Below are 72089 nucleotides of genomic sequence, written 5' to 3' on the forward strand. Positions count from 1 at the left end.
TAATATAATTTTAAATATTAATAGATATATAATAAAATGATATTTTTCCTATCTATATTAAATAATTATCCGCTTTTTTGAAAACAATTGATATACAAATTATATATTAATAAATCCACATTCAATAAATAAATAATATACACGAATAAAATATACCGATAAAATATAACAAAATAAATATTTATTTATTTATGTTTAAATTTAATCATGAGTAAAAAAAAATACAAACTTACAAATTATTAAATCAAGTGTATAAATTTTTGGTCATTAAAACCACACGATTTTTTCAATTAGATTTGTTTCTTCATGATATAAATCTTTAATGTTGAACATTTTTTGAATTTTCAGCATAACAATACTAGATTTTGAAAAACTAAAATGTTGATTATGTTTTTTTCAACAGTTTAAAACAAAGATCAACGGGCTCCGGTTATATATATTTATTTTATTATATTTTCATCAATATATTACAATATTTGTTGTTGTATAATTTGACTTGAGAATTATTTATCATGATATAATTTTAAATAAATATGATATTTTTAAAATTAATCAAGAAATAACTTTGAAAATAAAGTTATGTACATAATCAAATTTTATTAATATTAATTGGACTTACGTCAAAAAATTAATATTAATTGGACTTAATAGCAATTTAAGTAAGGGTAAAGTTGATCTTTTAATTTGATCATGTACCAATTAAACCAATTACAATAGTTTATGTACTAATTTAACATTTTATCAATAATTCGTGTACCAAAATGAATATTGTTTATATCTATGATTCTCATAGCCCATTAAACCAAATACTTATAGTCGTTTATACTTGTAATTCATCGTGAAAATTCATTTTGTTTAGGAATATTTTTGTTAAACAGTAGTTGATGCTTAGTTGAAGATGCCAGGTAGAATTTTAATTTGTCTTTATTATTTTAAATTTTTTTGGTTGTCTCTTGTAAGCGGTCCCCGAAATCCTTAATTCGTCTTATTAAGTTATTGTACATGAGTTTGTAATTCATAATACGTTATGATTAATGGAAGATAACGCCCTATAATCACGATTGGTGTATTTATTTTCTTACAGAATGAAGGAAAAAATATATTTGGGTGGTCAAGTCGGAATTGTTTTGAGCACGAGTGTGCACGGATTTCCCACACCCAAATCTATATATATATATATATAATTTGGAGCATTGAGAAATAAACATTTCACCCAACCTTCATAGGGGTGGGTTTTCGATACACCTTATAAAAAATATTGGCATTAAAAAATTTCATACCGGTACCGATATCAAAATTTTGAAGTTTTGGTATGAAAAAAATTCATACTGATACTGTACAGATACCGGAAAAGAAATTCGACATACCAAACAAATGTCTATATATCGAAAAAATTTCGGTACGGTATCCCGAAAAGTCGATATTTTGGTTCGGTATCCCGACCCTAAACCTTCATATTCAAAGTCAAACAATTGCTATGGATTATGATGGATAGGGGGGTTGTAGTACAATTTACCATTAATTAAGAGAATGAATTTTCAGGAGAACTTCAAAATGATACTTATAATCTTGAATCAATATCTGTTTTTTTTTTGTTAATAAAAGAATTTTTTTATAATTGGATTTCGAACACGAAATCTCTTTTAAATACGAGATATTGTCTGTCAACATCGTGCAACAAATTATTTAAGCACTTTTCCACAACTAAAATTAAATTATGCTACTATATAAAGTTTTTACCCTAACTTCTCATGTGTTCACCTGAATCTTTCCTGTGGAACAAAATTGAATTAATTCATGCTCCCAGCTTTCCTCATATAATTATAGACAGATTACTTTATTAAAAAATACATGTTAACCCAATTTCCCAAATATTATCAAAGTTATGTGGTGGACATTTGGGTCAAGGTAACTGGGGTCCCAACCCAATTTGATCCGATTCGATCTGATCCGATCGGGTCGTTTAATAATTATCTTCCCAATCCGATAATTCTGGTACCTTATTTAATTTGTTCAGATTAATTGAAGTTTAAACCCGAAAAACCCGACCCGTGACCACCCATCATCCCATTCATCCTTCGACCTTTGTCCGAGGCAAAGAAGTGTAACGTAGCTCAAATCTCGAACTGATAAATCACTACATTCTTCACCCACACTTGTCTCGTCTTGTTCTGTTGCAAAGAACTCCTTTTTTTATTTTTTTGGTTTTGTTTGCAAAGAACTCATTTTTGGAACAGAAACCATGTGAGCATGTCTTCTATTTTCCGAAACTACCCTTCTGTAGGGAGCCTGAAATACCCCTCCATTTAAAAAAAAATAGACACCATTTTTCAAGAAAGTAAGAGACCAAAAGTTAATCCTTTTCCCCCTCGGCCCTCCCTTTTGCTTGTCTCCAACCATTTTTTCTTGCTTGCACTCTGCAATGTTCAATCTTTCTTTGTTGCCATGAATTCTCTCACAAACACAGCTTCATCAACTCTTTTGTTTAGTCTTCGAAGCTTTCATCTTGTATTTGTGAGTGTAGCGTTTGTTTGTTTTTTTTGGTGAAAGAAAAGAGGTGGGGGGAAAGGGGAAAAAGGCATCATGAGCTCAGGGATGGGAACAAGCACTTTTATAATCAAATGGATAAACTTTCTGACTATGGTAAAGAACTTCGTTAAATATGATTCTCTTTAATCTTGTTGTTCTTTGTTTTTGGAAGGGGGTGTCATCTTTTCTGTGGAAGGGCCTTTTCTTTTGGGCTTTTGAATTTAGCTTTGGTTTATGTTATTGGTTTAAAGTTTTATGTATATGACCTCCTTTTATGTTATAATTTCAGCTGTAATGTGTTGGAAACTGAAGCCGTCTTCTAACTCATTAGAATTGGTTCTTCAACTGTTGTGAAAACCGTGGTTTTAGTTCATCAAACCTAAAGCTTTTTGTTGTTTTTAATCACGGTTAAACATTGAATTTTCAATGTCTTCCTCACATAAATAATAAATTCTTTTTCATATTTTATGTGTGAATGGGGGGTTCAAGTTATGTTTTTTAGGTAAATAGTGAGATGCCAGTTGATTGAGTTATTTCATTCTAACGGTATAGTTAAAATGTCAAGAATCCAAATTGTGATAGAGGATTGGCTTCGTCATTTGTGTGTAGTTGTTAGCTGTGGGAGTCATAGGTTTTGGTGTATGGATGAGCACTCATCATGACAGCTGCAAGAGATCTCTTACGCTCCCTGTTATAATCCTCGGTGCTGTAATCTTGGTCGTGTAAGCTTCCATTATTATAGTGTTTCGTGCTATTCCAGGAAGTGGACAAGGAATTGTCCTATCATCTTCTCTAAAGTTATGAAAAATGATCAGTGCTTTTTATTTGATGTTATTACAGATCAATAATTGGATTTTTTGGAGCCTTGAAGAAAAACTCAATCTTGTTGTGGATTGTATCCTTAGCAACATGAAATTCTGTCGTGAACCAATTATAACTCAATGTACTTTTGTTTTGTTTTCTTTAACCTTTTACTTGCAGTATCTCATCTTGCTTTGCATCATTTTGTTGGCGATTTTGGTCTTCACAGTGTTGGCGTAAGTACTTGCAATGTGAAATTTTTTTTAGATTACATGTACTGGCTTTATTTGGGAGGATTTGAAATCCACTGTATTGCTTGGTACAAATGCATGAAATAGTGGAAGAAGAACTTGAACTTCATGGAATTTTAAAGATATCCAAACAAACACGATAGTTTTTAGACATGGATTTGAAATAACTTGACAAATATTTTTGTAGTGAAATTGCAACGGATAAGAGATGCAATGTACTAATGCTACATTTGGATTGAGATGAGTAGCCCAATCATATTCAAGAAAATAGATATTTAGAGCAGTCATAGTGGCCAATCAATTAGCTCAGCGATGGAGTATTTGGTTCTAAGGTTAAGATCCTCAATTGGATCCTCAGTGAGTTTCGATGTTCTGTTACACAACCGCAACAACAACGCTATTTGTTTGCCTATATTTGTTGGAGTTCATGTATATCCTTTATATGGAATAAATACAATTTGCAGCATACCCTACTATTCACTTCACCATATATTTATTGCATATTTCCTTCCGTGTTAACCTCATAAAGCTAAATATACCTGTTTTATGACTTCTTCTTTTCTGTCTATTTTTTCACAGGTTTATAGTAACAAATAATGGATCCGGTCATACTGTAGCTGGACTTAGGCAAGGCAACTCACGGTGTCATAATTTTGTGCTCATTCTAACACTTGCATGCCCATTCCATGGATTGTGCACTTTATCCATTTCTGCTAATGACATAGCTCAGACATGTATATGCCTCATTAATGAACACAACTAACTAGACAAAGTTTGATCCAAACATTTAGTTTGGGGTTTAAGCATATTTGAAATAGATGGTTGTATTTTAATATAAAAATACAAGGGCGTAAGCATTCATAGGTGATGCTGGGGGACTTTTAACAAATGCTAGGGAAAATGAAAGTAACAGAAGAAACTCTGCGGGAGCTATTGAGCAAATACATGAAATAAACACATTTTCTTTCAAATAAATGTGTTTGGGTGCACTTTTGCATGTCCTTTTGCTGTTTGTCTTGGTCCAATCTTGGTCTTGTCTGGGTAAGTAATTTCTTGGTCTATCAGGTATAAAGAATATCAACTTCAAGATTACAGTTCCTGGTTTCTTAAACGAGTGAGCATCCCTTGATTTCTCTATCTCAGAAATTGCAAAAATAAGAAATAAATGTCGAGTCAGTAGATTTCACAGCGTGAAAATTCAGCATTGTTTCCATTTTCTCCTACATTTCAGCTCAACAATTCCCACAACTGGGATCACCTGAAGAGTTGTCTTGTCAAGTCCAATGACTGCAACGACCTATCAAAGAAATACAAGGTCTCTCTCTCTCTCTCTCTCTCTCTCTTGTAAATCTGGCGTCTCTTCATCGTCTCTTTACTCTAAATAGTATTAAGTCGTTGAGCTATTTACTGCAGACTCTCAAGCAGTTTAAATCGGCAAAGTTAAGCCCCATTGAAGCTGGATGCTGCCGTCCCCCATCTGAGTATTTGCCTCTATTCTTTTCTATATTTTAAAGATGACACTCTGACTTTCCCTTAACATCCGTCGTTCGTAGATGTGGCTATCCTGTGGTGAACGCCTCGTTCTATGACTTGAGCTTCCATCCAATCAGTTCGATCAAGGACTGTAAACTTTACAAGAACTCCAAGAATATCAAGTGCTACAATTGTGACTCCTGCAAGTAAATGAAACTTACCTAGGTATCGTTCCACATTTTTGTTCGCTAGTAATTCTAACTGAGTCATTGCATATTCTTTTTCATCTTTATGAATATCCAGGGCTGGAGTCGCACAGTACATGAAAACTGAATGGAGAGTGGTTGCTATCTTCAATGTCATTCTGTTTGTTGTTTTGGTAAAGCTCTGTCCTAAAACATTTTTGTGGCATAAATTCAAAACATGTCGCGTAAAAGATACATTTCAAAATTTCTGATTTTGACATTGTTATAAAAAGTCTCATAAAAAAAAACCATTGTTATAAAACGATAACAAGTTGCTTCAGAAGATAGAAAAAGCAGTTTGTATGCTTGTGTGCATCTTTTACATCCCATGATCAAATCAGCTGGGGCAGGAAAGTGTGCTCCCACCCATCCTACAGTGGAACCCATATTTCTTCTTATCACACAATAAAATCCAATCTGTGTCCCATAATAGATTATTCTACATGGGCGGATCCAAAAATTTAGTTAAGATGATTTTAATTATATTGACAAGCATTCTTAGATCTGCCCATATAACATGTGACAAATATAAAGATTTTGTCTTGCTTCGTATATTTTGTATTACTGCAGTCGATGGTCTACCTTGTGGGATGCTGCGCAAGACGAAATGCAGCCAAGAATCATTCTAAAAGGTGAACTATATGCACATGCATGGAGCATTTTATGTAAAGGAAAATCAAATTCTTCTGGTTGTCCCCTGTTTAATCATTTCACAATGGCTGAGTTCAGAAAATTTGGTAATGTAGGTATCAACTAGTTAGAATATCTCGGTTGATGTTTGAAGCCATGGTTTAAGTCGTGTATTACGTATCTGCAGAAAAGATATTGCGTGGTATTGAAATTATTTTTGAACGGGAGTCGAGCTTATGCGAGTCGTTTGGTTTCCATCAATGTCAAACACACTTTACCAACAGATAAATGCAGTCCATTTCGGACAGATCAAGATTTCGGCTTCATAGTGAACTTCGAAATACACAAGTTATCGTACGCGAATGCAATAAAGAAAAACTAGAGTTCACGACTCATCCAGCCTTAATGGGATGCTGTGATCTTGCAGGCAAATTGCAGCTAACCGTGGTCCCTTTTTGCAATGAAATAAATACATTAGCGGAAGCGTATACAATTTTTAATTTTACATAAATGTACCCATACTAATACAATTACAGGAACTCGTGTCATCACAATCGTGTTAAACCGACATTTTACTTTCCATAAGTTCGTTCGTACTCGAGATCGATATCTTGTATCTGGAATTTACAATAGACAGAAGAAAAATAGAGAATAAATCTTTAAGGACTTAGTGATGGAAATTTGTTCAAGAAGAATGAGAAAAACAAGCAAGAACCAGCCATCTTGAAGCTGATTTTCTAAAAACTTTCAAAAATTACCCTTCACGGTTTTTATTGATTTTGCAAATCTCGTTTGATTTTCTAGAAACTTTCAAGAATCTTATCGTTTTTTCTCCTATTTTCCCATCATTTTCCACTCCACTCTTTCCTTCTCTAAACCACAAATTTGTGGTGAAAATGCCTAATGAAATGTTTAGAATGAAATCTACTTATAAGAAAATGGAAACCACCAAACTTAGACAAGTGTCTTGACTTAGTTTTAAATCTGACACTTGTCTAGCCAAGCTTCATGTTTTGATAAGATTTTTTCTATTAATTAGCTAAATAAAATTAATATATCTTTTTAGAATTTAATTTGATATTAATATTATTATTTTAATATGTTTTATGAATTTTTATGTGTTTTCTTAAATATAAATATTATTTTTATTATTATTGATTGAAATTTAACTTAAACACTATAAAATAATTTTTGGGGTCTTCCACAAACAGATTCATTTACCCATAAATAGGAGCAGCCTTCATCTGATTGAACGAACCAAAGAAGCTAATTAATTACAAAAATGGATTTCACATGAAAAAAATCCATAAATAAAAAGACTTGAAGGCTGAGGGTAAATATGTATTATTACTTTCAGAAGCCTTCGCAGAGTCTTTATTTTAATCACAATCGTTGGGGAATACTCTGATTAGCAACTCTCTAAAAGTTTCCCCAGAATGCAAGTTCTCCCCTCAGTCACTGGCAATTCGACTTGTTTTGTTATGGTTTCAACTTTCAATCACCCAAATCCCAATTCCACGAACAATTAAACAGCCATCCAAAAACGAAGCTCACCCGGATGATGCAGAGTTTCAAGAATTTTACATGGATTAGCTTCACAATGGCAGAATACTTTCACTAACCCTGCGCAGGACATGTAATAGGTAAGGCACTAAAATGGGAACAGCAACCTGTTTTCCAACAAGACTTTGGAGCTGGTAATGACGCCAAAAGTTAACATTAACAACCATACTCCTGAAATTTTGGACACGTTCTTAGACAACTAAAGTTTTGATTCAAATTTGTACGACTCCAACCAAAGAAGTTACACTACCAGAAAAATAAATTTCAAAATAACCAAATGAAAACTTGGAAAGGTAGCAAGGCCCATAATATGAACCGAAATGCATCGAAAGAATGTATCACCTTCGATATGTCATCTCTCGTCTTTCCCTGCGCCACTTTGTAGTTAAGAATTAGGTCTTCAGGTTTCTTCCATATATATGTGCGAACAGTGGCTAAGCTCATATCTGGAGGTAGTACCTGGTGAACCACCACACTTCACTCAAATGAGAAAGATGCAACTTCTATCTAGAACTCAAGAAAGGGATGATTAAGGGAAAAATGTTGAGCAAAATAGAAACGGATTATGAGGTTCTGTGAAGACCACATATTCATGACAAAGCAAAGAAATGAATAAAAAGGAAAAGAGAAATAAGATCCATAGTATAAATCAAGTGGCATAACCTCCATACACGTACATGAACCATAAATAATAACAATTTCTGTAGTTCGACTGCGTAAAAAGCAGTCCTGAAGCTTCTCGGAAGCTAATACAGGTCCACTGGAGGCCAGTAGGGAAAAAGAAAGAACTGATTTTAAAGAAATGAATAAATCGTTGTTGAAATTTTTTTGCAAAAAAAATTCTGTATACTTCATTTTATTTTTATTATTCTAGGGATGCTTCCTCCCATTCAGCAAGAAACAAACCTCATTGAAAAAATAATCATCAACAAAGGGTATATTCGAGTGTTCATTATTGAAAATAAATGTTCAGCAGATCTGATAAACTTGCCTGATTGTTGCACCAGATCTCTATAGAAGGCTTGGGTTTTGGCCAAGGTTTCAATCCAGGTGCAAATGGTCCATCCGAATTTGTGCTATCAATCGACTTATCAAGGACCATCTTTTCTACGACATAGTTGACAACCTAGAAAAATAAATTAGAGCACAACCATTTACTGGTGAGCTTTGCTACAATTTTAAAAAGACGGTATCGTTAATTAAAATAGACCACACAACAGAATATCACGTAAAGAAGTATCATCCTCTTGAAGCATTAAACAAGATTTGTAATTTAGCTCATTTCAAAGAAGTAAAAGTTTCTGCACTTCTAATCGATATACTTCATTTTGTTATAGCAACTACTTCACAAAAGTTTGAAAAGCATTTACACTTTTGGAAAATTTTGAGCTTCTACAAGCGACAATATGCTGTGAAGTACAAATGAGGGATTCGTGTTTGGCAATATAATCCAACTGGATTTTAGTGGCATTATTAAAATTATAGATTTCTCGAAACTTATATGGAAGGTGATATTTCGATGGTCAGACTGTTGATATACATACATATGAAAAAATAGTGGGGACACAACATATCTATATCCAAATCAACAGGCTACGGCATTTTTAGACCAGTTTTATAAGCAAGACATAAGCTACCCACTGAAAACTCTTACTTTATGTACTCGTAAAATGCGAGGAGCACTAAGCTTTCCTTGTGTAAGGATTTGTACTGTAGAGCCTTCACATGGGTGCAAGTAGAAGCTACACCTGGAGTGAAAAATACTTGTATCATTATGAACACTAGAAAAATTAAATGCCAGAAAATGAGAACAGTAAGTGAAAATCACGTGACCCTTGACCCCTGTTTCCTCTTTTTTATATCAATTAATTAGTTCTATGCATTATAATAAAGAAATGCAAATCTCAGGGATGGAGGGGGGAGCAATGGCAGCAAAATTTTAACTGCAAAACAGAATTTGAAAAGGAGATGATGAAGGACACACAATCACATAGGGTCAACCAAAATAAATAAGTCAAAATCAGACATGCATACAAAATAGAAACTTATAACATCTTATGATCAATAACTTGAAATCCCCAAGGGGGGATGAGAAAATAGATTCAACAAAACTCCAAGCAGAGGGGCTTGACAAAAAGAATTCTAAAAGAAAATTCTATCATGGTTTAGAAACAACAAATTTTATTGGTGTCAAGAAACAGTGAAAGAGACATCTAATGGAAATTTCCAAAGAACCTGTGTAATTGTCAGATACAGAGCATAAATAATATGTAAATCATGATGAAATATCCAAAAACAAACAGGAAATAATTAAATCATTAGGTTTTGCCCCCTTTTTGGGTTCCATAGAAATGAATTAGATGTGCAACAATCAGGATAATCATATAAGCAAAAGCAAGGTGTCAAAAAGTTCTCCATGCTTTTTAACAAACTTGCAGTGACACCTTGCCTGAATATATATTTTTCAAAAACAAATCTTTACTGGCAAGGCACTTTAAAATGCAGCGAACAACCATTCACAACAGGAAGAAGGTCGTCTTGAAGATTACTTGGTATTTTCTCTTGGAGGCAGGCGATTATTCAGCACACAATCAATAACCCACCATGGCAAGTCTTTCTCATCTTCCGTCCCATCCAAGCTAGTAAATTTTTTTCTCCATGGGCCACCTACAGAGCCTTCAGTGACAATGGAAGGAGGGCAAGAGCCAGAAAACTCGAATGGTGGATAAACCATAGAATCACTTTCGGCATTAACATCCCCTTCAAGTCGAGATAAGGGTAATGTCCTTGCAGAAATCTCCTTTACAGGTGGAGTTTCTCCATTAATTGGCATTTGTGATCCTGATCTGTGCCTTCTTTTATTTAACCAATAAACCAACAGGCCTTTAAGGGTTTCCCTTGCCAGATTAACCTATATATTCAATTTTAAATAATGAGGACAGATTTTCAAAAAAATGACAAGATGCATGGTCCGCTAATTACACATCAATTTTAATTTCAACACAAATACAAAAAGGAATAGTTAGTGGAATAAAATTGAATGATGCATGCAATGGAATAAATGGTGCATCAACTGAATCAAAAGCCATTCTCAGCCTAGTATCAATAGGTAACAATAAAGTTGATTTGAAAATAACCATACTAAAATTTTTAAAAAATAAAGAGAAAGTTCATCACAGCTGAAGATATTTAATCTCTTGTTGTTTGGCTCGTTTTCAGTATAAAGTTCATAGTTGGAATCAACGTTTTCACAACCGGACCGGTGATCGAACTGGTCTACCTTAAAAAAGCGGTACAACCAGTCGGATCGTTTTAACAAAACGGTCGGACCGAAAAACCGTTTATATAACATAATATAAAAACCTAAAGGATGCATATAAATACAGAAATATATATATTTACCAAAGTTTGACAACTAAATAACTATATAAATATATTCAAATATCAATTATAGTTATACATTCTTTAAAAAATAAATATATTAATTAAAGAAATATGGTATCACTAAAATAATATTTTTAACGAAATACGAATTCCAAATAATCATGTATATATATAATAAAATATTAAATTTAAGGTTTAAAAAATTGAAAAAAAAAATTAATTTTTCAAAAATAAAAATAAAAAAAAAAATCAGAAAATCGTTCAACCAGTCCGTCCGGTTTTAAACATGGGTTGGAATTCAGTTTCGTCTCTTAAGGACTTCTATCTTTTTTGTTAGTTTCAGGATTTCTACAGGGTCGTAGAGAGTGTTTTCCCTCGTGGGCAAATTATCATTTGAAGTATACATATATACACATAAAAAAGAAATATATATCATATTATATTTAACTTGATAGAGAATTATACTAAAATAGTACTGCTTGCAAATTCTCATAAGATTATATTTTCTGAACTACATTTTTCATTAATAACTTTTAACTAATATAAAATGTGTGTTAGCTTTGTAACTTAAATTATAGATGATAAATTTGAATAAATTTTAGAATAAATAATATTTTAAAATTAAAAATCACCTGCTTATTTTAAAAAATACACCTAAAAATTGAAAACATTGCCTGGCGAGAGGCAACCGTCGACCCCACCGCTTTTGCCTTAGGCGGTCCGCGGTAGAAGAAGAGCAGATGCGTACGAGGCAGTCAAAATCAACAAAATTTTAGAATACCGTAATTATTAATACACTTGTACACTTTATTTTCCGAAACATAATAGTCCCACCAGCCCAGTCACCCAAAACCCCTACCTCGAACCGCCCGTCACCACCGTCGAGTCATATTTATTAATTATCTTTGTTAGTTGAGTTTATATATTTATTTGCACCTTGTATAGATTGTATTGTATTGTATGGAATTCATTTATGCCTAAAGATCTTTTAATTCGCCTATGGCCATTTACAACACTGTTTATATTGAAGAATAATAATTACCAAAAATATTTGTAATATGGATAATAGGCTGTAGTATTAATGATAAAGGTGGGATAATATGTCAATTACTTGCCAAATACTCGGTTTTAAATTTTTTGTAGTTTCCTATAAGAAAATACCTTGTCATCCTCCGGCTTCCCTTTAATTTCGAGATCGGCAGAGTACATCTCAGCAGAAAAGCATTGTGGGGTGTCCAAATGTATAGACAAGCAACCAAGCTTTGTATCCGCCGTGAACCATGCAGGAATACTGACCTGAACAAGAAGAATTAAGTCACATGGTGCGGATAGAAATTTCAGATGAATAACACAGAAAATTGATCTATACCATCTCAAACAACTCTTCTTTCTTCTTCTCAAATGAAACCTAATACAAAAAGTGGATGGTCAGAAAGTGTCAGAAGAAAATGGTACATAAGAAACCGGTGAGGGTCAACCCTATAGTATGTTAATAGACTCCAAAGAGAGAATCTGAAAACTGCAAGAGTATGATGTCTAAAGAATATCACTAACCTCTCCAAAGTTTTTGATAACAACACCTTTTGTAACTTCCCATAATTTCACCGTACCAGACGTGTCCTTGAAAAGACGGAACTCAACTTAGTTTAAGAAAGTAGATTCATAAAGTCACAAGTTTATGGAAATTGAATGTTAAGTTACCTTAGTCAGGACATGTCTTCTATTGTTTAAAATCTCGTGTTGCACTATTGCCGAGGTTCCATGAATAGTAAAAGATGGTTCTCTATATACAGGAACCTAGACCATCAATTAAAAGTCAATAGCTTAATTTGGATATTCATCTACACAATTTAAATAACCTAAGGCCCCAAAATGCCAGTTTAAGACGAGCACAAACCATCAATCTATAACAATCTTTAGAATATTCAAAGCCAGACAGGAAAGAGATGCCACAACCAAAAAAGAGAGATCAAGAACGTGAAGTTTCCTCAGTCAGCAAGAACACGTAGAGATTATCTATAGCAAGCACCAATAAATTCCAGTCAACAGAAATAAAATTCAACAGAGTATGAATACACCACAAATCTTAATGAAACATTAGCAAATAAGTTGTGGGTATAAAAAGTGAGAAGAATGTAATAAGAAATCAATCATTTGTAGATTCTTCATCAGGCAATTCATTCTTCCCTTACAAGCCAAAGCTCTCATTCTGTGCCCAGTTAACAATTTCAAGCTCTATTATTTCAGTCCAGGAATCATGAGGAAAATAAATCGGCAACACTCAGATTTTGGCTAAAAAAACGGTGTCCCACAAGTCCTAAGCTAGAAAAGTACTCAATAATTTGATTTTTCTTTTTATGTCAGATAACCAGAAGCAGTGATCTCTACCATGGATGCATTTTAAATACAAGGTAAAACTAACTAAAGAGTATAGATCCTTCCACCAACTTGCGCAATAAAAGTTTTAAACTCTCTGCTGGAACATTAGAGGGGAGCAAAAAGAAACCAACTCACAGGTGTAGACCCTTCCACCGAAACCCTTGCCCTTGAAAATGACAAGTTCCCTGCTAAAAACGAACCTCCTCGTTGAAATACTTTCAGCGGATTGTGCACTTCAGCAGGCCATTTATGTAAAGTAGAATCTGTGGTAGCAACCCATATACCATCCTCATGCAATGCCAATTGCGATATAGGATGTTCTTTTGTACAAAGTAAAACACTTTCTCTTGTAGCCAAATCTGTAAAATACAACTAAAAGTGCAAACTGAAACCTGTCAGAAGGAGAGCAAGAGAAGAAAATGTAAAAGCAGATGAAAATCTAGGTATCGCCAGAATTGAAGACATGCACTCACGGAAAGATCTCTGCCACCACTATAAACATGACTAAATGTTGGAGTGCTCGCAAGTGCCCAGATAGAGTCTGTATGCACAGCGTAGGAATGAACACACCGCTGCTGACCAAGATCCCATAACCTAGTATGAAGAAAATGACGCAAAATGATGAAAATGGTAAGATTTCTATCCATTAAATTGCTAGAATTCCATGCCATGATATGCAGAAAAAACGAGAATCCAGAATATAATGAGTATATAAGAAAAAAAAAATTCAGGAACCATTTGAAACATACAGGACCATGAAACAAAAGTCCTGGCAAAATAGAATAGCTAAAGATCTATTACGTAGAAATTTTAATACAAGGAAGGAAATCTAGATGCTGCAGTCAAAATGTCACATGCTAAAAAGTTTCAACGGTCATAAAATTGGATCGACCCACATATGAAAATTTAAAGGCTATAAATAAAATGTTTCTATCATGACGACAAACTAAAAATCTTAGCAAGAACTCCATAAATCACTCCCGCAACTCAACTCTAATACTTCTTTTCAGCAAGTTCACCCAATCTAAAAAAATTTCCCAAAACTACTGCCAATAGAGTTCAATCGCAATGAAGCTATAAAAATAAAATTTTACAGTGACCAGCAACCAAAGGTCAAGAGAGGCACAACATAGGTACATGATACTTTGAGACATTATTGATGCTCTCTGAGGTGATAATGATTTTCAAAACAATATACATACCTGATCATAGAATCAGAGGACCCAGATATGCAATACCTGCATATTGTAAGATGATATAATTATTAAATATGGATAAATTTTGTTTATGTGCGTCTGTGCGCACGCAAGTATACAAAATGTAGATAGTAAATACAATTTGTTGCAGCGGAAAAATCTAACTGGAACGAAATGGCTCGAAAGCCAAAGGATGGCTGTTCATCTTAGTCAGAACTTAGAAAAAAAACCTGAAGAACATACAGCTTAACTTTCTATCACCTTTGATTTCAATCAAGAAGAACGAGAGATAAAATTCTGCAGACAATCATGATTGCTTAGATGTGAAATTACAATTGCTCCAAAAATTACAGAGATCTTGGGAATCAAATTGATGAATAGTTGCATCACCTGAAAGATTAACAATAATAAACAATTTTTTAAGGGTAATTAACCATTTAGGTTCTAGCTGACACTGCTGCAACACCTGAAAGGTTAACAATGATAAACAATTTCAAGGGTAATTAACCATTTAGGTTCTAGCTGACACTGCTGCACCTAAGCAGTAAGCATCCACGCACTTCCAGGCTAACTTCAATAAATTTTGTTACAAACTGTTGGGATAAATGTGATTTCCAATATCAAGGTCCTTGCAAGTTGTAAATGAGCTTAATGGAATCAATTCATCGAACCTTCCAGTAGAATCCAACAGTAGGGCCCTAATATTATCAGTGTGCCCCCTGAGCTTCATGGTTTTTGAACCAGTTCTTGGGTCCCATACACGAACTACCTATAAAATTCATTATATAAAACTGAAACTGGTCCGAGATGTGTCATCTAATGATAAATATGGACTGGAAAGGGGAAAATAGCATTTTTTCAGTATCAGAAAAACACAACGAGTTTATCATCTGAAAAACAAGCCATGAAACCTTTTCAGTTCCACCAGAAACAAGCAGTGTTCCCCTATCATTCGTTGCCAATGCATAAACAGACTCTTTATGGCCTTTCGCAGCAACTGGGACATATCCTTGACTTTGACTGGCATGCACAGAAATATTATGACTTGAGCTGATGGGCCGAATTGTTGTATTTGGCAAGGACGAACCCAAACCATTAAGACTAGTTGAACAATCATCATCAGTCGCATCAGTTGATTTAGAGGTAGGAGCAAGTGCAGCTTCAAGATCCCATATGAAAACCTCCCCACCAAGGCCACCAGACGCAACAACATTACTCTGTAATGCATGAAGTAAAGCTGGTAAACTGATCGAAGGCACCCATAGATCATGCCTCATTGTACTTAACAACTAAAAAGATCAATAATCTCAAAATTAAGATTTAAAAATATACAAAAAAATTCAGCCAGAAAATAGTACATTTTTTTCAGGTGTAGCAAGACAAGTGACATAGTCAGAATGCTGCCGTAACGTCTTGACACATGCTCCATCAGACAAACCATTCCATACCTGATATTTAATGAAAATATAAGAGTTTTGAAAAAACAATATATGAGTAAAGTTTAATATATAGCAAGCCATAAATGCAACAGAGAATCAAACCTTAACAGTGGCATCCGCGGAGCAAGAAACTAAGGTGTTACCACCTGTCAAAACAATATCATTGACCTGCCCAATAAACACAAGAAAATATAAGTGCATGTAGTCCATATTCGCCACAAAATTCAAAAGATAGAAAAATCCTTTTCAAAAATAATTAACATGCCTGTTGAATTCACTATCTAAAACGACCATCAAGCCCTATAACTACTTATTTTTTATGAGTAGAAGCCCAAGTGATGATATCCATGATTAAAGCTTCTATTAGTTCAGTTGGTAATTGGTACTCATTGGGCAACTCAAACCTTCAAAACCACATAAAGATATACCGTAGGCATTAGTGAGACCCAAATATCGGAACGACTTACCCAATCGACATGGGACTCAAATGTAGCAGAGCATGTAGCACCACTTTCAACCAATGTCCATCTCTTTAATGTACCATCACGACTGCCAGTAAAAAGATGATCACACGCATCTGGCACGGTTGAATTCAGTACTGCCAAGCAGTTTATTCCAGCACAATGCTGCAAATAATGAAGAATTCATCCCTTCAGCCTTACAGATATTATTAAGTCAAAAAAGTATTTCATATTCCCAGTGATAAATGCCAGAGACGATGAAGACTTTTTCTTGCATAATAAAGAGATGACGACGACTTCTACCAGAATAGCACATGTAAACTATGTTCAACCAAAGTTTATCCCACCAAAGTTTATCCCTCCATGAATATGTATCATACAACAAGATTTAAAGCAAAGTCGGGTTTCATGATAAATTTGATGATGTTTAATTCATATGAATCCATCACAAGCACAAATTATAGAATAAGTGGTTAAACATAAAAATGCACAAGAAATCCACCTATGAACTACCAAAGCAAGATAACATGCAATTTTAAAATAAAAAGAATCACCTTTGAACCATCTACATCGTTTAACACATATGACAACCTCTTTTCTTTGCGTGTACGAACTGAAGTAGATGCGTTCCCTGCACTGCCAACACGGTGCATTGCTAGAATCCCTAAAGCAAATATTAATTGATGATTGCTGAATAAATTACATGGCTCTTCATTGCATCAAAAAATTATTTAAAATCATCTACTTGTTCTGAACCAATGAACAACTAAGTAATTATGAATATAAGCATAACCAATGTTTGTTCGCTCCAATTTATCCAAATTATAAGAGCAAGGAGAACGATGAATGTGTATTAAAACCCAATGAAGAGATGTCATTTTTTTCACCGTCAAACTTATGTACAAAGTCATTCTAGAATCCAGTTGCTTAAGCATAATTTGGATGATGTCTGTGTCAATTTTTATTCTTCCGAGAACAAAGTGACCAAAATACATTTGCAATTGGATTGCAAAACTAGGAAGCGTATCATTCGGTGCTTTATTCAGATTTTCATGACTTCCCTCGCTTTGCACTACTTTCTTAGAAATTAATTAATTAAAAAAAACTAACTAGTTTCTCAAAGCAAACAAGTGAAGTAAACAGAAAAGATGCATACATCAAAACATGCTTAACATCTAAGATCAGTCTATAATATGGTTAATAGAGGAGCATAGAATGTCATTCCATTGCTAGGAAACAAACGAAAGATTCATCATAGCACTTAAAGATTCTAGTTATACAGCATACAATTCTAGATCCAAGTCCACTACGTATTACAGAAAATCAGTGAGAATTAATTATCAACCCATGACTTGTACACTGGAATATTTTTAAAATTGTTATGCAAGAGATCAATCCAAGAATAGAAATATAAATTGTCAAGGGCAGAGCTAAACTCCTTTTATTAGCAAGTCCGTACCCATGTAAGTAGTCTCCACTCAAAACAACGTGAACCTAAACTGTATCTATCAGCAATCCATGATAGTAGTCACAACTCGAAAGAGATGCTAGGGTATCTTGAAAATAGACAGTTCATGATTGAGCCACTAAATGCAGTCAACTAAAGGTAGGTCTACATTCCTTGGTGTACATGTAGATTTATGTATTTCTCTTAAAAACCCATTTGGGAAATCAAGGAAGAACCTCCACTCCTCAGATCCCAACGCCACTTATAGATGCAACTAATTTAGTATTTGCATTGGTTTTTCAGTTTCCGACAATACCCTGTGACAGCTCGAGAATGAATTATCTATATTCAATCCACAGGAAGGAAAGTTTGAAAATCTTAAGTGAAACAGAAATGAAGAAATTAGCTATGTACATAACTCAATTTAGAACTCATTATACTAAGAACGTTAATGGCTATGATTCGATTTTTATTTAGCAAACTTACCATTTACATCTGTATATTTATCGAGAAGTTTAGGTACACAAAAAGATAGTTGAAAATTAAACGCGCATAATGTTCAAGAAGTTTTCTCATGTATCACGACTTAACACAGCAACTTCATGATATAAATAAGTTAAAAATTCAACACAAATTGATGGCTACGGGCTGCAAGGTAGCTGCAGACACTTCTTGCTCTTAATAAGTTAGCGATTAAGCTCGGGACAAGAAAAAAGTATAAGAAAATTAACTAAAAAAACAGGTGATACGCTATGATCGCCGAGGGCTCACCGGCGTGCGAAACGAAGTAGAAGTCAATGAACCAAAAGAATAAACAAAAATGAAAATAACAGGAAATTTGCCTTCTCCAGAATATTCGATGTATGAATTCCGTGCAAGAAGAGTCAGATGACGGTGACGCTGCCGCACGGCGACGACTCTGAGGCGGGGAATCGGCGGCGTGAAATGACCGATGTAGGATGGGGAATTGCGTCGGGGATAGGCGTGGTCTTGTCTGATTTTGTTTTTCTTTTAATAACTATAAACTACTACTCTCACAATACATATATAAAATAAAATTTATATTTATCAAAAATAAATAAATAAATAATAAAATATAAAATTTATAAAGATGGAGTGTGTTTTTTAAGATAAAAACTCCTCTGATACATACACATGTTATTTTTGTGAGACGGGTCTCTTATTAAGGTTATTTATTAAAAAATATTATCTTTTATGCCAAAAGTATTACTTATTGAAATGAATATTTTATTCCTAAAATCTCTTAAATTTTGAAAAGATTTTATCAAATATCTTTTGACTTTATCAAATATCTTTTGACTTTCTTGGACATAAAATAACTTTTATATAAGTTATTTATTTTCTTAGGTAAGTTGATTTAAGATATTGTTATGCTTATTATAATATTTATCATATTATATCTAACGTATATTTTTCTTTATTTGTGTAGATTTGATATGATCAAATCAAAATAATCCTATGCTTACAAGGAAACATGTTGAAGAAGGATTCATGTGCTATTTAAGGAAATGGACGTGCAATAAGGGATTGGACCGAAAAATAAAGAGATCGACCAATCGAGATATTTTTCTAAGAGCTTCACGAACGTACATTGAGAGGAGAACCAAAAATCTTCTGAAGCTTGTATCGGTCGTGACCACTTGATTGCCTTGAAGAATTGAAATCACTCAAAGATCAAAGATCGAAGAGTGTTGGTTTCATCGAGTTTTGGCATCAAGGATTCATCTCCTTGTTTTGTTTATTTATTCTATTTCGTATAGAATTTTAGAAGATGTTTTTCTTTGGTTTATTTTCTCATATGTTGGAAAAAATTGATTTTACAATAATAACTAGTTTTATAAAACTCTTTGAATTATTTTCTAGTAAAAGTTTTGTCCTGAGGCGCTCGCTGCAAGAGTATTTTATACTCTTGCTTAAAATATTTGAGTTTATTTATTTGACTCTTTGAATTATTTTCTAGTGAAATTTTTGTCTTGAGGCGCTCGCTGCAAGAATATTTTATACTCTTTCTTAAAATATTTGAGTTTATTTATTTGGTTGCTTGTTTATTTTATTCACACTTAAATTTTATTCCGCTGCAAATTACTCAAGGTGTTATTATAGGTGTTGTCAACATCTCAAACTATTTATTTGCAACCCTTATTTCCTTACACTTATCATTCTAAACATGGGTAGAGTTGACTCGTCTCATCCGTAAGACCGTCTCACAGGAGAGGGGAAAATTCCGGTTCACTCCTAAATGTTTGAACACATTTCCGATTCAGTCCTAAATGTTTGAACGTTCTCGGTTTGGTCCCAAATATTTTCCAAAAATTCTCGGTTCAGTCCTAAATATTTTTATGTTTTCGGTTTGGTCTCAAATGTTTAAAAAGTTTTCAGTTCAGTCCTAAATGTTTTACGTTCCAGATTTCGTCCTAAATATTTTTTTAAAATTTTTCGGTTTGGTCCTTCCATCTACAAACAAAGCGTGATAAAAAAAACTTACAAACAAAAGAAAAAGTTAAATAAAATAGAAGGTGATAATAATAATAATAAATGAACAATAATTTCTTCAAAATGAAAATATAATATAAATTATGCAAAATAAATTTATAGAATAAAAAAATAATTGAACCATGCAATCTTATAGTTAAAAACATTATGAATCACAAATAAATAAACAAATGTTTTAGCAAATAACTAGTAGTACTTATTTCACAAAATATTTAAAATTTTCAATAAATTTTTCAAGAGAAAATACTTATGGTTAATAATTGAGAAAATATAATGAATTATTTGACCACCGTTAAAGTAGTGATATGAAATTAAAATTTATTTAATAGTAAATTTTTCTCAAATACTAATTATTTAAATTATAAAAAGAGTTTTAAAAAGATATATATCTTTTTCCAACCTTCAAATTTTTTTCTTAAATGTGCAAGCATCATGAATGAGAATATAACAAAATTAATAGAAATGTGAAATAACATCATTAAATTGTAATTCCTCAAGTTTTGTTTATTTTATTTAAGTTTTTATTTTGTAGAATCATGAATTTAATATTTTTATTTTGAACATTGTGTAAAATTGATTTAAATTTGGATAAAAACTCTAATAAATTTGTGTTTTATTTACAACTTGTTTAATGTTAAATATATAATAAATAATATAAAACTCAATCATAAATGATATAGCACTACGCGGTGTTAGTTTTAACACACGAGTACATGGAATGATCAAACCGGGAAATTTTGAGAAATATTTGGCACAAAATCGGCAATGTAAAAATATTTAGGACTGAACCGAAAACTTTTAGGAAACATTTAGGATCAAACCGGGAACGTCCAAACATTTAGGATTGAACCGAAAATGTGTCCAAATATTTAAGACTGAACCGAGATTTTACCCTATAAGAGACCTACTCGTTTTTATGGAATTAGATAAATTCTCAGACTCAAATCAAGCTGGTTAATGCAATTGGTCGTTCGAGAGACTATTACTAGGGGAATCGAATTCTTAATAATTTGTCATTAATTTACTTACACTATGGACTCGAATATCTATTGAATTAGAGTGTTGATAAAATTTAAAATAAATATATTTTTGGTATATCAAAAATTACACTATGGATACAAATATAGTTATTTTAGGGTTTAGATCTCTTATACTTTATATACTAATATTAGTATAGATATATACATAATGTAATAGGTGTGGCACAATGGTTCAATATTTTTACATCAATTACATTATATTTTGTAATATATTTTATTATATTTTACAAAAATTCTCCGTAGACTTTAAAAAAATTAATAAAAATATCATAAAAACATTTTAGTTTAATTCATATCTAGGGTGTCAGAAATTAATCTGAATCAAGTTGACCTTAAAATTACTAATTTAGGGTTAGACATTTTCGGGTATGGTCATATCCAAAATCTAACCCCCGATTGAGTTTGGATCGATGGGTGACCTGATTCCGATCCATCAGACTTGTTTTTTTTTTTAAAAAATAAAAACAATTATTAAAATTGGTCTTTTGTGAGGCGGTCAACCCTACTCATCAGGAGTGTGCAATGATTGGTTCGATTTTAACAAAATTCGGTTCGGTGTTTCGGTTTACGGTTTTTCAAATTCCTAATCCAAAACCAAACAATTTTATTTTGGTTTGGTTCGATTTTTTTTATTACGGTTCGGTTAATACGATTTGAGTAAGAAAATGAGTTATAAATGAAGTTGTATGTTAAGAAACTTAAAAAATATATACTAAAAAACAGCGATCAAACCAAGTTTTTAATTATCTTGAAACATCAAAATTAAGTAATAAAAATAGGCATAGTTAATTCTTTTAACCAATTTGTTAGTTATCTTACAAACATCAAAACAAAATAATAAAAAATATAGTGATTGACGGTTATCAGGTTAGGAATTGATGGTAAAAAGTCAAGTGGGGATACGGTAAATTTGTAGGGCATCCACAATGCCAAAACCTCTCTTACCACTCTTTTGTGGTCCACGCTCCGCCACATCAAAAACAAAAAACCTCATTCAATTCTCCACTATAACAAAAAACTCAAACAACTTTTTTATGGACTTCACACTCAATTAAAATATCTCAACTACCAATTTATTTTATATATTTATATATACATAATTTATATAAATATTTTAATTTTATTAATGAACTTTTGTATTTTTTATAGTTAATAATATAAATATAATTTTTTTTATAATTTTTAATAAATTTATTTCATAAAAAATTATAATTTTAATACAATTTCAAAGTTTTGTAATGTTACATACAAATTTTTATTTAAAAAAACAACTAAAAATTTATTTTATATATTTATTTATTACAAATAAGTCATAATATTCAATATATGATAGTGAATATATTAAACATTAATTAATAATTAAAATTTTGATTACATAATGCTTCAGTAGATAAAAAAAATATAGAAATTACAACCGATATTAAAAATAACTAAAATACATCTACTCTATTCCATGCTTCCTTTTAAGCTTTGCGCATATTTTGAGATGTATGTTAAGTTGTTCTGGTGTCATGTCAGTAGTATCTTTCATAAGAATTTCATAATCCTTATGAAGGGCCTCAGCCTCTCGGATCGCCACCTCATTTTTTTTGAAGTTATATTTTCTCCATGTGAAATTCTTCCAACTTTTGCCATATAAGATCCATTTTTTTCCCATTTTTCGACATTTACGGCTTTCATTTTGCCCTTTCTCTTTGCAGCTTTCTGTCTCATCGGACGAATACGAACTTCACAGTCATCTACGTCAAAGCTCGTATCCGGATTGGATAAGGTTGTATGTCCCCCGACTCAGAGGTTCGAGCCTTCTTATTAGCGTGATGATGTTGCAGAACATATTTTTCACACTCTCTAAGAATTCTTCATACATGTTCATACTTGAAAGGTTTACTGTTATGATTTGTCTTCCACATTTCATGAGCTCTGACAAGTACATCCTCATCGCCACATCACACGCACGATGATTGTACAAATTATTGTATATACCAGAAAACTCATTTTCTAAAGGATGAAATTAATAGAGATGTGATTTTACCTTCTTCCAATCTCTTTTCTTAGATCCGGTAGCGCGATGTTTGTTGTAGTAGTTTGTAATTCGTTTCTAGAATGCTTGATACTTCTGGTCATTACCGATAATTGGGTCGGTGCTAATGGTGACCCATCACTTTGCAAGGAGCTTGTCTTCATCAACTGACCAAGGTGCTCGTTTTCCATCCATCTCATTATCTTTATCGAGAACAATGTTGTCTAGTCCTAGTTGTGTTAAAAAAGTAGGAAATTGAGAACCTGGAATTGAGGATGGTGTTGTGGGTTCCTTGTTTGCATCTGTAGTCCTTGATTCATTCGAAAGTATGACCGGTGGTTGTTGTGGAGAAAATGCATAAGGGGGTGTTGACATTGCAAATCGACTAGCCATGGCTCGCCAATATTCAGGTGGACACGCATAAAATGGAGCTTGATGGTGGATATTGCTCGAAAAAGTAGGCAAACTTTGAGAGCTTTGAAAATTAAGCGGATATTGTGAAGGGTTTGGAAAATTATGAGGGTATCGTGTGGGAGCAATAAATTGGCTGTTAGGACGATTTTGAGTATTTTTCTGCGGTATTTTCTTCGATATTTTAAGAATGCAAATAGTTTCTAAAAGCCCTAAAAAAATTTCATCCATTTCGAATAAATTGATGGAGTGACTTTTGGTGATTTTGTGTGACAGAATTGTAGCATGACAAATAAAAATGTTTTGTGTATTTATAGAAAAATTTTAACGGCTAGTTTTAATTAAAAAATCAATTTTAATATTTATTTAACATTGGATGCAAATTGAAAATAAAAAAAAAGACAAACGGTAATATGTGTGTGTAATGTGTATTATTATTAAATAAAAAAATTTTAAAAAAGAAAAAAAACAACGGATATAACATAAAAAGAAGTGTTTGTATGTAAATATAATATATATATATATATATATATATATATATAATAACGATTATATTTATATATATTTAAATAATAAAAAAATTATATAAAAAAAATTTAAAGACAAAGGGCGCTCTTGCTTTTGTCTGACAAGGAAAAAAGCTTTTCCCATTATGAGAGAAGCTTTGGGAGAAGCTTTTTCCCTTCTGCCACATGGGATAGTGGGAGCTCGAAAGAGCTCTCATTGTGGATGGCCTAAACCTAATGAAAATTGCATGTATTAATTATTTTTATTATATTTTAAATAGTCGGTTCGATTTCTCGGTTTCTAAAAATTTCAGATAATAAAAACCAAATCAACAATAATAAAAAACCAACCTCCATATACAAATAGACAAGAAAATCACATTTAATAAACAAACGATAGATAATTGACCCAATTTGAACAACATAACTCACCTGAATATAACAATTTAGCGAGAAAATAGTTTTTTTTTAAGAAGAAAGAGATGTTTTTTTTTAAAATTTTAAAAAACAAAAATAAATTAGGGGAAAAATAAAAAAAAAAGAAAAAGAAAAAGAAAAAAAAGATAGATCACAATTCAAATTTCAAAAAATTAATCATGAAACTCACCTAAGATTTTAAATAGGAAAAAAAAAGAGAGTAAAGTGACTTTAAATCCATACACTCAAACCTAACTTTTTCAGTCTTTGTCAAAAAAATTGTGTTTGAACTTCCTGAATCTACAAAAAAAAAAAATGCACTCTATAGGCCCACATTTTTTTCTCGGATGAAATTAGATACAAAACATTGAAAATATGGTACTAATATATGATATTTGAATACTAATTATTTAAGATCTGATACTAATATATGATTTTTTAACACTCAAGCGTACATGCAAGTATTGGTATTAATGACACATTTGTCTTTTTTTTTTTATGAAAATCGGTACAAAACATTGAAAATATGATACTAATATATGATTTGAGTATTAACTGTTTTAGATCTCGTATTAATATATGGTTTTTGGGTACCCTAACATGAGTTTTAAGTGTTGATACTAATACAATTGTTCAAATTTTATAATCAAATCTTATATTTTGTACCCGATCTAAACCAGTTAATGCTCAAATATTATATATTAGTATCATATTTTCTATGTTTTGTACCGATTTTCATCCGTAAAAAAACATATAGACCCAGAGAGTGCAAACACATTTTTTTAGATCAAAGAGTCCGAACACACATTGTATCTGACATGGACTGAAAATATATATAGTTTTCATTGCAAACACATATTGTAAATTGTCTAATAATATGACTAGAAATGAAAAAGGAATAAGTCACGAGGGAGTGAAAATATATTTTTCCAAGGTATATGACATCAACTATATGTCATGTCCCGATCAAAAGTTCTTGTTAGACGTGGACAATCATAAATATTAAGTTTGATTAGCATAACATTAACTTTATAACTTACTACTTAGTAGTATGTACCAACTCAGTTTGGTTTGGATAATAGGATAAATAATATATAGATAAGTAATGTAATGTAATAAAAAATAAATAAGAAATGATAGTGAATATAGTAATTGATTTGATTGATATATTATAGTTTATTTGATTTGATGAGTTATAGTTTATTTGATTTGATGAGTTGAATTTTATGTAAAAATACAAAATTATCATTTTACCATTTTAATAATAAATAAAATATGAATAATAGTATTTATAAATGGGTAATATAGTAATTTAAATTCGATGATTTGATTGATGTAAGATAAATAATTAATGATTTGATTGATGTAAAATAAATAATTAATAGAAGGATAAATAATATGGCAAAAAGAACGTAGGATTAGATAAGATAAACTATACATTGATTAATAATAATCCAACCAAACGGTTAATGTTTTAAGTTTTGACATAGTATTAAATTTTATGAATATCTTTCTCAAAATTTCTTTTTTTTTTTTATGAATAGCTCTCTTATGAGACGGTCTTAGATCTTTATTCGTGAGATCAAGGAGTCAACACTATTCATATTTACAATAAAAGTAATATTTTTAACATCAAAAGTAGTATATTATTATGTGTGACTCGATTAATAGACCGACCCATCTCACAAAATTTACTCTTTAAACTGTTTTATAACACATTTTTTAAAATTTTATATTTTCAGCGAATATAGTTTTTGGTATTTGACCAAATATAGGTTTTTGGGACTCGCGGGGCTCGAACCCACACCTTCCGCCTTGATAGGGCGGTGCTCTGACCAATTGAACTACAATCCCAGAAAAATAATGGATCTAGCAGAATATTTTTTTCTTTTTTAGCTTCGTATGCGGTATTTCTGAAGGACAAGATGAGTTATACCATCTTATGGTAGATTGGCGAATTATTGGGCCGAGCTGGATTTGAACCAGCGTAGACATGTTGCCAACGAATTTACAGTCCGTCCCCATTAACCACTCGGGCATCGACCCAGGAAGAATCAATTTGAGGCTTATTGGTAATCCATGATCAACTTCCTTTCCTAGGGTAATTTTGGAATTAACCTAAAGTATTTAATTACCAACCCTCCAATTTTTCGAAATCATAAGGAAAACTTGAGGGAAAAAATGGGGAAAAATATATTGTTGGTCTCGTACGTTTATTTATTTGCGATTTATTTTATTTTTTAAAATTTCGATCTTAATCAGCTATCTTTTTTTTCTTTTTATTATTTTTCCCGTCGTGACGCTGATATGATACTGATATGTATAATGTCACATCATCATCCCAGATAAAAAATAACTAAAATTATAAAAAAAATAAAATTATAAGGATTAAGACTGAAACTTGAAACATAAAAGATAAAAAAAAACACGATGAATCAAAAATGTTATTTTTTCGAAATCCATAAAGGAAAAGTTAAGATTGTAACTTTTTTTTTATTCTACTAGAGATATCTCTCACGAAATCCATAATTATGGACTCCATTGAAGTAAAGCAGAACATATGATGTTGGAATGAACTTAGGTCCACCATGTTTTGTCTGGAGGGCACAGCCATGATGCCTCAAACTACAGAAAATAGGGATTATTGACTGAGACCGAGGATTTAGAATAATTCTAGCTAATTCATCGAACTTCCGAGATAATAATCTTAAGAGGTTAGTTGAGACAATCTCATGGGTTTTTACACGTTAGAAATGTCAACCTGTAAATTGTAATCCTGTATATATGCATGTACAATAAAATTTAATACTTTTAACATAAAAGTAATATTTTTTTATGAGTAATCTAAATAAAATACCCGTCTCTTTGACCAATAAAATCGTCTCATAGAAATTTTCGTGATCGTAAGATATTTTTGAAATGTTGTCTAACACTACAAAAAAACGCATATTAGAGACCGAAGATTCCGATTAGAGACTAATTTGATCGGTGTCAATTACCTTGGTCGCTAATTAGCACATACCCACATAAATTAAACGATTGAAGCTGCATGTATTTATAGGAGAAGAGTTACCATATTCGTGGACTTCTTTTTCTTACTAAAATTTAATTTGGTGTAACCAGTTTGGACCAACAGCATAGATTAATCTGTTGGTTGCAACTAAAATTTATCTGTCAACATTTCGTGTAATTAAATACCATTTATCTCTTAGGAAATGTATATATTTTGCTGGATGTACGTATTCCTTTCGAATTGTTACTAGATCAATAGTTTCATACTCAAATGTGCTACACATTTAAGTCCAAATTTGAAAACATATACTGTAAATTAACAACTCGTGCATACAAGAAAAGTTGGTCGACTCCCGAACGATTGTTTGAGTTGGTGGATTAGGTGAACGTTTGGCCAAAGTTAAGGAATTTGATTCATCTCACCAACATCTTCTTGGACTAACCTGTCGCACATTACTTGTCTAGTGTGGTTTACCTAACAAACATAGTTTGCATGATATTGTGTAGGGTTTATCCAATGCACATCGAAAAATAGGTCTAACATTGGTCAATATTGTGTTAATATCACCTGAAACTAGTTTAAATAGATCATATATATTAATTTACCAGGGTCTCGTTCGAGAGATCTAGAATATATAATCTCTGAATTAATCTAATACCGTCACTCGCAGTGACATAATATATGATATTCATCGTGAAACATGTGAGATGTCGATTCAAAAAATGGTGGGTTTAAAATTTGATGCGTGAGCGTCAAACTCTGTCAATGTAAATAGGGATAAAAGTCCCTCAAATATCAAATCCAATTCCGATTGTCTGCAATGGGTGGATGAACAAGTACAGACAGAAACGATGTCTTGTATTTATCACTGCTCATTCTTCCTTTTTAACCTGTCCAACAAAACAAAAGGTGCCTGCACATTACGAAGCATGCACTTTAGAATTTTTATGACGAAAGGCACACCAATTGTATATATATCTTTGAGTTTCAAAATCAGAGAATTATACACATAATTCTATAGGCCGATTCAAGGCTTGAGCCGAATTAAGAATTAATGTACAAGCAAACAATAGATCACATTCAAAAAACATTTTCCCCCATTTTTCCATGAATGATTGTTTTTGGAAATTAAATACACAAGAATAGTCTCAAATATAAAAGATAAATATATTTAGGTTCTCCTCAAAATTGAGCGCGAGATGAATAAATGTGTCAAAATGAGCTAGCAATACTGAGCAAGCCCACAACCCGACACAACCCGATATTATGTCTAGCGAAACGGGCTAGCTAGTTCTGCCTTTTAGCGGGTTGAGAAAATACCAAAACCCAACACACCTATTTTAGATGGCGGAACATGTCAACCCAAAATGCTTATATGTGTATAATTTGATGTGTTGAGAAATTTGTCAACCCAACATTATGTTTAGCAGAACGGACGAGCTAGTCCGCCTTTTAATGGGTTGAGAAAACACCAAAACCCAACTCACCTATTTTAGATGACGGAAAATGTCAACCCAAAAGGCTTATATGTGTATAATCTGGTGTGTTGGGAAATCTGTCAACCCAATTATTTAATACGACAGACAGACAGACAAATTCGACGGACCTAACTCACTCTGACATATGAGACCGCCACCTTTTCGATCTCGCTTATGTTTCTTTCTATATATATGTACATGATATACACCCCCAACTCTAGCAACTGTCTTAGCACAATAAAATCCAACGCTGCTTCAATTTCCCACAGGTCCTCTTCCTTAATTTCTACTACATTCCGTAAGTACTGTTATATTAAAATCATCGTGTCTAATGGCTAAAAACGCAACAACGACTATGGCTTTTTTATCAGTTTCTATTCTTCTCATCATTTTGAGCCAAGAAATGATCATTGGTGTTAATGGAAGACATTTGAAGTGCAAGAAGTCATGTCCAAAGCCAGGACATAATGTTAAATCTCTGAGAAACAAAAGGGTTGGAGATAACGTTAATGGAGGTTCTTCGGTTGAGTTCGTCGAAAATTTTCGACCCACGGCTCCGGGGCATAGTCCTGGTATAGGCCATTCGCTTCATGTCTAGAAATCTTTGGACGCTTGTTTTTGCAAGAATAATAGATTTGTTTCCCTTCATGTGTTCTACATATTTTCAGCAGTTACCTAATTTCGGCTCGTTCACGGGTCGAGTTCGGGTATCACATATTTCTTATATATCTCAGGAATAACATTCAGGATATGTATTTTTATCTCAATGACATTACACTGTTTTTACTATAATTTTGAACTCATGGTTGGCAATATGCCAATATCAACAGAGGCAGTTCGTTGGGTTTTGGTAATAAATTTAGATTTGTTCTTTTCCATTTAAACTAAAATCTTCAAAAAATCTAGTTTTGTATTATACGTTATAAATCACTAACACCGTGTTTAGCCGAACTTTTTTTTTTAAGAACATGTTTAGCGGAACTTATAATCTCTTTAAAATAACATTTTAAGTGAATCAAGAGCTAATTATAAGCCTTTTTCGTATTGTAAGATATGAAAATAAGTACTCTGATTTGTTTTCTAAATTTTATTTTATTTTATTATTTTAAAAGATCAAAATATTTTCACAAATTTACTATATGATCCAAATATTTCTCACTAAATTAAATGAATATGATCGCAAAAACTATATTTTTAATGTATAGAAAAGTCATTATATTTTTCTTTACCATATCTATAATATTTTTTTTTTACATTTTTTGAAATTCAATTTTTTTAAAATTGTAATATATCTCGACATGTTTTTTTTAATGAATATATATATCTCGACACATTGGGAGAAATATTTTCGGTTTCTATCGTTATTGTTATAATTTCCCAACTGAAATTAATTAATCAGCATTTAATCTTGCACGAACAATGAAATCTGAATCTTATGTTTAAACCACTAATTGTTATTGGTTTGACTAGCTTCGAGTTTTAAGAACATGACGCACCTTCGCCAACTCCTAGTTAGTAATCTGTCATTTTATTATATTTTCAAGAATTGAATGTTTTAATGAAGCATTTAAGTTCGGGTCCTCATGCTACATTTGAATGAGTGGATTACTAGTACCTAAAATCGTTCTGTTCACTATATTACTAATATATGTATAACTCATTTCATCACATCTCACGTTCTTCTCATCATATTATTTATCCATATATTAACTATTTATTTTACATCAATCAAATCATTAATTATTTATCTTACATCAATCAAATCATTGAATTTAAATTACTATATTACCACTTATAAATAATATAATTTTTATTTTATTTATTGTTAAAAGGACAAAATAGTCATTTAACATTTTTATATAAAATTTAATCAATCAAATCAAATAAACTATAATCTATCAATCAAATCCAATACTATTTAAACTATCATTTTTTATTTATTTTTAATTACATTATATTACATATCTATATATTACTCCTTCCGTCCCAATTATATTGTCCACGTTTCTTTTTTTGTTTGTCCCAAATATATAGTCATACATCATATTTAGTAATACATTCTTACACTTCTTTACTAATATATCCCTATTAACTACACTTTGAAAATTGTGCAAACATTTTTTAATACATTAAATAGGGATAAAATAGGAAGTTTATATAAAATTTACTTTCCCAATAAATTTTTCTTAATTCGTGTGAAAACTAAAACAAGACAACATATATGGGACGTAGGGAGTACTTATACCATACCTCAAACCACTTATTAAATCATGTGTGTGTGTGTGTGTTTATCTGCCATCTTATATATTGCTGTCTCATTGTGATTAATAGTTCAATGGTGAGTAAACCTTTTATCACGTGGTGCCAAAATGTGAAAGATTTTGTTATAGGAGAAGAAGATGGAACCACAAGGATTCAAATCTCATCTAGAGAAAATCATACGGAACCGGTCGCGGAGAGAACGAAAATCAGCCTTGATCCAAGATGTAAACAAATTCTGTCACAAAACAAAATGCATGTCACATTGAGAAAACAGTCTTCGGTTATATATGTAGTTGAGTTCAGTTTTTCGTGGTCGAATCTGGCAGGTTGATGAACTGAAGAAGAAGCTGAGACATGAAGAGAGTGTGCACAGGGCTTTGAAGAGAGCTCTCAATAGACCCTTGGGGACTCTACCTCCTATTTCTACTCATCTCCCTCAATATGTAAGCAATATTGTATAATTTTAGTCAATTGCTTAATGTGTTCCTTCATTGTGATAGAATTGTTTCAAGCATAGTACCCTCATTAATCTTATGGTAATAAATCATCATACATCCAAAATTCTGGTTTCATGTCTCTGCTGCAAATTCTGGTTTTCTATGGTTTGTCAAATTTCAGACTCTGGAACTTGTAGCTGAAGTAGCGGTGTTGGAAGAAGAAGTTGTTCGACTCGAGGAAAGAGTGGTAAGATTCAGGCAACTTCTGTGCAAGGAAAGTGTTCCCATGCCCTCAATAATGTGTGCAGAGGATTCAGCATGCTGCCACCGCGAATCATCCGTTCCAACTCCGAAGCGAGGGCACATGAGATCTTTATCACAAAACGATGTTAAGACAAGATCAACCTTGGCATGGCCTCCACCTTCTCATTCTAGAAGAAGTGTTTCATCTAAAAAGACGTGGTGCACCTGGCTTCCTAAAGTATAGGCCAACAATTCGTACTATATGAAGATTGAAGTATAAGAACGTGTAAAAAAGGAAAAAAGTTCGAAATGTTAAAGACATGTCTCAAGTTAGATCCATGGTTTGGCTTGTTGTGTATAATGAAAAAGTCTTTAGACTCAAACCATGGTCGCATTTATTTCCAGTGATTTATTTTATATCGTAAAAAAAAGTATGTGACAAACGCCAATGTTTCTTTATCAACCATATTTTCATTTAACTCCTACAAATTTAACAACTTGAATTCCTGACATCGTTTAAGCATTTTCAGTTTCCTATTCACAGCACATAATATTAGCACATAAACACATGGACTATATACAATATGTTGCCATTTCCACTTTTCAAATTTCACAATCTTAAAACAATCCAATCGACATGTTCGTTTTATCAACCAAAACCTGCCCTTCATCGAGTAGTGCATGCCTATACAACTATCTCCACCTGTTTGTCACATAAAATTGTGGGTGAACATTATTTCTTCCAAGGACTTGGCCAAATCGACTTGATTCGGGTACTTGAGTAAAGTGTGGATAAGCATTGTACATGAGACTGCGCTGGTTAAATTCCCGAGATTCTGAAAATGGGGTCAGACTGGAATCACGAAGAGGATTGACGGCAAAGTGATGTGGTCTTCTTTCAGCAATGCGGGGATTTAAGGTGTAGGAATTTTGATAACGATTGTTATTTGGATGAAAGAAGGGTTCTCTAGCTTGGTTTGATTGTTTCAGGTTTTGATGTCTAAAATGAGATGTAGGATGCCTACAATCTCCGGGGTGTTTTGAGCGAAGTTCTTGAAGTGGAGGAAAATTTTGACGAGGATTGTGTTTCTTGTTTCTAGAGCTCTTTCTCGGCTCATGTATAGGATTCTTATTCAGATGATCTGTCTCCTTTGTTCCAGATGGATGCAATTTATGGAAATGCTTACGACGTTTATTTCCTGGTTACAACACAACACATCAAATCAACTTTCAAATAATAATGTATTACGAGATGCTAGTCAAAGGAAAAGAAAGATAAACCTTCATGGGCGAGGGATTTGTTTCTCTTCATCTCCATTTTTGACTTTCTCTTAGCCTTTATACTTCTGGCAGCAGCTCCTCTCATGTGTTTTTCAGCAAGTACATTTAATCTTTCCCTTTCGTTCTTCCAATGCTGAAACGGTGATGTGAAAACAATGATTTTGTGAATGTCTAACAACAAAACCAGTCTGCCAGACATTATTTCACCTGTCTAAAAGTCTTCATCTTGTAAAGATTGCGGCCCTTTACAAGTAAAGGGGAAAGTGGAGCTAGTTTCTTGGTCCCTTTGCTCCACAGCACTTCAACCTGGATGGTCAACAAGAATAAAATGACTGAAGCATAAATAATAATACAAACAGATCAACCAAGTTTTCTCCTGTTCATGTTTAGACATCTTTCTTTGAATTTATTATGAACAATTCTGATCCAGATGCACAAAAATCTATCTTACAGTAAAGGTATGTTGTTGCTTAGCTGCACCATAGCTTTCCTTCACAATCCTCCCAACAACAGTCCTTCTACCTAAAACATTTCCATGTCTTCTCATTTTGTTGAAACTGTAAAAAGATATACGATCAATCAAGAAGATAATACTAATGAATGAAACTATATAGCAAATAATGGAGCAGCAGTGATTGATACCTCTCATATACTCTCTGATTGAACAAAACGACATCTCCCTTGCACACATCACCTACACGGAGAAAAGCCAAAGAGGTAAAACCAAACTAAAAGAATGGAAAAGTGTAGGCCTGATCACTAACCTTGTTAAAACTCAAAATGAGTACCTGTGCAGTTGATCGTAAATGATGATCTGGGATAGAGAGCTTCACCATTGCCATCTTTCAACCTGTGATAAAAACTCCACATTCATGAGAAATAAACAAGAAAATGGTGCCATCGCATCAGCACGTATTCACCCTACCAGGCTATTTCACACTTCAACAACCGTAAGCACTATCTATTGAACTTCATGGTAATCCTATCATTACCTGCATATGTGAACTAGGCATTTGCACACACCTACACTTCATTTCTGTAGAATACCATGACATGATGTGAATTCAAATCGAGTGACATTGGTGCAGTTAGACAACAAAAACTGTTACTAATAAAAGCGATCCTCAGAGTAAGAAAAGATATAACAACAAATGCAACAAGAGATGTACTAACTAGGGGTTCGCTGAAAATGTGAAAGGCGGGAATTAACTTTTAAACTTGAGCTACTTCAAAATCCAATCATGGTTCACACTCTTGGCATGCCTTTGGTGTTCTTAATAGGATTCATCAGGAGGACAAGTTCGGGCATCCAGTTTTTAAGTATGGCATTCGAGGGATTCATTTGAGGTGAAAAAGGAATGGTGATGGCCAATTAATTTTTGTTGTGGCCAAAGCCTCCAGCCACTTATCTCAAGGATGCTATATCCCTGCATTTCCTTGCTCCAAAGTTTCTCATTGACGAATAACTAAGTGCCTTGATGGATGCCATTAATGAATCCTAGTATCTATCCGGGCAAAACAGCCTGATTCAGTTTCACGCAGTCCTAATTTTTATCCAATGCAAATAAGATCATAGAGCTAAAATTGTCTGTATTAAAAGAGAGAGAAAGTGAAAAAGGTTTCATAAACACAAAAAAGAAACTGCATACAAACAGATTAGGGAAATACAAGAACTGACCTCCAGTGCTCCTTGATTCTCTCGATGCACTCTTCCTTTGTTCCAGAAAGCCTCAAACCATGCCTTCGAAGGTACACTTTACATTCAACCAACTTTAGTTCTTGAAGATCACCTCTTCCTGCAGAGCATAGGGAAATAATCTAACTACGTTCACTTGCATAAACGTGTGATTCACTAATTAAAGAGCATTGCAAACAATCCAAATTAATCTAATTCTAATCATGATAAATAAGATGGCTACAAAAAGATAAACCATTTCACAGAAATCTTAGTTGATCAATAATGCCCACAAGCTTGCACCTTGAAGAAACTCAATAATTTTGTTGCACGTCGATGCTTCATCATCTTCATCAGCATGGCCTTCATCCTCGTCCTCATTTTCCGAATAACTCCAGTTGTTCGCATCATCGTCTTCGTCATAGTCATCATCAGTACTGAATCAAGAAACGAAAACCTAAGCGTAAGAAGAAAATAACAAACCCAATCTCATACAGAGAGACAGCACATTCAAATAATTTGAGGAAAATTGGTTAAATTTCGCTGAGGAAACTGAGGTATTATAAGTTAAAATACCAAGAATCCGAAGAAAACTCCTCGATCACGGACTCCGATTCCTCAGAAGATGAAAATGAAGAGGATGAAGAAATCTCAACAAATGCACGTTTCTTGGATTTCCTGTCAGCCATTTGAATTCGCAATGAACTGGATATCGGTGAAATTGCCGTTAATTCAACATCTTGTGATTTCTAAATTCACTATTGAATGGGATTTACGCGATCATGGTCCAAGGGTTTTGAAATTTGGGGTTCCCTCAAGAATGCTGAATGCACCAATCCAACCAGATAATAAATGGAAACTAATAAATTAAAATGTATTTTAAGGTAATAATAAGTAGATTTTTTTTGTAAAATGAGAGGGAACCTCTTTCTTTTTTTTTTAATGAACAAAATCTCGTTTGGTAAGACTTGTTATTAATCTATGTATAACTTATATTATCTAATTTTGCGTTTTTCTCGCATTTTTTTTATCATATTATTTATTCATCTATTAATTATTTATTTTACATCAATCAAATCATTAATTATTTATCTTACATCAATCAAATCATTGAATTTAAATTACTATATTACCTCTTATAAATAATATTAGTCATATTTTATTTATTGTTAAAAAAACAAAATAATAATTTATCGTTTTTATATAAAATTTAATCAATTAAATCAAATAAATTATAATCTATATATTCTACATATATATATATATAAAAACAGAATAATCTTCTTAAAAACGTAAGTAACAATTTTCTCCTAAATAACATTCATAAAGAGAAAGACTATTATTACACCACTATCCATACATACATATTTTGATACTAGTTAAGTGTTCCGATTTTCTACACAAATGTATATTTCAGAAGGATATAATGTGCTCTCGGTTTTGCAACAGTCCGTACGTATTCCAATACATACTTAATATATTTTTTTCGGTTTTTGTGCACACAAACATATATATATAAATGCTCTGCCTCTTTTCTCCAACATTTATTTTGAATTTGAAAATACATATATATTCCAGAACACAAACCATCCATACATATTCCAATACAAAATTAAAATGATTTTAATTTGTGCACACAACATATATATTCCAACTGGCCGTGCATATTCCGAGACAGGATTGATGTATTTTTCGATTTCTATACACTCAAGTATATATATATATATAGCCGTCTCTTTCTTTTTCTCCAGCATATGATTTGAAAGGATATTCTGAAAATACACAAAGAGATATCCAATTGTTTTGATTATCGGACAATTAATTGATTTAGATATATATGATCAAGTTAGAAGTTATAAAATTACTAAGTTACACATAAAACATTACACAAGGTAAAAATATGATTAATAAAAATGTATATTATTTTTTATTTAAACGTAAACATAGAATTAAAACTCATTTATTTTAATGCATATATATAGCATCAAAACGAATTCTTTAAATATTTGATACAGCTCAAGGAGATTATTAAAAATAATTGCTAGGAAATTAAACTCATTTCGTTTAATGCATAGATATCATAAAGACGAATTTCAAATCTCATTTAATGGAAAAGGTCTGTTAGTATTCTACAAATATTGGACACAGCTCAAGGAGATTATTAAATTTTTTTTTCAATTTTCAAAACGAAGCTTCCCAGACCGTTTGGCTGTATGGGAATGTGATCGCATTTATTTTTCAGAAATGTTATATATGTTTGTTCAATTTAAAAAAAAAAAACAAGACTTCACATATCCTATTTAATTGAAAAGATCCATAAAGCCACTTGCTTTGATATTCTTTCCAGAGAGTAACGTTTTCAAATACAGGTAAACATCGATTATTCAATTGTGGGTATGGCAAACTCATTCTACCTCACTCAATGATATTTGAGTTTTTTGTACAGTTGACTCTTCTGATCAAATCTAAAAAATTTTGGTATGCATTCCTCCTAATGAACGTGTTTCCACGGTGCAAAAAATATTTTCATGAAATTGATTGGTACGATCTTATTCTATTTCATTCCTCATAATTGGACTTTTAACATATGTTTTAAAATTAACATTACTTTATTTATATGTAGATTATTGAGATATTGGTGATCCAACATACATATGCAATTTTTGTGGAGCTAAATTTTGGTATGAAGAAAGGTTTTATGTCCACGTTTTAAATCTAAGGATCCTAAATACTCTATGTCAATATTTTCATAATTTGTAATAACTTTTTCGCACACTAATATCTTAATCGCTGTGAAATTTATGTGTTTACGTATTACTGCATAACAAAAAAAATTATATTATCTATAATTTTATTTTCTTCTAAACGCTTTTTTTTTTGGTTATTTTACTTAAATGATGTGTATTAGCCAATATAATGTTACATAAAAGTAATTTATTCTTTTATTTATAGTTTTTAATTAATAAAATTTATATTAATTATTTTTTTGAAATATGATTTATAAATTGCGTAAATATAAATATATCAAAGAGATAAATTGATAATGTGAGTTGATAGTGACTAGTAAGACCCATTAAATAATAATTGGAATATTTGAATTAAAATGTGGGGTTGATGTGGCGGGGTGAGAAACACGAAAAAACTAACATTGGACTCTTTTTTATTTTATTTTTATGACGTAGGAATTCGCCGTCGTTATTTTTCGGTGCGCACTGAGTAAACTCATGTTGGACTTTTGCCACTGACGGATTATTCTATGCTATACCTGAAGTACTTCTCCCCCATGATGTGGTCAAATATCAACCGATCATCAACACATATGTCAATTTTCATAAAATATAGGGATTTCACGTGATCTAATGGTATTGAAATAGAGGAAAAAACACTCCCGATGTAGCATAGACTAACCCGCCATTGACTACCGTGGATGCCCTTAGTTTTGTTAAGAAATCATATTGAAATAGTTTTTTTTAATTAAAATATTTAAATATTTGGATACAGTAAACTGTCTTATATTATACATTCTAATTCTAATAACTAAAATAAACAAAGAACTAAAATTTGAATAATATATAACATTTCTAAGGATATTTTGCAATTTTTTTATTTTTTTTTGTGGACATTGCTTTCCAATTCTAGTCATAATTCATTCTAGAAAGATGTTAGTGTTTCTTCTTTAATTAGATCTACCGTGAATCAGTCACACGAATATTTATCACTTGACCAAATAAATATATAAAATAAAATCAATACTTTTGACATAAAAATCATGAATCGAATCAAGTAGAAGATATGTTTAACTAAATTAATCTATGTGAGATGATGAAACAAGAGTTTTGTGTTTGTAGGCTGTCAAATTCAATTATTTAATTTCCAATGTTCTTCCTCCCGCCAAAGTCATGCATTTCGATTTCGGGTACGATTTAATTACATTTTATTTTTTTTTTGCAATTTCATATCATGATATATAGAAAGCTATAATTCTTTTTCTCACAGGGTGAATGATTTTTGTTTCAATATGACATCGATCTCGAACCAGATTTATGACACTGCGCTACCAACGATTTTGGCAGCATAGATAGTATTGGATCTTGTTTCTTTGTTTAATACTCGGTTAGTTAGAAGTTACACAGCAGCCGCAGATTCAAGGTAAGGGTAGTTGATTTCAAGTATATTTCATTCACAAGTTTTCCCAGGTGCAATAAATAGCATACGTATTTACAGCATACAATCGGTTACATAAAGGCTAACTTTTTTACTCGTGTTTGCAGCTCTGTTCCTTCACCACTTGAACGTGATCATATGAAGTCCAAATCCCTTGAAACCAATCAATTTCCAACGACGGATCGAAGAAAAAGAAAATAATTTGATGGATCTTTCGTGTTTTCACAAAGATCATCAGGCAAGACCAATGGCGAGAGGGTTCGGGTGATCGTAAATTGTAATGTACTGGAAGTGTCAATGAACTTTAGCGAATGATCGGCTAGAAACACCGTGCAACAACTTGACGAATCCGAGGAAACTCAGCTTCCCATCTGTGTGTCTGATCCAGTCATGGAGGACAGAATGAACTGGAACTGAAGGGCTGAGCCCAAGTTCCTGAAACAAATGTTCAAAAGTTAGCACAGGATCAGATTTAGATGGAAATGGATTTTTTTTTTTTTAAATGATTTTCACCGAAGCTAGTTCCTCGATCATGATACTCCGGTTACCGTCCTTCTCGAAGAGTTCATACGCGCAACGAGCATGCTGTTCCCAGTTTTCACGGGCTTCTAGCTGATGCACACTCAAAGCAGCAGTGCAGAACTCCTCGAAATCCATCTTTCTGTATTGAAGGGCATTTAGCTGGCATAACAGGGAAAGGATATATATTTTAAAACAAAAATCGAGCTAGAAATAAAGGATGATATATGTATATTGGGATACTATAAGTAGAAATCAGAAGCAAACCGAAACAAGAAGATCGAATGCGCGTGACTCGATCATGGCATCGGTTGCGTTTTTCTTCAAGGCCTGATCCAAGTACAGAAGCTGGGATTAAATTTAATTGGTGTCAAGTTATAGGCTATTGCATCATGCAAAAAACCAACCGCTTGGATGTTGTCTAAACCTATGGTCCCATTTTTGTTTGGTTCCAATAGCTCAAATTGCTCTTTCAGGTAGAACAGTTCATCAGCCGTCAAAGTTTTCGATAAAGCCTGCAAGAATTCCAGTCAAATTGTTAGAGAACAAAAACACAAAAATGGAGAATCAGTTGGCAAAAAAGGCGTACGAGTAACGACCCAACATGCACGTCGACTGAGTCGATATTAATCAACAGTGAAGGATGCAGAAAAATGAAATGAAGAAACATTAATTGTCGAGTCACTTGGCAGTAATTCCATTTACTCACCCTTAGAGCAGCTTTCCGGAGGGGAGATGAACGCAAATAAGCCTTCATAAGTTTAAGTATTAGTATATCCAGAGGCGTTTTTTCGTCGGTATCTCTGATCCATGGATGACCTGAAGTGAAGAAACTTGTAAGTGGCGCCATATCTTAAAATCACTTTCTTTTGATTTCAGCAAGACAGAATACTTACACAAAGCTTGAGCGGCACTCATTCTCTTCCTCGGATCCTTAGTTAGCATGCGTTTGACGAAATTTTTTGCCTCAGAAGAAAGAGTTGGCCAAGGTGGTTCTTCATAAGTCGGTTCAGCTTTTACGACGGCACGGAAAATCCCCGACTCTGTTCGAGCCCAAAATGGGCGGCTCCCACATAACAATATGTAAGCTATCACACCTATACTCCAAACGTCAGCTTCAGTGCTATAGGCTCTATGTAAAACTTCGGGTGCTACATAATATGCACTACCAACAATGTCGTTGAGCCTTTCATCTGCAAAGAATTAAATAAAATCCATATAATTTGGCCCGTTTGTATATCTACCTTAGGTATAAAACTTACAAACAAACCTGGCTTCACGAAATCTGATAGTCCAAAGTCTATAGCCTTCAGGATCGAGTTTTCGTCCTTGGATGAAAACAAGAAGTTCTGATCCAGAGACAAGCTACAGTTAAACATACTAGCAATCGATAGTGGATGCAAAATCTTCTTCAACAAATTATCCCAAACGACAAGGGCCCAACAAGAACGATCTATTTTAGGTTGAGCATCAGAATAAATACCTCGGGTTTAAGATCGCGATGCACCACCCCTTGGAGATGGCAGAATGCCACAAAACTCAGTATTTGCTTCATCACAGCCTTTGCCTCATTTTCATCATACTTCCCACCCCTATGACAAGGAGAATTTATTCATTTTTGTTTACACTACATACCATGTGAAATGAGACGATTCATTAGTAAAGGTAGTATAATTAAGGGCCACAAATTACCTCGAAAGGATTCTATCTAGAAGCTCACCTCCTTCACATAACCTGAGAGAGATATCAAACACAATTGAACAACCTCTTATAAGAGATACTCAACGACATCACGAAGAAGCCAAAAAAGATTCGTTGTCGATCTAAGATCAAGAAATCAAAGCTTACTCCATAACTATGTAGACGTTGTCATGGTCTTCGTAAGCATCATAAAACTGTATTAGGTGGTTATGACCCGTTAAAGCTCTCAATATTTTCACCTCCTTTCGAACATCTTCAATAGCTATTGCAGTGGTCATCTGGAAATGTAAAAGTGACAATTAAAACTAGGGAAAAAAAATTCACATGATTTATAAAAGAACACAAAAAAATTACACTCTTTGAGCAACAGAACGATGATCTAGCATCATAATGTCGAAGAAAGGAAAGAAAACGAGTAAATTTCGCTATTCACACAGTTTTCAGTATCTATGTTACTCGCTTTTCGTATTCGAATTTGACCTTCAAATTTTAAGCTGGTTCGAACACAAAACTGAAAATGTCCACATATATCAGATCTCCCCAACCTTAACATTTAGCCCATAAACCAGCAGAGTCCATTAAAATTCAAATGCAAATCACTGAAAACTCAAACAACAAGAAAGAGAACAAATTTCCACACCTTAGCTTTAGGTATGACCTTAACAGCAATCTCCTGCCCTTTAAGATCTCCTTTCTTGAATTTAGCTCTACATGTATACCCAAAATGCCCTCTCCCCACCTCCTCTCCCATCTCATACTTGTCGTAAAATTTCTTAGCAAACCCGAAGTTCTTATCCAGACCCGTTTCTCCCACTTCCTTCCCCTCCGGTACCGCTTCCCCGTTAGGCTTCACGGTGCCGTGCCGCCGAGCGAGCACCGCCCTGATATGCTTCGCCGGAGACGGCGGAGGGAATGGTCTCTTGAAAAACCTCCTCGGAGTGCCGCCCTCCTGCGCCGGAGATCTCGCCGGAGACTTCTTCGAGAACAGATAGTGAGCTGGACTTGGGCTGTAGAACGGGAAAAACGGCGACTTTTTGCCCGCTTCCGCATCCTCCCGTTTCTTTTCCACGAAATCAACAGAATCTCTGGCATTATTCTTTGCCGCCATTGGGTTATCCGCATTCTTATCCTTGCCTGGAATCACGACGGGACTGATTCCATCTCGTGACTGAAATTCTGGCTCTTGGGAGGACTTTGGCTTCGAAGTACAAACACCCATTTTCGCCAAAAATAAATAAAAATCAAAACTTTACGCTTCCCGTTCACAATTCTCCTCCAATAATGCAAAAAATTGCAGCTTATAGAACACCCTTTAGTTCAAAGATTTGAATGCAAATTCCTCCGTAACAATGACAATGAATGTTCTGCAGCTTACTTTGAATGCTTTGTTGCCACTGATAATCAAGACAGGATAGAGGAACCGGGGATCTGTGGAGAAGGTGCTGAAAAGAAAACGAATGGTGATTTTTCCATGAAAAAATATAAAATAAATTTAAAAACAAATTAATTTTTTTTTAAAAAAAACTATTAATATGGTCATGAGAGGAGCAAAGGCCGAAATAAATTTAAAAAAAAACATTAATGTAGGGAAAGGTGGCTAATTGCATCCACACTCTTTGTGAAATATTTAAAAGGCATAAAACTCCTTATGAAATATTAATAGGCTAATGCATCCCTCGGGTTTTTAAAATGTAGCACATTTTACTCCTATGTTATACAAACTCGGGCACATTTATACCTTTTCATAGGGTTTTTTATGCTAATTTTTTTAAAACATAGGGTCTAACATGCTATTAATTTTACACAAGGGTTTTATGTCTTTTAGACTTTTAACGGGGTGTGGATGCAATTAAAAATTAGCCCTAGGGAAAGGTGGTCCAGGCTGTATGTTGACGTCCACGTGGCAATATTTTATTGGGTGATTGGATTAACAAAGTTCAATTTTAATTTTTTGGGATCAGATGACGTGAGAAGATTTTAATTTATGGATATTGTCGCCCCTATTTTACGTAAAACTTTATAATAAACTCTTTCTGAATTATAATAACTTAAATTGTCCCTATTTTATAGAAAATTATGTTATTCTATGTTACATCAAAAGTAAATATTTCTGTATTCTTTTTTATGAGATGATCATCAACTCACTTAAAAACAAACACTTAGGTACATTAGTATTTTTTTAAATGAGATGATTAAATCAACTTATGCAAATACATTGAAAGTGTTTCTCCCTGTGTATTATAGAATTTTTCGGAACATGAATTTGAAGATGTCATATTATGAAGTTAAAAATAAAATAACCATTTGAATTGTTTAGCTTTACTTGATTGTTAACATGGATTTATCTAGCTCACTTTGATTTCAAGAAATTGACCTCATCCTCTCAAAAAAAAAAATTTCCTTCATTAATTAGCTCAATTTGACTAAGATAAAATAGCGAATTAATGAATTATTAGTCACCTAGCTTTCATATTTTCATTTTTGTAAATAATATGGAAACAAGTCATATAATTGGTAATTTAAAATAATACGAAGTGAAATTCAAAGTACATTCAAACTAATAAAATAAATTAATGATTAATTAAGTTAACATTGCATAAGCTCGGTAAAGTTGTGGTGTTCAAACAAGACTTGTAGTTTTTGTCCCTCAAAGTGACAACTGACACAATATTGGTGAAATTCGGTTTGCAGTTATTGTATAATGTTTCGGTCGATTTTCAAATTAAATTAGCGTTTGGACTTTGGAAAAACTTAAAAGAATGTGATTTCACCTAATTCATTTGAGTTTTAGGCTCCGTTATAATGATTTGTTATAGCAGAGTTCGTATCGGATACATGATTTGTTAAAAAAATATTTGGAGTATCGATTCATAATTATTTCGATAATTTTTTTGGGTTATTTGTAAACGGGAAAAAAATTCAAATCTTGATTTTTAGTTAGTGTATTTATTTCTTCCTTTCTTTATTTATTTAAAAAGTGATTATAACACCATAATAGTGAAACATTATATAAGCCAATTGTTTTATATACAAACTCGATCTTTAACTATTGGATAATTTTTAGGTGTATGTTTTAGTTTTTTAGATACACTCAGGAGTCGGGATAACATTTGTATGATAAATTGCAAAAGTATCATTGGATTCCTTTTGTTTTTTTTTTTTTTTTGCTTCTATAATTACACTCAAAAATAAAATAAAATAAAATTTAATCCTGAATGTGACTTAATTAAAAACACATCTAAGCATGACTCTTAGGCTCCGTTTGAACATGTATTTATAAAACGTTTTTAAAAAATTGTTTTCTAAAAATTTTATATAAAATGTTTTTAAAGTTGTTTTAAAAATAAATATGTGTTTGAACAACTATTTTATAAAAATATTTTAAAATTTTAAAAGTCATGTTTTCATCTTTGTCTTTCATGGTTCCTTGTTAAAAACACCTAGAAACATATTTTAAGTGTTCTTAAAAACTATATTTTGAAAACACTTTTTAAGAAGTAGTTTTCAAAAATATTTTATCAAAATTTTATCCAAACAAATACTTTAAGTCTTTTTAACTTATAAAAAACTAAAAACGATTTTAAAATACATGTACAAACGGAATCTTAGTTATTATCTATAAGAATTTTTACGGTATATAAATTAATTAGGATGTTTGATTTGAAATTTGTCTTATTTGTCTTGCTTTGAATTTCGTTAAGCAGGTTGATTTATTTAGCTTAAATTCCAAGTAGGTTACTTTGACGTTTTAGGCAATGCCACAATTATCAAATTTAATTAATGGCAGTCGAATCAATGCCTATAAATAGGTCATAAATTTAATTCAATGTGCATGCTTTCTCGGGTAAAAAGAAAGAGAGCTATTCCTCTCTTAAAATAAAATTTTTTTAAAAAAAAAAGAAGAGAGAAAGTGAGCTATTTAATGTTTTGTTGAATATAACTTTTCAGGATACACATTGATCAGTTATAACTTATACTGCATGTGAAATTACATAAATATTTTAAATGCACTTTCAGAAACATTTAAGAGAGAGGGAAAGGTCATGACCTTCCCTAGTGCATTGAATTGCACATGAGAAGGTCAAATTTGCAAATGAAAATTTGACCGAGCCTATATATCTAAACAGCCCTGCACTTTTAAATATTTTTTTCAAATAAAATGTATGAATAATTTTATAATTTTAAATTGAATGTGTAACATTCATCGTAGATATATTATTCTCCAAATTTTATTAGTTTTTTACATTATAATCGATTGGTAAGTGACTTGAACTTTGAAGATTTTTTTTAGCATTTTTGTAAATAGTAGTTGTGATAGAAAACATCCAAATTTTATGCATTTAATTTAAACTCTCCATTCTTCAAAACATTTATTTTAAATTGCAATACACACGCATAAAAACTTATAAAAATGTTATTTTGCGCCAACTTTTTCTATTCAAATGCATAATCAACTCTTTTTGGATAATTTTAAGGACAGATTAACTCTCTCTATATATATTTTTATTTTAAAAACATTTTCAATTAAAAAGAATAACACGCGCACACACAAGACCCTTATTTTTAATTTTTATTGGTCACAAACCATTTGGCTTAGTGCTATGTTGTCTAAATTTTGATGGTGTCTCGAGTTGGAGATTTCTCCTCCTCCAATACTAAAAAACATTAAAAGTAATGACTAATACTTACAAATCTTTGAAATTGTGGCTCAAATTGTGGAGAATTCCAAACAATGTACCATCTAATATTTAATATCAGCCGCGCGAAAACAAAAAAAAAAAACAAAACAAAACAACAAACCTAGATATAAAAATATTTAAAATATATGAAATCGACTTGATCATAATAGTTTTGGTGATGAAAATTACGATTGAACTTTTTTTATATATATAGTTTTGACAACAAAAAGATCTTATTATATTGAATATATCAACATCTTTGCGTTTTTTAAAATAAGTTTTTTCAAACACTTTAACTAGGGATGAGTTTTTGGTATATCGTATCTAAAATATTAGTATGAAAAAATTCACAGTATCGATATCAAAATTTTAAAATTTTGGTATGAAAAAAATCTATATTGATACCTTAAAAATACTCAAAAAAATTCGATATACCAAAAAAATATTTATATATCAAAAAAAATTTGGTACGATATCCCGAGAAGTCGGTATTTCGATTTGGTATTGTAGCCCTAACTTTAACAACTTATTTTAAAAACAAGTTTTGACAGTCAGGGTGCGTCCCATGCTCTCGGGGGCCGCGACTAAGGATGGCAATGGGCTGGGTCCCGTCTGGGGCGGGTTTAAACCCGATCAAACGGGTTACGGGGCGGGGCGGGTCCAAGTAAACGGGTCCGAAGGCGGGTCCGGGTGGGTTCCGGGTTTGGGTAGACCCGCCCCGCATATATATACATATATATATATTTATTTATTTAAATACGTATATTATATATATAATGTGTACTGGTACATATATGTATATATATATATATATATTTATATATATATATATATATATATATATATATAATGTGAGTTCTTTTATGGTGCCCAACACTATATGCTCACTTCATGCCCACCATGTACAATAGATGAGTTGACCGGTACAATAAATGTGTTGACTTATACATGGTGGACATGAAGTGGGCATATAGTGTTGAGCATCATAAAAAAACTCTATATAATGAATACTGGTACATATATGTATATATTATATTATATAATGTATACTGTACATATATTTTATATATATATATATATATGATATTATATTAAATGCATACACTGTAATTATATATATATAATATATATTGTATATTTATATACATAGGCTCCGTTTGGTAGCCTATATTATTAGTTTACGTATAACTCATCTCATCCAATCCTACGTTCTTCTCATCATATTATTTATCTTTTTATTAATTATTTATCTTACATCAATCAAATCATTGAATTTAAATTACTATATTACCCCTTATAAATAATATTATTAATATTTTATTTATTGTTAAAAGGATAAAATGGTAATTTATCATTTTTATATAAAATTTAATCAATCAAATCAAATAAACTATAATTCATAAATCAAATCAAATATTATATTCACTATCATTTTTTATTTATTTTTATTACATTAAATTACTTATCTATGTATTATTTATTCCATCATACCTACCAAACAGACCCATATTATATAATTAAACATGGACTTGTACGTATATTATATATATTTCATATAATAAATATATATGTATTTAGATATAATATATATCAAAATTACTAATTAATTAAATTTTTTAAAAATAAATATTTGCGGGTAGCGGGTCCAACCCGGGGTTGGACCCGCCGGGTTTTTATGCGGGGCGGGGCGGGTGTACAAAAGGGGCGGGGCGGGTCCGGGTCCGATCCGGGTCTAATTTTTTCTTTGCGGGGCGGGGCCCGGGTTCGACAAAACCCGCCCTGAACCAGCCCCGTTGCCATCCCTAGCTGCGACCGTATTCATGGCCTTCTCACCCCTGGCAGTGAGTTTCAGTCCCTCTCCAAACTCGAACCTTGTACCTCCAGAATAAGTACCAAGATTTCTCAAGTGATATCTCCGGGTGCATATCTTGCTCTCGGGGCCCGCTATCGTACTCATAGCCTTCTCACCCTTAGCAGTGAGAAAATATTTTGGATCTATATATGTGAGACGAGTCGATCCGATCCATATTTGAAATTAAAAAAAAATATTTTAGGTATAAAAATAAATTTTTTATTAAATTGGATCGAATAAGAATTATCGTCTTAAAGAATTAATCTGTGAGATAATGTCTCATACGAATTTTTGTGTTTTACAATTTGTTATTAAACAAAATTTGAATCACTTGACGTACTGATATTATCACTAAAAATATAGACATTAATGAAATCTAAATTATAATGGCAATATTTATCATATATATTAGCATATCGTGACGCATTCGATTTTTTTATTTCGTTTAAAAATTAGTGAGTACAATAGTTTTTTTTAAAGTTTAAAATAAAATTTATTGAATTTTGAAATTGAAATTGTAGCAGAAAAACTAATTAAAATGTAAAAAAAATAAGGTATTTGTAATTAGTTGGTAAAGGGTATTTTGGGATTAGTCAAAAAATTTTACCACCGTACCAAAGTTTGTTTTAAATGAGATTTAATTTTAATAAATAGTATTATATATTTATTTATTTATTGGTGGTAGATTAATAATTTTAGAAAAAACTGCAAATTTGATATTATATATTTGTCACTTTGCGATTTTGGTCTTCTATGTTTTCATATTTTAGTTTTAGTCCTACATGTTTCGATTTTTGGCAATTTCAGACTTTTTTTTTATTCGAAAATGCTTATGTGGCACTGTATATGTCAACTCAACATCAGCACTGAAATGATGTCACGTCAGCACTGAAATGATGCATTTTACCTATTTTTTTTAAGCATGTAGACTAACTATCCACTTTTCTTAATAAATATAACTTCTTTCCTCTAAAATATAACTTAAAAAGAGAGTTGATCCCGAAGAGGATCCCATTTCACATGAGTTAGATGCTCATTAGTTCATGCAGAGGTTAAATTTAATAATTTGCACGAACGACAAAGATCTAAAAATAAGAGCAACATGACCAATCTCTAAAAACATAACCACACAATATTTCAGTAAAAAATATGTTTCACCCAAAAATGGAATGAAATCCATAACGCTAAAATATCTCTTCATACGTCAGTTGTTTGTACGTAGTACATTATTTTACTCGTATAAATAGAAAATTATTGAATATTAACGATGTCAAATCCATGCGCGTGATATTAATTCCTCATCATTCCCCATGTACAATGAAAAGTCAAACTGGGGTACATAGGAAGCGTTGGAAATCTAAAGCTGTAGGTCTATTTTTCTATTTAATTAATTATAATTATATTACATTATTTTTCATGAGAATATTTTATATATACAGCTTCAGCTAAAATAAACTTTGGACTGTAGAAATGAATATGTGCTTACCATTTTCGGCATGTATGATTAACGTACCTAGAAATCTTAGGTGTTCTGATACCAACATATATTTCGAAAAGAAAATAAATTAAATTTTAGATTATGTTACAAGTTTTCGAAAATCGAAACCACTTCTTTGCCTACTACTCGATGTATCCAATGTCCAATGAACCGGAGAAACATCGTTTGATTCATAAATCCAGATGAACCGGATAAATTAAAATCATTTGATTCATTTGTCTATCGCAAATAATTAATGAGTCAATTATGAATAAATTCTCAAACCCAAACCTTTATTTCTTCTAATTCCCTCCCTTAAAGATTCTTTTTTTGCACTCCTTAAGGACCACAAAATTTGATTATTTTAATATTTAATTCTTGTACTCAATATGGGTTGTTTTGTGCTTAGATCTGAAGGTTTTATACTTATATCTAAAGATCTCTGTGCTTATATCTCATGTTTTAATGCTTATTTTGGAACAAAGAATTATGTGCAAAAAATGGTATCAGAGCTTTAGGTTAAATATTCAGACTTAATATTATTCGTTAACTCATACTTTTCTTTGTTGAGGAGAAGATTTTTTACAAAAGATGACTTCAAACGAAGGTTTGAATCAAGAGGATTTTATTTATATGAAATCCTATAAACAAGTTAATCTGTTCACAATAGATTACTTACGACAGAAAGATGATTTCTAACTCTCAATTTTTAGAAATTACCCCAGATTCCTCTAAACTCTCCGGAGATCTTAGAGAAATTCAAAAGACGGTACAATATTACAGCAATCAGCTGTATGAAATACTTCGGCAGATTGAAGGAATCCTTAAGAAACAAGAAGAAATTCTTGTAACCCTAAAGGATCTTCAAACTAAAATCACAAATCTAGAACAAACTTCAGGTTCTAGAAAAGGAAATACAGGAGGAAGGTTACCACTCTCGTTTGGTACCGAACCGTTGTTACATCAGAAAGGTAAAACCAAAATGGTTCAAAAACCTTTAACTGATGATGAAAGGATGATTAATCTTATAAAAGCAGTATCAGAGAAAAACACTATCTGATGACTACTTTAGAGAGATTAAATCTCGAGGATCTACAAGATCTCGCGGATTCTTTTGCGAATCTCAAAGTAGTAGATCTAAAAATAAACTCCCCTGAGGGTGAACAACCCATAGGGAATCCCCCAAGATATGCGGTTAAAACAGAAGAACCACATAGTGAGTTTCAGGTTGGAGAAAATTCACATCCAGCAGGAACCAGATCAAGAAGGAGTAAAATCCCACTCCATCAAACTCCTTACGGAAAAACTGTTTTAGATCCAATACATCCTTACGGGGTTATGTTAAACCTTAATGTTTTGGACTTCAAAAATAGAGAAGATCTTATAGATGATTGGACGTCAGCTATGAGAATTGCAGCAGGGACATTAGATCTCAATAAAGAAGGATTCATTAAACTTCTAGAAATAAGTCTAATGGGATCTGTCAAGATTGCTTGGGAGATGACTATGCCAGATACGAAGGAATCAATCTTAGCAGGAGAATCCCTCAGCGAAATTGGAGAAAGAATGGCCACCCTATTTAAAGCACAATTCATAGGGGTAGACTATTTCAACAATCAAGATACAGAGAAAAAGAGAATATATACTCAAGCTCTGTATAGCCTCGAGTTACATGATATCTGTTTAGTTGATGAATACATTATGTTATTCACTAAATACAGATGGAATTCAGGAGTCAAGGAAAATGTAGCTATTCAGCTATTTTTCGCAAAAATGCCAAGTCCCTGGAGAGAAATGCTGATTAAATAATACGTTCCAGGTCATCTTGACACTTTGGCAAGACGCGCGTCCTTTTTGAAAGAAAAATTGGCAGAATGGTGCCATATGGCAGCATTACAGAAGAACTACAAGAAAATAAGGGGTATAAATAAACGTACACCTTTATGTTGTAAAGATAATGATCTTCCAACGATCATTGAAAACAGATCACAGAGATTTAAAAGGAAGAAATTTAGAAATAATCCTTACAATAAAAGAATGAGAAGTTCTTGGAAACCAAGAACATTTTGGTCCAAACAAAAGGCCAGATCTTATAGGTTAGGAAGAAGAAGTGGACCTACAAGAACATCCCCAGTAACAAGCTCATCACAAAGCAGGGGAAGAACACCATCAAGAAGAACTTTCAGAAGAACTCATACAAGAGCAAGTGAAAGTTTCAAAGATTGCAACTGCTAGACATGTGGAGCAAGAGGACATATATCTACAAATTGTCCAGAAAACGAGAAAAAAGGAGTTAAACTCTTTGAAGCAACACCAGATACGGATGATGCGGTCTTCTTTCAAGATCTAGTCCAAGTATATCAATTTGAGGATATCCCCTCAGATGAAAGCATATACGAAGAAGAGATATTGTTTAGTCAAGAAGATTCTGAGGATGGATCAGAATCAGAATCAGAATAAAGAAGAAGTGTTTGGGCATGAAACACATGAAAGTTTGGCTGGATTCTTTAGCCAAACCACGATATCTCATAATATGGTCCAAAGGATTATGAGAGAAAATCCAACGTTACAAAAGTATCAGGGATTTTTGGCAGGACAAGTAGAAAGAGTCTTAGGCAACCTAGGGCTTAGACAAAGAAGACATAATTTGATTTACAAAGTATCCAGAAGGAAAATGACAATCCCCATGGAGTTAACAAGTAATCAAATAGAGATGCAGTTAATTCTTTTTGAAGAAATAAGAGAGAAATTGCAAAAGTTGAAAGGTGAGGTAGCAAGGAGATGTCTTGGATTCATATTGGAGCAATCCAAATAATGATCAAGGCAACGTTTAAATAAGGAATAGATTCACCCATAGATATCGTAGTATGCGATAAAAGAATGAGGAATATTCAAGATACTATCCTGGGTACTATCTCAGGAAATCTTTGTGCAGGAAAAATTGTAGGAGTTATCTATCCAAAAATAGCCTACAATTTAGCTGACAGGGACTTTAGTCGAGCCTTGACGTTGCATCAAAACTTCAAGGAAAAGAGACTAATGAAGGAAGGTAATAGACCATATTCTATTACATATCAAATTTCATATGCTCTTTCTAATACACATCATTCTGAATTATTTATTAGAAATGAGTTCATTGAAATTCCAGAGATCTTTGGGAAAGTTGCTCATGCAATATACCCAGAAAGAATCGAGTTTCCTTTAATTCAGGAAACAGACATTCAAATCCAAGACAGACCGGTTCTATACAGAGACCTTAAAATAGCACCTCGAAGGTTATCTTTTCAAGGAAACCGAATGACAAGTAGGAGATGGGACAAATCTCCTATTCAAGAAATTCCACCAGAAGAAAAAGAGTTTTCTATAATAGAAAAACTTAGATCTTCAGAAGGATGGAAAGAAGTGAAAATAATATTCGATATTACAAGTCATCGGAACCAGTTCTCTTGTAACTCGATTTACTATTTGGAACAACATGAAAAAGGAACTTACCAAGGATTGATAAATATTGGAGAATTGGAAGTTCAAATATGTGGAATTCCAGGAAAAGAAGTGGATCAACTCATTCTTGGCCTAGAGTTTTTGGAGGACCATAAACCATGAAAACGCCTTGAAAAAGGAATAGAGATCATGGCAAAAAAAAAGACTTGGAGGATTCAATAAGAATTCTACGAAATGGAAAACCAAGAGAATTGGATAAGGGACAATCCCTTAATCAGATTCGAGAACTGTTACGCCTTAAATGCATACAAATCTCGTGTTATGAGATTAATGTTTTTAATGCATTAACAAGTCTCATAATATTATGTTTTGATGATTACAAAACTCGGTTAATTGTTACTAACCATTTAAAGTGAGATTTTGTAGATTAGATTTATTGAAAAATAAATTATTGGAAGTTATTTTGAAGCTATACATGTATTTATAAAGTCTTGTATTGCTCATTGAATGGATGGAATATTGTTAAGAGATATGAAGAAAAAGACAAGAAGAAGCCAAAGTATGAAGCAGCAACTTCCGAAAATTACTGGAAATTTTTTATGACTCCAAATCGGATCTCCACCAATCATAATCTAGATAAAGAAGTGTTACAAGTACTGTCCAAATTTGAGAGCAATCCAACGGCTAGAATGAGAGATATGAATTTTTCCATATATGCTGCACCGTACCCACTTCTGTAAGGAACGAAACCATGAAGATTCGACTTCAGAAAATAACTGGGAATGTTTGAGAAATCCAAATCAAATCTCCACCAATCAGATTCAATATTATGATGTTATAAAGCTTATGTCTAAATTTCAGGTCAATCCAACGAATGGATTAAGAGATATGAATTTTTCAAATTTGTTGCACAGAACAGGTTCAAAAACATGATGAAGCGACTTCCGAAAATTACTGGAAATGTTTGACTCGTTCAAATCAAATCTCCACCGTTCAGAATGAAGATCTGGATGTTTAAAGCTTCAGTTCAAATTTCAGATCAATCCAACGGTTAGATTGGAAGATATGATTTTTCCACAAAATCCGCTCAGTGCTGGGAAAAAGATGGCAGCGGCGCCGAACACTTTTTGTCTCTCCTTGACTTCTTAACACATGCTCCAAGCACTCAAATCAGATTCAAATCTTTGCCAACTATAAATAGAGGCCATCCAAGTTCATTTGGAGACATCCCAACTCATCTCTTCTCTCCTTTGCAAGCAATTTCTCACTATCAAAGTGTTTGTGTGATATATTTGAGAGTGTTTGTAAAAATAGTTTGTGAGTTGGTTGTGCTATTGTTGTAAACACTTGAGTGTGAAGCCAAGTGTGTTGTGCTATCATTGTAAGCACTTGAGTGTGAAGCCAAGTGTTTGTGTTGAGGCTATCCTTGGAGCCCTTAAGGCCAAGAGTATCGAGTTGTATCGGCGCGTTGATCGTGTCAATGTTTTACGGCTATCCTTGGAGCCATCAAGGCCAAGACGTTGAAGTGCTAGTGGATCCTTGGTTAATCAATCTTAACCAAGAAGGGGAGACGTAGACGATTTATCGTCGAACTTTCATAAACATATCCTATCTCATTTATCGCTTTATTTCTTTTACGCATTTATTTACCGCATTTATTTTTGATTGATTTAAGTCTTCCGCTTGCGTATTTGCATAATCGCTTTAAATTGCTAAAGTTGTCAATAGAACCTAAATCCCCCCCCCCCCCAATTAGGTTCTAACAAGTGGTATCAGAGCCACCTTTTTACAAAATATTTTCAAAAAGGCTCTATGGCAAATCTAGCGAGCGACTATGCTCAAGGGCAATCAACAAATCGTCCTCCTCTTTTCAATGGCATAAACTACGGGTATTGAAAAAACCGAATGTCCCTATATATCCAATCCGTAGACTATGACCTTTGGAAGGTTACTGTGAAAGGTCCCTACATACCTACTAAAGAGGTTGAGGGTGTCAAAATTCCTAAGGGAATGGACGACTTTTCCAAGGAGGATATGAAACTTATATCTCAAAATACTAAAACCATGAATATTCTTCATTGTTCCTTAGATATGAACGAGTACAACCGGATCTCGATGTGCTCATCCGCTAAAGAAATATGGGACAAGTTGGAGATATGCCATGAAGGGACTAATCAAGTCAAAGAGACGAAGACCGATCTACTCCAACTCAAATACGAAACATTTGAGATGGAAACCAATGAGGATGTCGACACAATGTTCCAAAGTCTTACTCAAATCATCAATGAGTTAGCCCAACTTGGAGAAAAGTATCCATCCAAGCAAGTTTGGAGAAGAGCTTTACGCGCCCTATCCAAGGAGTGGGATGCCAAGAGGACGGCCATAATTGAGTCCAACAAAGGCGACAACGCATCCTACGATCCTGATCAACTACATGGGACACTAAAAACCCATGAGTTGGAAGTGGCTACAAGAAAAGAGTCAAAGAAGGAGGATGAGAAAACCAAGGCAAAGGGGATTGCCTTATCCACCCAAGTCGAAGAAGAAGATGATGATATGGCTCTCTTCGCAATAAAATTCAAAAAATTCATGCGATGAAACAATTTCAAAAAGAAGACGGATAAGGAAGTTACTTGCTACAATTGTCAACAACAAGGGCATTATGCAAATGAGTGCCCTCTCAAGAAGAAATATAACAAAGGCAAGAAGAAAGCACTCATAGCCACTTGGAGCGATAGCGATGACGACGATGAGGAAGCCAACCTTTGTCTCATGGCCAAAGATGATGACATCACCTCCGACGACAATGATGAGGTACCATCTTATGATGAAATACTTCAAGAATATAAACTTATGTTTGATATGGCTAAAACCCTTAGAAAAGAAAATAAACTTCTTAAAAATGAATTAGATTCTAAGAAGCATGAAAACCTAAGATTAAAGGATGACATAGCTCACTTAGAAAAATCATTTGATAAGTTCAATATTAGTAGTAATAAATTGAGTAACTTACTTAGCATGCAGAAATGTAGTTTTGATAAGGGTGGAATAGGGTATGGTAAGAAATCAATTGACTTTACTATCCTAATTGCAAAGGAAAAAATGAGATTACCCCCTACATGCTCTTATTGTTGTAAAATAGGACATGTTAGACATAAATGTAGATCTTTAAGATTTCAATATAATCAAAAGAGCTATATGAAATGGAGGCCTAAGAGTACTTAACAACTCATCAGTTGGAATTATGAGATCATGATCTAAGGGAGTTCATCATAGACCGGTTTAAATTGCCTGGATGCGACTGGTCTTCCTGATGAACGCTGCTCTGTCCAAGAAAATAGGTTTTTAAAGAGGCATAGCCCTACCTACTACTGGGAGCACTCCTAGAAAGTGGCGATGATGTTGTATGAGAGACTGAACTAAGTCTATTTTGTATCTCTCTTTTCTAACACTGTGGACCCAAAAGAACTAAAGGGTACCAAAATAAATTTTTTGTAGGGAAATAGGAAAAATGTTCTCCCTAGCATATGGTATCTGGACAGTGGATGTTCTAGACATATGACGGGGAACAAGGAGCTACTTCAATCAGTCAAACCAAAGGAGAAGGGAACTGTCACCTTTGGAGACAACAACAAAGGAGTTGTCGAAGGAATCGGCTCAATAGGTATATCTGAATCTTGCTTGATTGATGATGTACTCCTAGCGAATGAGCTTAAACATAATCTACTAAGCATAAGTCAATTGTGCGATAGAGGTTATGAAGTCAAATTCACTCCCCAACACTGCACCATATCACTCATGACTGACAAATCCATAAATTTCAAAGGTTATAGAAGTGAAAATGTATACAAGGTTTATTTAAATAATTTATCTTTATCAAATATTAAAAGCCTTGTATCTTTGAATGTTGATGACAACATTCTTTGGCATAGACGACTAGGTCATGTTGGTCCTAGTACCATAGAAAAACTTTTTAAACTTGATTTAGTTGTTGGTATGCCAAAACTCAATTTAAAATTAGATTCTATTTGTGATGCATGTCAACTTGGCAAACATACAAGGAAATCTTTTAAAAGAAAAAATTTTATATCAACTTCTATGCCCCTTGAACTTCTTCACCTAGATCTATGTGGTCCCTCGAGGAACGCTAGCCTAGGAGGAAAGCTTTATGCATTTGTCATTGTGGATGATTTCTCACGATTCACGTGGACATTGTTTTTAGCCCACAAAAATGATGCCTTTGATTATTTTAAAACTTTTGTGAAACGTGTTGAGAATGAGAAAAATCTTTCAATAAAGCAGATCCGTAGTGACCACGGAACTGAATTTCAAAATGAGAGTTTTTCAAACTTTTGTGAAGAGAAAGGCATCGGTCATAATTTTTCTTGTCCTAGGACTCCTCAACAAAATGAGGTCGTTGAGAGGAAAAATAGGACACTTGTGGAGATTGCGAGGACCATGATATGTGAGCATTCTCTACCAAAATATTTTTGGGCTGAAGCAATGAACACTGCCTGTTACATTATCAATCGCGTATCAATAAGGCCAATTCTCAAGAAAACTCCATATGAATTATGGAGAGGGAGAAAGCCTAACATTTCTTACTTTCGAGCTTTCGGTTCCAAATGCTACATACATAACAATGGTAAGGACAACCTTGGCAAATTTGATGCCAAATCCGACAAAAGTATCTTTCTCGGATATTCTACCTCAAGTAAGGCCTTTAAAGTTTTTAATAAACGCACTTTACTTGTTGAAGAATCTATGCATGTTATTTTTGATGAATCTATGTCTACTATTGTTCGCACTAACATTGATGATGTAGAATTACTCGAAGAAGAGTTGGCTTCCTCAAGCCTAAATGATATATATGTTTCCGTTGAGGAAACACCACTTTCGAAGGATTGGACGCTTCACAAAGATCACCCAATGGATCTTATCATCGGAAGTCCTTCGAAGGGAGTAGCCACTCGTTCTTCTCTTAATAATATTTGAAATCATCTTGCTTTTGTTTCGCATGTTGAACCTAAGTGTATTGTGTATTGATGATGCTTTATTAGATGATTCTTGGATTATTGCTATGCAAGATGAGTTGAATGAGTTTAAACGCAATAATGTTTGGAATCTTGTTCCTAGGCCGCACGATAGATCTATCATAGGAACTAAATGGGTGTTTAGGAATAAACTTGATGAGCATGGTACTATCACTAGAAATAAAGCTAGACTTGTAGCGAAAGGATATAGTCAATAAGAAGGCATAGATTATGATGAAACTTATGCGCCTGTTGCTAGACTAGAATCTATTCGCATGCTACTTGCTTTTGCTTGCTCTAGAAATTTTAAGTTATTTCAAATGGATGTCAAAAGTGCTTTTATTAATGGTGAATTGAAAGAGGAGGTGTACATTGAGCAACCTGATGGCTTTGTTGATGCATTATTACCTTATCATGTGTATAGACTAAACAAAGCTTTGTATGGTTTGAAACAAGCTCCTCGAGCTTGGTATGAAAAACTATCAACTTTCCTTATTTCAAATGATTTTTCAAGAGAAAAGATTGATATTACTTTGTTTACCAAACATGACAAAGATGATTTATTAATTGTGCAAATTTATGTTGATGACATTATTTTTGGTTCTACTAATGAAACTCTTTGTCAAGAATTCTCTAAGTTGATGCAGGAACACTTCGAGATGATTATGATGGGGGAACTTAACTATTTCCTCGGATTACAAATCAAACAGTGCAAGGATGGGTTCTTTGTGAACCAAAGCAAATACATCAAGGAGATTCTAAAGAAGTTTGGAATGGAGAACACAAAATCATCATCTACACCGATGAGCACAGCAATCAGACTCGACAAGGATGAAAATGGTAAATCTGTAGATCAATCTTCCTTTCGTAGTATGATTGGCTCCTTATTATATGCTACTGCTAGTAGACCAGACATTATGTTTAGTGTTTGCCTGTGTGCACGATTTCAATCATGTCCAAAAGAATCACATTTGTTCGCCTTAAAACGCATTTTCAAATATCTTTCAAATACTCCAAATCTCGGCTTGTGGTATTCGAAAAATTCTTTCTTTGATTTAAAAGCATATTGTGATGCCGACTTTGGTGGATATAAGGTGGACCGTAAAAGCACTAGTGGAACTTGTTTCTTTTTAGGAAACTGTTTAGTTTCTTGGTTTTCAAAGAAACAAAATTGTGTTGCGTTGTCAACGACCGAAGCCGAATATATGGCTGCTGGTAGTTGTTGTGCGCAAATTCTTTGGATGAAGCATCAATTGCTCGACTATGGCGTCTCTTTTTCAAAAATCCCTATTTTCTGTGACAACACTAGCGCCATATGTCTAACAAAGAATCCGATTCAACATTCGCGCACCAAACATATTGACATTCGTCATCATTTTATTCGTGACCACATCGAACGAAATGAAGTTGAACTTCAATTTGTTGACACGACAAATCAAATTGCCGATATTTTTACAAAACCACTAGATGAAAATACTTTTATTCGTTTGCGTGGTGAACTTGACATGATTGAGTTGTAATCACTTGTTGACATATTCTAAAGATAATGACATATTAAGGAGAAGCTTAATATAAAATTCGAGCAACTTAATTTTGGATAATACAAAATAATTGTATTTATTCAATATTATACGCTCATATTTTGTTATTTATGTGAAATTTATGTGTTGCATTTTAGAAATCATATTTCAATTCTCATGTTTTTGCATACTTTTCCAGTCTTTTTGATTATCACAAAAGGGGGAGAGTTAGTTTGGTTAAATACTTTAACTAAAGGGGAGAGTTAGTATGGTTAAATGCATGAAGAATAAAATCAGTTATTTGATAAACAAACTCTTCTTCACTAATTGTTTAATTTATGGAGAGTTTTATTCATGCAATTATATTGTGCAAATTTAAATTATTTATTTAATATTGTACATTTATTTCTCCTATTTAACCAAGTTTTGTGATTATCAAAAAGGGGGAGATTGTTACGCCTTAAACGCATACAAATCTCCTGTTATGAGATTAATCTTTTAATGCATTAACAAGTCTCATAATATTATGTTTTGATGATTACAAAACTCGGTTAATTGTTACTAACCATTTAAAGTGAGATTTGCAAATTAGATTTATTGAAAAATAAATTATTGGAAGTTATTTTGAAGTTATACATGTATTTATAAAGTCTTGTATTGCTCATTGAATGGATGGAACATTGTTAAGAGATATGAAGAAAAAGACAAGAAGAAGCCAAAGTATGGAGCAGCAACTTCCGAAAATTGCTGGAAATTTTCTATGACTGCAAATCGGATCTCCACCAGTCATAATCTAGATAAAGAAGTGTTACAAGTATTGTCCAAATTTGAGAGCAATCCAACGACTAGAATGAGAGATATGAATTTTTCCATATATGCTGCACAGTACCCACTTCTGCAAGGAACGAAACCATGAAGATTCGACTTCAGAAAATAACTGGGAATGTTTGAGAAATCCAAATCAAATCTCCACCAATCAGATTCAGTATTATGATGTTATAAATCTTCTGTCCAAATTTCAGGTCAATCCAACGAATGGATTAAGATATATGAATTTTTCAAATTTGTTGCACAAAACAGGTTCAAAAACATGATGAAGCGACTTTCGAAAATTACTGGAAATGTTTGACTCGTTCAAATCAAATCTGCACCGTTCAGAATGAAGATCTGGATGTTTAAAGTTTCAGTTCAAATTTCAGATCAATCCAACGGTTAGATTGGAAGATATGATTTTTCCACAAAATCCGCTCAGTGCTGGGAAAAAGATGGCAGCGGCGTCGAACACTTTTTGTCTCTCCTTGACTTCTTAACACACGCTCCAAGCACTCAAATCAGATTCAAATGTTTGCCAATTATAAATAGAGGCCATCCAAGTTCATTTGGAGACATCCCAACTCATCTCTTCTCTCCTTTGCAAGCAATTTCTCACTATCAAAGTGTTTGTGTGATATATTTGAGAGTGTTTGTAAAAATAGTTTGTGAGTTGGTTGTGCTATTGTTGTAAACACTTGAGTGTGAAGCCAAGTGTGTTGTGCTATCGTTGTAAGCACTTGAGTGTGAAGCCAAGTGTTTGTGTTGAGGCTATCCTTGGAGCCCTTAAGGCCAAGAGTATCGAGTTGTATCGGCGCGGTGATCGTGTCAAGTTTTACGGCTATCCTTGGAGCCATCAAGGCCAAGACGTTGAAGTGCTAGTGGATCCTTGGTTAATCGATCTTAACCAAGAAGGGGAGACGTAGACGATTTATCGTCGAACTTCCATAAACATATCCTATCTCATTTATCGCTTTATTTCTTTTACGCATTTATTTACCGCATTTATTTTTGATTGCTTTAAGTCTTCCGCTTGCGTATTTGCATAATCGCTTTAAATTGCTAAAGTTGTCAATAGAACCTAAATCCCCCCCCCCCCCCCCCCCATTAGGTTCTAACAAGAACTCTGTTTACAAACAGAGGAAGAAGCAGCTGTTGAAATTAGTAAGTCATGAACATGATTTACTAGATCGCATTGAAGAGGTAGAAAGGAGTAACCATACTCTACCTTCTGAAGCCTTAGGAAGACTAAAGGTGAATAGTCTTAATCGGATTACTGAGTTACAACACAGTCTGTTAAAAATGGCAGGGCCATTTAGTAATCCCTTTAAAAAATGACAACAAGTCCTTTCTCCATATACATTCCGATAGGGATGTTGTATGAACAATATAAGGCTGAATACTTTGCAGCTTATATTGATTCGGGAGCAGGAATTTGTACAGCAAAAAGAGGAATCTTTCCTGAAAAATGTGAAGAAGATTTGCCAAAAATTGCTGGACGAAATTTCTCTCGAAGAATTTTAATTCTTTGCAAAGGAATAAAACAAGCAGAGATCCTTATAGGAGGAGCAGGTCAGACACCTTGGTACAAGGTAAAGACACCACCAATCTATTTCCATGATACAGGAGCTGATATCCTGTTAGGAAATGACTTCTTGCAAATGTTTAAGAAGTACACACAAGACAATGAGTCAAGAAGACTTATGTTCACTACAATTTGTGATCATAAAATTATCGTTCAAAGACTCAAAGTTGCTTTTTATCGACAATTACCGATAATATTTCGTAGCCAGCGTGGTGATAAGGGACAACTTTTTCACCCAAAAATGAAATATCCAAGAAGGTTTGGAGAAACCATGTTGAAAATAACAACAGAACAAGAACTCCAAACAGAGGATATGGAGCTTCTCAAGGTAACTCTAAATCATGGAGATATAGAGTTAGAAAGTAAGGTATCCCTTGAAGATGTCAAAAAGAGGCTTAAAGAAAGTTATACTGAGCATCCTTTGGCATGGTGGGATAGAAATCAACTCAAAGCCAGTCTTAATCTAAAGGAAGGCAAAGAGTATGAATTCGTCAGATATAAGCCTATCCCGATGAACATAACAGATCAAATGGATATAAGAATGATTATCAAGGAACATTTGGACCTTGGTCTAATCAAAGAAGGAGTTTCACCATATAGTAGCCCAGGTTTTCTGGTCAGAAATCATGGTGAAATAAAAAGAAGGAAACCTAGGTTAGTTATTAACTACCAAGATATTAATAAAATCCTGGAGTTTGATGGGTACTTCATACCTAGTAGAGAACATCTAATTAGCTGTGTACGAAATGCTAGAGTATTTTCAAAATTTGATTGTAAGTCTGGATTCTACCAGATAAGAATGGAAGAAGGCAGTAAGAAATTCACAGCCTTCTCTACTCCACAAGGACACTATATTTGGGAAGTTATGCCTATGGGATTGGCTAATGCACCCCAGATATTTCAAAGAAAGATGGATAACCTTTTTAAAGATTATTTCAACTTTATGTTTGTTTATATTGATGATATTCTTATAGCATCAAAAAATATAGACGAACACGTTAAACACTTAGAGATTTTCTCTAAAATTTGTAAACAAGAAGGACTGGTGTTATCTGAAAAGAAAGCAGTCATAGCAACAAGGAAAATTGAATTCCTCGGTATTGAGATTGATGAAACTGGAATAATTCTACAACCCCATATTGTGGAAAAGGTAAAGAATTTTCCAGATAAACTCAAAGATGTAAAACAACTCCAGAGTTTTCTTGGAGTAGTTAATTCTGCAGGGATGTTCATTAACAATCTAGCAATATACAGAAAGGTGTTCAGTCCCTTGTTAAAAAAGGATGCTAGGTTTATATGGACCGATGACCATACTAAAGGGGTAAACCAATTAAAAGAGATATGTAAGAATCTCCCAAAAATGGCTATACCCGTAGATGAAGATGATCTGGTATTATTTACGGATGCCAGCGATGATTGGTGGGCGGCAGTCCTTACCAAAATCACTCCAGATGGGGAAATACCATGCAGATACTGTAGCGGTTTTTTTTTTCAGAATCTGAGGCCATTAGATGGCATATCAACGAGAAGGAATTTTATGCGGTTAAAAGGGCTTTTGAAAAATGGCCATTATTTTTACTTGCTAAAAAATTCACTCTGAAGGTTGATAACACCCAGGTAAAAGCTTTCCTAAAGAATAAGATTGAATCTAAACCTGAGAAAGCTAGGTTATTAAGATGGCAAGCATTATGTCAAAATTATATTTTTGATATTGTTATTATTAAATCTCATGAAAATATTCTTGCAGATTTTTTAACAAGAGATGGAAGGCAGTGACGTGGATTCCATCCTGAAAATGCAGAGGCATCTCAGGGAACACCTTGTGTTGCTTCAAAACGAGTTCAACAAGTTAGCCATTAATGCTGAAATGGCCGGCAGGTTACAACAAGCTGATCGGATCAAAGTATCTAATCGAATTACAGGATGTATGCAAGCTCAAACACAACTATGGGCTTCTATTCAAGGGCCAATTGTGAAGGCTATAGAGAAACCATTGGTTTCTCATAAACAAGATATACTAAAACCATTGGTTTTACAAGAACAAGAAATACAACCACCGGTTGTGAAACAAGATGTTGAGGAATCTAAAACTCAAGAAACAAGAGCTAATCTATCATCAGCCTTTGATGATCTAGATGAAGCAACAATTGATGAGGATAACTCATCAAGTCAACCCTCCGCCTTTGGGGTAAAAGAGGAAGAGATCAATCTTAGGCCCAACACTGACAAGGGAAAATCTAAGATTGATACTAATCCATCTATTATTTCTCCATTCCAAGTTTATCAACAGAAGTGGGAGAAAATGAATACAAGGAATGAAATCAACCCGAACACTTGCAGGGTTGATGTTGCAGGAATATATCCAAGAGTTTGGCTAAAAAACAATGTCAATCCTAAAGATGTAAAACTCTGATATGAATTTGGGGCTTTGGTCTCAGTTTATACAACGTCACCAAGCTTTCTGGAGATATCACAGTTACCAAAATGGATTCAGGAAGCAGTCCAAGAAACATGGGCAAATAATGATCATTTGTCCAGAGGAGATGTGCTTGAGTTATATTTTTTCAGTGCAGCTCCAGAACCAATAGTGAAAGGATCACACGAACCCTTTCATTTTATCAAGCTGAGGAGACCTGATATAAACTGTCATAAATTTATTAAGGATCCTAAAACTGAAGAAATACCCTTGGTGTCCACTTTCGGGGAAAATGAGATCTCAACCAGAAGGGCATGGGGTATTTGAGTCTGTCTTACTGAGATGGACAAAGTCAAGTTTCCATTCAAATTTTATCAGAATTCTGTAAACGGATCGTTCCTGTTGAACACAATGACAGGAAAAACTACAGCATTTGCGGAAGAACTCTTCGAAAAGAAGAGAAATCTTTTGTGGAACAACAAGCTGCCGGGGAGTAAAGAAACTCGCCGAAAATTTTGTAGCATGGCTCATATTGGACGATGGTCAGAGAATATCTGCCCAGAATGCCCAAATCAAAAGGAGCCAGAATTTGGAAAAACCTTTAGACCCCGAACGGATCGAAAGGATTTTTCCGAGACAAGCAAAGATGGACAAGGACCACCAAAGATGTGTTTTCACAGGGGTCTACTTCAAAAGCAAAAGATGCCCCGAAAACAATAAAGCAGGCATGTGAGGAGAATAAAGCCAAAAGAAAGTGGCAGGCATGTGATTCCTCCACTAGTAAAAGATGCCATCAATAATGGCATAAAAAATACAAGACAACTGTAAGATTCCCTGAAGTTTCTCGGTGAAACGAGTGGAACTACAGCTATAAATACAGGCATTTGAGGAAGCTGAAGACATCGATCATTCCCTTCAGTTTTCTTACGAATAAAATTGTTGTAATATTTCTCTTTCTATTGTAATAAGTTTTCGTTTATGTATTTCAAGAACGAGGCTACTATGAGTAGCTAAACAAGTTGTCTTCTCCTCTTCAAAGGAGTTGATTTATGTAATAATAATATGTCTGAATAATTTTTTTAAAGTCTCTTGTTCTTTCATGTTCATATTTTATAATTAAATTTATATATCATACGCCTTAAGGTAGAAAACGAATTAAGGTTGTGCTGGGTGTCGTTGAAGGAGCTTGTGCAGAAACCATCTGTTGCGACTGCGTGGTTGGAGTGTGAGGAGCACTTCGTAAAACTCGGCAGGTATGACCCGACGACATTATGGTCAAAGAGATATTTAAATTTGATTTATTTTACGGAAGCATGTTGGACCCTAATCTAAAGTATATAGGCTGGAAACCTTGCGCAACCAATAGTTCTTCACAACATGAACTGGTTCGATAGGTAAAACAACGCCAAAGTACAAAAGATTAGTTGAATACTCGTTTAATCAAAATTAGGGACCACTAGGGAGTGCAAACTAAAAAATTTGAATGTAGGGAGTTAGGAGAAATTTATGTTTAGGTTTAGGGATTTTAAAATAATTACCCCATAATTAATGCATACAAGATCTTCATATTTTTTAAATAGAATAAACACGTAGAAAATTTATTCAACTGCACTACATAAAACGAGTTGAATGTTCGCTATTATGGTATATGGATATCACGCATGATTATATCTCGATTTAAAATATCCATCAAATTATTTCGCTAGCAATATGAAATAAGGAATTTATTGAGCAATCTATATTGTATCTTGTAAAAACAATGAGTAACACTCTTGTGAAACGGTCTCATCCGTGAAACGGGTCAATTATACTCATATTTATAATAATAAGTAATGTTTTTTTTACATAAATTGTAATATTTTTTAATGGATAACCATATAAAAGATCCGTCTCATAAATATGACCCTTGAAACCGTCCATAGAAGTTTTTATCAAAAACAATTGACCTTGTGGCAAAAAATGAAAAGGCAATTGAAATATATATATACAGCAACCATTATCAAATTTTTTTTTTGTCAAGTTAAAAACTTTATTTCTTTATCTCAATTTTCTATTATTTCAATTATGCACTTTCTAATCATCATATCCTTCAAACCAAACTAAATAAAAAAATATTAAAAAATATTTACATGTACATAACCAGCTTATTAAAAATAAATAAAAGAATGCGGATTCAAAAAAATTAAAATAACATCATTCTCGATTGCGAAAAAGCACGATATGCATATATATATATACATATATATATATATATATATATATATATATGTATATAATGATTGAAAAACTTTGAAGGAAAAAACTGAACCCAAAATTTGGTATCATGTATTTTGTATAGAATGTGAATGATGAACCATTAAGTAATATGAGTTGAAGTTATTGTTAATCAAAATATATGAAACTTGTGAGGAGAAAACATTGAACAAAAAGTTATAAACCATGTACCCAAATAATAGAACTAAAATTTAGATAAAAAATTATAAAATGACAAAAAATTATTATTATTATTATTATTATTATTATTTTGCTAGTTTATAACCTATATATATACAATTTTTTTTTTTGCCCAGTGTGGGCAAGCTGGCTCCGCCAGTGTCCCTCCTAATATAACTAAACAAATATTTAGGTCTCTTAAGTTGGCTTTCACACAAAAACATGATAAATAAAGATTGATAATTTGTGTTGAAAATAGTATTGTGTTTGGTTTGATTTTTAGGAATAAGATTAAATAATGGTTTAAAATTTTTTGCCAAAAATACCATTTATATTTTATTGGATGAGTGATTTTTAGGTTGGAGGGAAAGGGTAATTATGAAATTTATGTGTAAGATAAAAACAAGGATAAATAATACTAGGGTGAGGAAAGGGTTTAGTTAACCTACTATAAAACAACTTTATCCTTTCTAGGTTAGATTAGCTTGTTTTAATAAAAATCCTATCAAACAATGAATTAAATAAAAAATCACACACAAACCTACCTAATCTCTTGTACCAAACACTGCGTAGGACACATTAAATTTTAAGGACATACACAGACATACCAAACAATGAGGTTAGGGCAAATTTATCATAAAAAAGGCTGTCGGTCAATATAGATTTTAGGATGCGTCACTTCGATTTTTGAAATTCTTTTGCTATCGCCAGGTTGCAATAAATGCACGACCAATATAAAATTCCAACTGTGGTGCATGAATTAGGTCAAAGCCAAGTAAATATACAACTATCAAATAATTATATATTCGGGTTAGTTATACTCGTTTAAATCTATATGTCATAAAATGTAACGCAAAGTGGAGCTGTAACACCCGGTATTTTAAATACGTAAATCTGCATGCATAATTAGGATATTTAATTATTTAAATTTTAGATTTATGGGTTAAATAATTATGTGAATTATTTGTGCATGATTTAATTTATTTTTTTTAAGCATTTAACCCATAATTAGTGATTTTTATGATTTTTAGTATTTAATTGTTTTTGATCGCGTAGACGGGACCGTGGACGGACGAGATGACAACTTTCTAGCCAATTTATTCCATGAGCATTTTTAGAGCCCAAGAATATTATTTTGAGTTTTATTTCCTCAAAATTTTTAGTATTTAATTTTATATAATTTTAGAAGTCCATTTTTATCCAAATTTAGCCATTTTAATGACTTTTAATTATTTTTAAAATTCCCTTAAATTGTAATTTCGGGATTTTTATATTTTTAATTTAAGTTATCAGATTTTAACTTTTATTTGGAGTTTTAAAAATTTTATATTTTATATTTAAAACTTTTAATTATCCTACAACCTATTTTAATTAAATTAAAAACCTAAACCTAATCTACCCAAACTCCACGTTATTTTCTCATCAGCCGCCTCCCTCCCTACTATTCATCATCTTCTTCCTCGAACCACAGCCAAGAAGGTTCCATAGCCGAATTTCTTCGAAGTTTCAAGGTTGCTCGTCGTCCCGGAATCGTCCCACGCACCGTTAACTCTTCAAACTCCGGTGCAAGACATGATTCTTTTTATTTTTACGTACTATATCAGTGTTTATACGTGTGTGTGTGCGTGAGCATCATTTTTTTCAAGAATTTTTCAGAAAAAAATCGAGAAGGGTTGAAGGTATGCACTTGTTCACGTTTTGGGCATTCATGTTCATGTTTTTGGTTAATGGTGCGTCTCGCTGCTGGCCAGGGGTCTTGAGGTCGTGTAAGGGTGGTCTGGACTCGAGTGGCTCGAGTGGTTCGAGCCAAACGAGCCCAGGAAGCAAGCTAGGCGATCGGGTGATCTAGATCGGCGCAGGTTAGGGTTTTAGGAAAAGGGTGATCGGTTAAGGTGTAGGAGGTGCATGTGTAACACCCGGTATTTCTAAATACGTAAATCCGCATGCATAATTAGGATATTTAATTATTTAAATTTTTGATTTATGGGTTAAATAATTATGTGAATTATTGGTGCATGATTTAATTTATTTTAAGCCATTTAACCCATAATTAGTGATTTTTATGATTTTTAGTATTTTAATTATTTGATCGCGTAGACGGGACCGTGGACGGACGAGATGACAACTTTCCACCCAAATTATTTTATGAGCCTTTTTAGAGCCCTAAAATATTATTTTGAGTTTTATTATCTCAAAATTTTAAGTATTTAATTTTATATAATTTTAGGAGTCCATTTTATTCAAAATTAGTCAAAATAATGACTTTTAATTATCTTTAAATTCCCCTAATTTCTAATTTCGGGATTTTATAAATTATAATTTAAGTTTCTGATTTGAACTTTTATTTAGAATGTTTAAATTTTATATTATTTTTTTTAAAACTTTTAATTATTATTAATTAACCTAAAAACCTATTTTCTTAAATATTAAAACCTAATCTACCCAACCCCACACACACCCACACGTCACTTTCCCATCAGCCGCCATCCCACCCCTCCACTCTCCTTCCTCGACCCAGCAGCTCAAGAAGACACCATAGCCAAGATCTTTGAAGCTCCAAAGTTCATTTTTTTGTCGCCCCGTCGTCCCGGAACCGTCCCACGCCCGTGTTTCTCGTCGTTTACGGTGAAAGGCATGAATTCTTCACTACTTTTTGTACATATCAGATGTTATAATATGTATATTGTTATGCATCGAGATTTCAAGTTTTTTTTTTTAGAAACGGGTTGGCTTCCTGGGTTGTATGCGCACGGGTTGGATTGTTGTTTTTTTTTTTTTTTCTGAAGCATACTCACGTGGTTCTTAACCATGGTGCATACTACTGCTGGTCTAGGTCCGTAGGGCAAGCCTTGGCCAGGTCTTGGAATGGAGTGGGCTCGGTCGATCGAGAATCCTCAGCATGGGGCAGTAGGGGGCGCAGATTAGGTTGGATGGAAGAGGCTGGTTCGGCGTGGGCTCGGGCTGCATGGGGATGGGCCCTTGCTCAGGTCAGTACCGCCCAGACGTGGGTCACGTCTGGGCGGCAGCACTCCGGCCAGAGGCGGCCGGAGGCCTGCTGCTCACGGCCGAGAGAGAGGCTGAGAGAGGGCGGGTCGGTTTTAGGGTTGCAAGGTGGTTCCGGGTCGGGTCATGTGGTCCGGGTCGGGTCTAAAATAATATGGGTTAAGTTAGTTGGGTCCGGGTCCGGGTTATTTTAATTGGGCTCGGGTATTTTTATTTTTAAGTTTTTAAGTTAATTAGGAGTTAAATGGGCTAATTAAATTCCCAAAAATTTAATTAGTACCATTTAATCTATTTGGGCTCCATTAAATTATTTTGGGTTAATTTAATTATTTTTGGGCTTTTATTAATTTTTATTTAAATTTTTAAGTTGGCCAGAAATTTTTATGGGCTTGGAAGCCCATGAAAGTTATTGGGCCTGTTATTGGGCTTTTGGGCCCATTGGGCCAGGAACAGTGTTATTGGGCCTAAGTTAGTCTTAATGGGCTTTGGTTGATTTATTGGGCCTAGAAAAGTTGTTAATGGGCTTAAGTACACTAATGTGCCAAGTCTTAAGTTAATGGGCTTGTATGTCTAGGGCCAGCAGTTGAATCAAACCATGAGAAAATTCATGTGTCCTGAGTTTATATTTAATTATTTTATGCATGAAAAGTTATTTGAATATTTATATGATATTAGAAAATAAATTAAATATAAATGAAGGACACACAAGTTATTTAAAGTACATGCATTCATGAAATCAATTTTTTTATGCTATGATTGAAGTTCTATGGTTGAGCAAATAAAATATTTTAGGTGGAAATTGAAGTAGTGTGGCCATTTATGTATGGGCAGTTTCTGCCATTTATGTATGGGTGGTTCGCCACCAGCCTCGTACGATGGTTTCTTAGACTGATCAGTCGCAATATAAGTATGAGTCACACTTACGGATAGGACCATTCGATGTTAAGAAAATAAGTGCTCAACAACTCAAGTATGTATGATATTATGTATGTTATGTATAATTCAGTGATTTCTTTAAGCAACATTTATGTTATTATTTTTGAAGCATGCTCATGCATTTATAGGTTAAGTATTATGTATGAAAGTGTTTTAAATTATTTTAAACCCTTGTTATGTTAGCATGTTGGGCCTCTAGGCTCACTACACTGGTATGGTGCAGGTGAGTACGTTGAGGATGATGTTGTCCCCACCGGAGGCGATGATGTATGAGCGGACATGCAGTGACCCCGTGACCGTGATAGATGTCTGAGTCACAGTGCATGTTTTGAGTATTTTTAACATGATACATTATTATTTTTCAGTATTTGTGGTTTGAATATTTCATGGGAATATTTTCAGTGCATACAGTTTTAATCATTTTATTTATGCAGTATTTTTAATTAAATATTTGACTCAGATGTTTATTTTATTGTAAAGAAAGCATTTTATTTAAGTTATTTATTTAATTATTTATTTTAAAACTTTTTATTCTGTGCATATATGTATGGGCATATATGTACATATTTTATTTAGTAAGTAAATAAAAAAATAAAAATAAAAATAAAAATTTTCCGCATATTTATTTATTAATTATAGAGTTAGGGTCGTTTCAGTTGGTATCAGAGCACGGTCCTTGGAGGGGTCATTACTGCTATGCGAGCTCAGAAATCCACGCTACCGGTCTGTAAGTTTTAAGTGTTTATAGCATGATTTAATTTTTAGAATTTAAGTTAGCATTAATTTGAAACAACTTAGTTATGCATGGCGATTTACGTAAATAAATATGTGGTGGTGCAGAATGCCTCCGAGACCAGTTAACAGACGTGGGGAACCTCCACCTCCACCTCCACCTCCGCAGAACCCTATTGCAGCATTGGAGCAGGCCAATGCAAATATGATGGCAGGGATTACTGCTCTGTTAGAGCAGCAGGCTACTCGTCCCAGGTTGTCCCACGAGGAGGACGTTGCTGAGAGGTTCCAAAAGAAGGGACCCAAGGAGTTTGTGGGGACCACCGATCCTTTGGTGGCGGAGGGATGGATTCGCTCTCTGGAGTCCATCTTTGCTTATATGGGGATCACAGACACCGACAGGGTGAACTGTGCGACGTACATGCTGCGGGGTGATGCAGCGCTCTGGTGGGAGGGTGCAGCCAGGGGAGTTCACCTTCCTACACTGACCTGGGCAGAGTTTAGGCGTATCTTCTATGCCAAGTACTTTACTGAGGATGTGCGCAGTCGCATGATCCGTGAGTTTATGAGTCTCCGTCAGGGGGACAAGGCCGTGGTTGAGTATGTGAGGCTGTTCGAGAGGGGCTGTCACTTTGTGCCCTTGATTGCTGATAGTCCGCAGGAGAAGATGAGACAGTTTGTGGAGGGCCTGAA

General features: G+C 33.3%; 5 protein-coding genes and 2 non-coding genes across 12 annotated transcripts; 2 read left to right on the forward strand and 5 right to left on the reverse strand.

Moving 5' to 3' along the window:
* The first annotated feature begins 2049 nt into the window (after positions 1-2049).
* Positions 2050-6156, forward strand: LOC140880968 (tetraspanin-10). Of its 4 annotated transcripts, none has more exons than XM_073285887.1 (12): positions 2050-2643; positions 3082-3251; positions 3370-3424; positions 3511-3566; positions 4161-4208; positions 4647-4695; positions 4813-4896; positions 4995-5062; positions 5135-5260; positions 5358-5433; positions 5870-5931; positions 6046-6156. In XM_073285887.1, the coding sequence occupies exons 2-12, from the start codon at positions 3175-3177 to the stop codon at positions 6092-6094; spliced, it is 750 nt and encodes a 249-aa protein (XP_073141988.1). In that variant the 5' UTR covers positions 2050-2643; positions 3082-3174; the 3' UTR covers positions 6095-6156. The 4 variants fall into 4 exon arrangements, 3 of the variants coding, with proteins under 3 accessions (XP_073141988.1, XP_073141986.1, XP_073141987.1); XM_073285885.1 differs by having other exon boundaries at positions 2052-2643; positions 3139-3251; XM_073285886.1 differs by having other exon boundaries at positions 2053-2643; positions 3139-3251; positions 6117-6156.
* A 958-nt stretch (positions 6157-7114) lies between these two features.
* Positions 7115-18801, reverse strand: LOC140881293 (uncharacterized). Of its 2 annotated transcripts, none has more exons than XM_073286480.1 (19): positions 18641-18801; positions 16906-17006; positions 16358-16516; positions 15993-16058; positions 15810-15899; positions 15363-15668; positions 15123-15220; positions 14458-14493; positions 13729-13849; positions 13391-13627; positions 12578-12673; positions 12431-12496; positions 12246-12284; positions 12038-12172; positions 10042-10403; positions 9147-9240; positions 8484-8618; positions 7835-7951; positions 7115-7552 (listed from the first exon to the last, which is right to left on the reverse strand). In XM_073286480.1, exons 2-19 carry the CDS (start codon positions 17002-17004, stop codon positions 7547-7549), a joined length of 2262 nt encoding a protein of 753 aa, XP_073142581.1. In that variant the 5' UTR covers positions 17005-17006; positions 18641-18801; the 3' UTR covers positions 7115-7546. The 2 variants fall into 2 exon arrangements, with proteins under 2 accessions (XP_073142581.1, XP_073142580.1); XM_073286479.1 differs by having other exon boundaries at positions 16906-17015.
* Positions 18802-26486: 7685 nt separating this feature from the next.
* On the reverse strand, positions 26487-26560 carry TRNAD-AUC (transfer RNA aspartic acid (anticodon AUC)). Its single transcript has one exon. It is a non-coding gene; the product is annotated as a tRNA-Asp (tRNA).
* Positions 26561-26668: 108 nt separating this feature from the next.
* Positions 26669-26752, reverse strand: TRNAY-GUA (transfer RNA tyrosine (anticodon GUA)). Its single transcript has one exon. It is a non-coding gene; the product is annotated as a tRNA-Tyr (tRNA).
* A 4793-nt stretch (positions 26753-31545) lies between these two features.
* LOC140877440 (uncharacterized) lies at positions 31546-32474 on the forward strand. Its single transcript, XM_073280977.1, has 3 exons — positions 31546-31683; positions 31786-31902; positions 32078-32474. Exons 1-3 carry the CDS (start codon positions 31597-31599, stop codon positions 32381-32383), a joined length of 510 nt encoding a protein of 169 aa, XP_073137078.1. The 5' UTR covers positions 31546-31596; the 3' UTR covers positions 32384-32474.
* A 239-nt stretch (positions 32475-32713) lies between these two features.
* LOC140883018 (uncharacterized) lies at positions 32714-35929 on the reverse strand. The gene is made up of 9 exons (XM_073289310.1): positions 35672-35929; positions 35399-35532; positions 35099-35216; positions 34209-34270; positions 34063-34114; positions 33872-33977; positions 33628-33726; positions 33421-33553; positions 32714-33338 (listed from the first exon to the last, which is right to left on the reverse strand). Exons 1-9 carry the CDS (start codon positions 35782-35784, stop codon positions 32833-32835), a joined length of 1323 nt encoding a protein of 440 aa, XP_073145411.1. The 5' UTR covers positions 35785-35929; the 3' UTR covers positions 32714-32832.
* Positions 35930-39259: 3330 nt separating this feature from the next.
* On the reverse strand, positions 39260-42917 carry LOC140879513 (CDPK-related kinase 5-like). Of its 2 annotated transcripts, none has more exons than XM_073283257.1 (11): positions 42120-42917; positions 41627-41757; positions 41471-41512; positions 41262-41370; positions 41049-41127; positions 40675-40971; positions 40488-40597; positions 40186-40293; positions 40046-40108; positions 39773-39940; positions 39260-39694 (listed from the first exon to the last, which is right to left on the reverse strand). In XM_073283257.1, exons 1-11 carry the CDS (start codon positions 42696-42698, stop codon positions 39554-39556), a joined length of 1827 nt encoding a protein of 608 aa, XP_073139358.1. In that variant the 5' UTR covers positions 42699-42917; the 3' UTR covers positions 39260-39553. The 2 variants fall into 2 exon arrangements, 1 of the variants encoding a protein (XP_073139358.1); XR_012149446.1 differs by having other exon boundaries at positions 39557-39694; positions 40206-40293.
* Between the last annotated feature and the right edge of the window lie 29172 nt (positions 42918-72089).

This window comes from Henckelia pumila, chromosome 2 (assembly GCF_033568475.1).
Source record: "Henckelia pumila isolate YLH828 chromosome 2, ASM3356847v2, whole genome shotgun sequence".
Lineage (NCBI taxonomy): Eukaryota > Viridiplantae > Streptophyta > Magnoliopsida > Lamiales > Gesneriaceae > Henckelia > Henckelia pumila.

Bases quoted from the DNA above. Each gene is read 5' to 3' on its own strand.
- LOC140881293 (XM_073286480.1), bottom strand. From the start codon at position 17,004: ATGCACCGTGTTGGCAGTGCAGGGAACGCATCTACTTCAGTTCGTACA. The intron at 16,059-16,357 runs GTAAGTCGTTCC...TTTATTGGGCAG, and splicing joins TTGAGTCCCATGTCGATTGG to GTCAATGATATTGTTTTGAC. The intron at 15,221-15,362 runs GTTTCATGGCTT...TGAATTTTATAG, and splicing joins TTTCTGGTGGAACTGAAAAG to GTAGTTCGTGTATGGGACCC.
- LOC140879513 (XM_073283257.1), bottom strand. From the start codon at position 42,698: ATGGGTGTTTGTACTTCGAAGCCAAAGTCCTCCCAAGAGCCAGAATTT. The intron at 41,128-41,261 runs GTATTTATTCTG...TCTCTGGATCAG, and splicing joins ATCGCGATCTTAAACCCGAG to AACTTCTTGTTTTCATCCAA. The intron at 39,695-39,772 runs GTGAAAATCATT...CATTTGTTTCAG, and splicing joins TGATCGAGGAACTAGCTTCG to GAACTTGGGCTCAGCCCTTC.
- LOC140883018 (XM_073289310.1), bottom strand. From the start codon at position 35,784: ATGGCTGACAGGAAATCCAAGAAACGTGCATTTGTTGAGATTTCTTCA. The intron at 34,271-35,098 runs GTCAGTTCTTGT...TTTTTATCACAG, and splicing joins AGAATCAAGGAGCACTGGAG to GTTGAAAGATGGCAATGGTG. The intron at 33,727-33,871 runs GTAAGATAGATT...TTGACCATCCAG, and splicing joins AGCAACAACATACCTTTACT to GTTGAAGTGCTGTGGAGCAA.
- LOC140880968 (XM_073285885.1), top strand. From the start codon at position 2,584: ATGAGCTCAGGGATGGGAACAAGCACTTTTATAATCAAATGGATAAAC. The intron at 3,252-3,369 runs GTAAGCTTCCAT...ATGTTATTACAG, and splicing joins GGTGCTGTAATCTTGGTCGT to ATCAATAATTGGATTTTTTG. The intron at 4,897-4,994 runs GTCTCTCTCTCT...TATTTACTGCAG, and splicing joins ACCTATCAAAGAAATACAAG to ACTCTCAAGCAGTTTAAATC.
- LOC140877440 (XM_073280977.1), top strand. From the start codon at position 31,597: ATGGAACCACAAGGATTCAAATCTCATCTAGAGAAAATCATACGGAAC. The intron at 31,684-31,785 runs GTAAACAAATTC...CGAATCTGGCAG, and splicing joins AATCAGCCTTGATCCAAGAT to GTTGATGAACTGAAGAAGAA. The intron at 31,903-32,077 runs GTAAGCAATATT...GTCAAATTTCAG, and splicing joins CTACTCATCTCCCTCAATAT to ACTCTGGAACTTGTAGCTGA.